This window comes from Puntigrus tetrazona, unplaced genomic scaffold (genome assembly GCF_018831695.1).
Source record: "Puntigrus tetrazona isolate hp1 unplaced genomic scaffold, ASM1883169v1 S000000001, whole genome shotgun sequence".
NCBI classification, from domain to species: domain Eukaryota; kingdom Metazoa; phylum Chordata; class Actinopteri; order Cypriniformes; family Cyprinidae; genus Puntigrus; species Puntigrus tetrazona.
The window spans coordinates 2,050,500-2,105,198 of record NW_025047681.1 but is presented as its reverse complement, the minus strand read 5'-3'; the positions used below and the strand labels follow the sequence as shown (position 1 = coordinate 2,105,198).

General features: G+C 38.3%; 3 protein-coding genes and 1 pseudogene across 3 annotated transcripts; 1 reads left to right on the top strand and 3 right to left on the bottom strand.

Annotated features, from left to right (window-relative positions):
• Window positions 1-899: 899 nt before the first annotated feature.
• On the bottom strand, window positions 900-10,104 carry LOC122331711 (NLR family CARD domain-containing protein 3-like). Its single transcript, XM_043229212.1, has 8 exons — window positions 8,507-10,104; window positions 6,879-7,056; window positions 4,767-6,641; window positions 4,253-4,426; window positions 3,483-3,656; window positions 3,184-3,357; window positions 2,704-2,750; window positions 900-2,617 (listed from the first exon to the last, which is right to left on the bottom strand). The coding sequence occupies exons 2-8, from the start codon at window positions 7,031-7,033 to the stop codon at window positions 2,031-2,033; spliced, it is 3,186 nt and encodes a 1,061-aa protein (XP_043085147.1). The 5' UTR covers window positions 7,034-7,056; window positions 8,507-10,104; the 3' UTR covers window positions 900-2,030.
• Window positions 10,105-23,836: 13,732 nt separating this feature from the next.
• On the bottom strand, window positions 23,837-27,368 carry LOC122331715 (protein translocase subunit SecA-like). The gene is made up of 2 exons (XM_043229219.1): window positions 27,365-27,368; window positions 23,837-27,293 (listed from the first exon to the last, which is right to left on the bottom strand). Exon 2 carries the CDS (start codon window positions 27,252-27,254, stop codon window positions 23,883-23,885), a length of 3,372 nt encoding a protein of 1,123 aa, XP_043085154.1. The 5' UTR covers window positions 27,255-27,293; window positions 27,365-27,368; the 3' UTR covers window positions 23,837-23,882.
• Window positions 27,369-33,089: 5,721 nt separating this feature from the next.
• On the top strand, window positions 33,090-35,959 carry LOC122331472. The gene is made up of 3 exons (XM_043228919.1): window positions 33,090-33,131; window positions 33,666-33,810; window positions 35,289-35,959. The coding sequence occupies exons 2-3, from the start codon at window positions 33,726-33,728 to the stop codon at window positions 35,957-35,959; spliced, it is 756 nt and encodes a 251-aa protein (XP_043084854.1). The 5' UTR covers window positions 33,090-33,131; window positions 33,666-33,725.
• A 4,893-nt stretch (window positions 35,960-40,852) lies between these two features.
• On the bottom strand, window positions 40,853-42,316 carry LOC122331471 (annotated as a pseudogene).
• Between the last annotated feature and the right edge of the window lie 12,383 nt (window positions 42,317-54,699).

The window sequence follows — 54,699 nt, the reverse complement described above, 5'->3', positions numbered from 1 at the left end:
TTTATTGTGCCATATCGGTCAGAACGAATGATGTTTTTGAACACTCCAGGTAAAAGAAGCTCAAAAAAAGTTCACCCAAAAATGAAAATTCTGTCATCAACTACTCACCCTCATGTCGTTCAGAACCTGCAAGTCTTGCATTCATCTTCAGAATACAAAAGAAGACCTTTATAATGAACTCTCGGAGCTACCTGTCCCCTGCAAGTACCCTTTGTGCAATATCACGCATCTCTGGAAAAAAGCACAGAAACAATTGTGTTTAAATACTTTACAAAGCCCTTCACAATTATTTGGCTCTTTAAACTGTACTAACCCTAAAATATTTGAAATATTCTCTACTCACGACCATTTATCAATCATTTATCACCCACTTTAGTGTTTTGTATAAAATAATTTATTAACAAAAAAACATTTTTTTCAGCTTTGCATGTAGTAAATTTTAAAATAGAAACAGGAAAAAACAGAATGGGTAGCAATGAAGGCACCCTTCCTTAATATTTGGTTGTACATCCTTTTGCAGCATCCAAACATTTATTGTAGCCATCTATAAGCTTCTTGCATTTATCTGCTGTTATTTTCTCTCACTCTTCCTTCGCAATTTGTTCAAGCTCTTGAATGTTTGCAGGGTTCTTTTTTCCAGATTTAAGCTCACCCCAAAATTTTAAATAGGATTGAGATCAGTAGTCATTGCTGGCCAATTTTGTGTGCTTTGGGTCTTTGTCTTGCTGGAGGACCCATGATCTTCAACTCAAACCAAGGTTCCTTAAGCTAGGTAGGGCATTTCAAATCTCTTAAATTTCATAATTAAACAAAAAAAAACAGGTAATTCTCTGATTTCATGATTCCTGTGATATGGTCAATGCCTCCAGTATCAGACGTAGCAAAGCAGCCCCACAGAATTATGGATCCTCCACCACGCTTAACGGTTGGTAGGGTTTGCTTTATCTTATAAGCTTCATTGCGTCATCTGTAAACAAACAGTTGGTGAGCATTGCAAACAAAAATATTTTTTTTTTTGTATCATCACAGAACATTTTCCCAGAAGGATTGTGCTTTATCCAGGTCCTCTTTGGCCAAAGACCAGTCGTTCCTTTTTGTCTTTTCTTCAGCAATAGTGTTTTCCTTGGCCTTCGTCCATGAAACCCTACTTGGTTTAGTGTAGTTCCAGTCTGTTTTGATAACCCAATGTCAGATCAGTAATAAATTCCGTTTTCCTTTTGATATCGTGGTAACAGAGTTGAAATTCTACAAAATCTCTCAGTCTAAGAAATTTGTCAGTGCTTCACGTGTTATCAGTGAGTGAAAGAGACAACATATCCTGTGAGATAATTCCACCAGTTTAAAACCAAAATATGGTAAGATAACAGAGTTGACGCAAGAAAATGTTTTATAAGGGTTTTCATAAATAATATGAATAAAATGTCAGCAAAAAAAGTACTAATCAAATATTTGATTGCACATTGATGCATGATGATAAAATACACACCAAACATACCCACAATTATAGAATCACCCACCGATGTACGGTGGCTGCTAATCGCCATTAAAATCTAAGTCGTCGTCTTTCCTGTTCTGCTCGCGCTGCTTCCTCACACGTCATTGAGCACGCTGAGGACAGGTAAGCAGTTTTCGGTGCTCCTTCGATTTAAGGTTGTAAAATTTAAGTTAAATTAAGTGTTCTTAAGTACCTAATATGCAAAAATGTACGTTTTGCGTACATTGACGAATGACTACGCCATGTGACCTGTACATGTTGGACTATCGTGAAGCTCTCTTGGCAGGTCTTCCAACGAGTTTTATCAAATCTTTACACTTCACCCAAAATACAGCATTAAGATTAAGATTAAATAGTTTTAATGCAAAAATAACCATCTTTATGCATCTCTGCCTTCCTTTCACTTTAGCGCTACCAGGATGTGAAGAGACACCTGATCAACCAATAAGACAAAAATGTTCCTAGAAAAATAAAGCCCAACTTTATTTAAATAATAAAAATATTTAGTTACAGTTATTACAGATACCACTTTTTTCTACTCGGGTGTACAAGTGACATCTCTGTTGTGGCTCGCAGGCTTAATCTGACACAGAGACACCGAGGAGTTATGATCGTGAATCATAAACCCAAAAGCGGCATAAAGAGGCTCAGTGAATGTGGAGGTGAATGTATGTAAGTGTGTGAGTGTGTGTGTTTCAGAGACGCAGTAGAAGGACACGGTGCCGGCTTCCCAGTCTAGATACACTCCTATTCTCTTAGAAAAATGTGAAGAGACGCGTATGAAACTTAGCTTATCGTTGTCACAGACAGTGATTCTGTTATCAGTGAAAATCAGACACCAGGAGTATTTATTGCGTCCGAACCAACAGTCAGGACTATGTCCTTTCCTGCGAATCCCCTTATATGTGACTGATATAACAGCTCCGTGTCCACTCCAGTCAGTCTCCCAGTAACAGCGTCCAGACAGACTCTCTCGACACAGAACCTGAGGATCTAACTCAAACCTCTCCGGATCATCAGGATATGACTGATCTTCTTCAACATGCGTCACCTTTCTGTTCTCCTCAGACAGAAGGAGAAGCCTGTGAGCCGTGTTTAGATCAAGTGTGAGATCGCAGGCATCTGGACATGAGAAGAGAGACATTCACAACTCAATAACAGTCACTAAAGGTGTGTGTGTGTGTGTGTGTGTGTGTGATCAGACATACATTTTTGTAGTCCTGCTGTAATCCTGAGCTCTCCTCCATGTTCCACGCTATAAAACACACACAATGTCACATTCTGCACATCTAATACATTCAGAAAACACATTTTTTTTCTGGGGACATTTTATCCCAAGTGGCTGGGGGTGTCTTACCCCATAGGCAAGGTTTAAAAAAAAAATTGCAAAAATGTAATTATATTTTCCTTAAAAGAATAGTAATGCCTAACAGGCCTTATTGTCATATAATACATATGAAAACTGTAAAGCACTTTGTATCTTATTGCTGAAATAAAGTTCACTAACAGTGCAAGATTAGTGTAAGAATACTTCTACGTCACTCTTCAACAGCACCAGCAAAATATATCTTGACTCTATATTGTGGTTATTTTGAGAAAAACCCATGTGTTTTTCATGAATTATATGGTTAAAATATGGTTAAATAGACACATAAACATAGCCGTGTGACTCTTCTTTCTCGACATACTTGAGTTTATCCAGTGCACAGTTTGGATTCTCCAGTTTTTCGGAAAGCAACTTGACTCCTGAATCTCCTGGGTGATTGTAGCTCAGGTCCAGCTCTCTCAGGTGTGAGGGGTTTGAACTCAGAGCTGAAGACAGATAACCACAGCCTTCCTCTGTAACCATACAGCCTGACATCCTACAGACACACGGCAACAGTTCACATGACTTTGGTTTGTCACTTAGGCATTATTGGAGGAAAAGTATAAATTTTCTCAGTTACAATGTTTAATTGGATCAGACAAAAAGTTTGTTCTTGAATACCTCAGTATCTTCAGCTGACAGTGTGAACTCTTCAGTCCAGAAGAAAGCAGCTTCACTCCTAAGTCTTGAATATCATTGTTACTCAGGTCCAGCTCTTTTAAACAAGAGTTTGATGATTGTAGGGCTGACGACAGGCTTTCACAGGAATGACCAGAGAGGTTACAGAGGACCAATCTAAACAGAACAGTCACACAGGAAGTAATTAACCATCCTAGGCTGCTCAAAAATGGTCACACCATTGCAGTTTATTGTCATTTTTGACGGAGGATGGTAATACAATGTTTAATACAACGTTATAACACTAACATGTCTGAAAAATACAATTCTCAGATCACGGCAAATTATACCCGTATAATATATTTTCTCCACTGTACGTTCGTGTAAGCAGCCTTCTCTATTACCATTTCCTATTTGAGGGCTTTATAACCAGATGCCCTCCATGTGCTCGATGCAAATTATTGCCAGTTCTACTGCCTTATCAAGCTTTCTTTCTCATTGATCCATTTACCTGCCACATGTATGATCTCTGCCTGTTTTACGCATTACAGATTCCAAGACCTGCCCTTCTGGCATAGACCCATTGCCTGTTTCTTGACCACTATCTTTGGATTCCCTTAAAATTGTTGATATCTCTGGCTGCCTTATTGTTACACTCTATGCCTGTCCTTACTGTTGTAAACATTACATTGCTGAAGCAGCAGCAATGCTCAGAAATGCATATAGGTGACTTGACCTTGCATCACAATTGTGTGAATGTGAAAAACACAAACCTCAGTTTTTTCATTTGACAGTGTGAACTCTTCAATCCACTAGAAAGCAGCTTCACACCTGAATCCTGCAGGTTATTGTTACTTAGGTCAATCTCTTCCAGACAGGAGTTTAATGATTGTAGACATGAAGACAAGCTTTCACATAAGCAATCAGAAATGCCACATCCAGCAAGTCTGAAACAGAGAATTATATCGTGCAATGAGGAGGAAGTCTGTTTTTTGTGTTTATTGATCTCATAGCTATATTGTGTGTGATTTAAAAGTTGTCTGAATACCACAACTTTAGCATGAGAAAGAGTCTGATAGGTGAGCCGATAATGTATGACACTTTCCCCACACAGCTGTGCTTACACTGTCTACTGTTCAGTGAGCTTTCAGTTAATTTTGCTTTCTGATGCTCATTCAACAAATAAGGTCCAGTTTTATAGAACGCATATTGAAAGCACACTGAACAGTTGACAGTGTAAGCAAAGCTCACAACATCTGTTTCTTTTGAGATGACATGAATACTCACAGAGCTTTTCTGCAGTTGATCACAGCTGGTATCAGCCTCGATCTACCCTCATCTGATGTTTTGTATTTCATGAGATTGAATTCATCCAACACCTCCTCGGACATCTGAAGCATGTAGGCAATTGCAGAGCAATGAGCAGGAGTAAGTTCATTACCAGAGTGTTTGTCTGATTTCACAAACTCTGGGATCTCCCTGAATAGACTCTGATCATTCACTTCAAGCAGGCAGAGGAACAGATTAATGGATCTGTCCGCCGAGACATCATCATCATACTTGATTCTATTTTTAATGTACTGTGTGATTCCTCTAATGACCTCCGAGCTGTTCTCTGTTTGTGTCAGTAGACTCTGTAAGAGTCTCTGATTGGTTTTCAGTGAGATGCCCAGCAGAAACCGCAGAAAAAGGTCCAGGTTTCCATTTTTACTCTGAAGAGTTTTATCAACTGCAGATGTTAGTATTTCATACAAAGATTTTTCAGACATGTCTGATAAACATTCATAATCTTCACAATCTTTATAGTCTCTATCCACAAACAACTGCAATGGCTCCATGTTCTTTATGATATAAGAGTAAAACATATAGTAGGCAGCGAGAAACTCCTGAAAGCTAAGATGTATAAAACAGTAGACCTTCCTCTGATGAATTACAGATTCCTCTTTAAAGATCTCAGTGCAAATCCCAGAATACACTGAGGCATCAGTGACATCTAGGCCACTCTCAATCAAGTCCTCCTCATAAAACATCACATTGCCCTTCATCAGCTGTTTGAAAGCCAGTTGAGCAAGTTTAACAATGACTTCTCTGTTGGACTGCAGGAGTTTCTCTGGATCTGTCTCTGTATATTTCAGATTTTTCATGTTAATCTGAGTCAGCAGGAAGTGGATGTACATTTCAGTCAGAGTTTGAGGGATCTCTGCACTCAGATCTTCTTCCAGGAGCTTCTGAAGCACAGTGGATGAGATCCAGCAGAAGACAGGGATGTGACACATGATCTGGAGGCTTTTTGCTCTTTTAATATGTGAGATGATTCTGCTGGCCTGATGTTTGTCATCAGTCCTCTTTCTGAAATATTCCTCCTTCTGAGGATCATTGAATCCCTGAATTTCTGTCAGACGACTGAGGTATTTGGAGGGGATCTGATTGGCTGCTGCTGGTCTGGAGGTGATCCAGATTAGAGCAGAGGGAAGCAGATCTCCTTTAATGAGATTTGACATCAAAACACCCACTGATGAAGTGTCATTCACATCAGAAACTTTCTGATCATCTGAAAATATCAGTGTAATTCTGCTTTCATCCAGACCATCAAAGATGAACACAACTTTACACTCCTCATAAATCTTCGAGTCCAGATTTTGAAGTTTAGGATGAAAGTCCTGAAGAAGTCTAAGTAAACTGTACTGGTGATCTTTAATCAAGTTCAACTCTCGAAATGGAAGCACAAACATGAAATCTACATCCTGATTGGCTTTTCCCTCGGCCCAGTCCAAAATGAACTTCTGCACAGAGACAGTTTTTCCAATTCCAGCGATGCCTTTAGTAAGAACAGTCTTTATTTTGCATTGCTCCTGACAACCTGGTTCAGGTAAGGCTTTAAAGATGTCATTGCAGTTGATTGTAGTGTCTTTTGAGTGTTGCGTTCTGGCTGTTTTCTCCATCTGTAAAACCTCATGTTCTTCATTCACTCCTTCACTCTCTCCCTCCATGATATAAAGCTGTGTGTAGACCTTGTTCAGAAGGCTTTCATTCTTCTGTAGGTTGATTCCCTCAAATAAATTCTGATACTTATTTTTCATTCTGGTTTTGTGTTTGTCTTTTACTTTCTGTAGTTCTACTGGTTGGTGAAAATCCTGCTGCAAGATTGCAGTCTGATTATCTCTATCCACACAGCAGAAACAAGAACAACACAAAGACTAAGTGAGAGCATAAACAGAAAGATTATATAGTAAAGTAAATTGTATCATTCTCAAAACCAGATGAGACACAATACACATCTCAACATAGGCACAGGCTAACTTTTAAATCGAGCAACTTAAACAGGTAAGAATTTATTCTTAGCAACTTTATTAAATTCTTTCATTTCGGTTTTGTTTCAAGTACTGGTTTTTGCCTCACCTGGGATCAAAGGTGATTGTTCCATCACTGAAATGAATGGGCTGTGTCATGGATGTGTCACTTTTCATAGACACACAGCTGGGTTCTGGAGATGCTGCTCTCTGGTTCTCATAGTGAATATCATCATGCTCTTCTTTCTTCCAACAGAGGCTCATTTTAGAGGGAGTTTTCTTTAAACCTATAAAAACAAAAAAAGTGTACTCATGTGTAGTGAATGAGACCCAGTCTTATTAAGTTTCTAGTTTTATGTAGCCTGCACACTTCGAAGCGCATTTAAAATCATATTGGAAGGAATTGGCATGGAAAGGTTCTCACTGTTGTAATTACACAAATAACTTTTCCTGACAAAGGTGATCTGAGAATCTGAGCATTCTCCACAATTTATTTCACCTATATCATGCTTTTTTTCCCCCCATGTTCTGTACATTCATTTGTTTCCTGAATTTCATATCTGCTGTAGTTTACTTCTAACCTGACATGTATAAATAAAATAATCGCTGGACAAATTGTTCATGTTCCCAACTTTATATATATTTTCCATGCTGATGCAGCTTGTCGAAGAACAACTCCAAAGCAATACCAACCATGTGACTAGTAAGTAAAACGTCAACATTTCATACATTTATCAGATATAAAAATCAGTAGATGACATTTAGAAGAAGTTACATTTTATATTTTATAAGAAAAATACATACTTCGGTAATAAATGAACGTCAAGAAGGTGGAAGGGGAAAAGAACCTCTCTTCTCTGCCGACTTCAGAGGCAGAAAAACACATTCATAAAGTTTTATGACACCTGATACTGTGCTCTCATTGGCTGTTTCTGATATCTGGGAAAAGTATGTTGGTCAAGGTCCAATGTTTCCAGGATCAGCAATCGCAAAAAATGTACCAAAAACAATTGCTGTACTTTGGATCGAATAAATGCCTGGCGGGCAGAGCCTTTAAAAAGTTTGAATCTTACGGTTCACAAACTTTTGCCTAATAAATGTATACTCTGATGTAGAGTACTTTGTTACACCAGTGGAAAAACCCAGTGACAGTCACCCACCGAAGCTGGTAGGTATCATCCCTGATATGTTTTACTACATTAAACGACCAACTTTTTGTTTTTGAATTTGCAATAAAGTACAACTTCAAATGAATTCTGGAAATAAAAATGACAGGAGTGAGAGGAAATGAAACCAACTCGGTGACACTTTACAAGGTTAAATTAGTTAACATTATCAGTAACATGAACTACGAACAACACTATTAATCTTAGTTTATGCTAATTACAGCATTTGCTAATGCATTACTAAACTCACAAGCTGCGTTTGTTAATATTAGTTAATGCACTGTGAGCTAACATGACTGTATTTTTTAATCAACTGATGAAAAGAATTATTGTAAGTTACTGTAATAAACGTATTTTGTATTGTTTGTTCGTGGTAATGTTAGCAAACGACACCTTGCAAAGCGTGACCTCTTATACTCAAGTGTTAAACGCCGTTAAAGTGAAACCCAGCGAATTACCAAAGGTTAAATGTACGTTTCCAATCGAATACAAGATCACAACTGTAACCAAAACCAATTAAAGTAATATGAAATACGTTTAGTAACACGCTTTTCCTCGCTCTCCTGCCCACCGTGTTTTGATACGGCTCCCGCTGGACGGTTCACTTTTCCCCGCAGCAGCAGCGAGGATCTCCAGGCTTTTCCTGAGCGCCCCTCGCGCGAATGGGACGACGAACTCGACGTGGAAACCCCCTAAACTCGCTAAATTAAAGTTATTAGTAGCACTATGGTGGCTGTCTGTACATAATCCAAACAGAATATCCTGTTTTTGGCGAACTACGCTCTGCTCCTCATCTTCTTCTCCTGAAAAGCTACACCCCTTTAATCCCGGATTCTGTAAAACACATTCACCAGGTTTTTAAGTATAGCTTCTCTTATTCTTTATTTATGTCTTATTAGGAATTGTGTTTGTATGGAGCGATTACTTTATTAAACTATTTGTACAAAAACTAAATAAAAACGTACCTTGCATGAAGAAATCCATGAGCGAGTAGAAAAAAATGGGTGAATAAAATTTATGAAATATTGATGCGTGCATGCGCTGTAAGCCTTTATAGGACAATCTGATGGCTAGGATAAAAATGTCAGGACCAACGGCATTTGAATGGAAACCACAAAAAGGTGTACATGTACATAGTTTGTGTTGAATAACACACAATCATTTGTATTCTATAATACTTTTCCTTATCTATTATACAAACACATGGAAAATATATTTCTATGCTGTAATAAATGTTGTCAATTAGCACTGCATTATTCATATACTAATGTATATTACATGGAAATTGCCTGAATTTTTTTTTTAGCTATGGCTATTTCTTTATCCATATCAGGGATTTTCTGCACATCTGCCTCAGAAGGTTGGTGAGCATGGTGTGCCCTTTTGAGGAAGATCCTGTGGACGTAGAAGCACAACTTATACAAGGTTTTTTTCGTCTGGAGAGGGTTATAAGACCACATATTGACGTGTTTGCATACCCCAATGAATATTTGAAAGAGCGTTATCGTTTTTCAAAAGATTCCTTAGTTTATTTAACACATCTTTTAAAACCTCATATCACAAATGTGACAAACCGCGGTTCTGTGCTTAGCACAGAAAACATTCTGTGCATAGCACTTAGGTTTTTTGCGTCTGGCCATTTTTTGTACAGTGTGGGCGATTCGGAGCATGTGGGAAAGGCAACTGTGTGTCGAGCCGTTCGTTCAGTATGTTCTTACCCACGTTTGTACAGTTCCCTGGCCATAAACCTCTGCTTGTTATTAAAGACGAAGTCCACAGAGTGGCAGGTTTGTCCTTTGTAGTAAAATCTATGACGCATATTTAATCATATTATTGATATCTATACATGTATTCATTATGCGCACACACTTCATACTTCCATAACTTTCTGTTTCAGGGTTTCCAAATGTAATTGGGTGCATTGATGGCTATGTTAATAGGAAATTTTTTCCCTTCTTAAAATCATTACTTCCACTAACTAGGTAATATGTGAGGCAACCCAAATAATTACCAATGTCGAGGCAAAATGGTCAGGATCTGTGCATGATGCCAGAATTTTCCGCGAGTCATCATTAAGCCAGACATTTCAGCAGGGTATGTTTTACTTTATACAATTTCTTTTTCCTTTTTACTATATTTGTGTTGTACACTTCAATCGTTACAGGACAGTACACTGGTTACTTGCTGGGGGACAGAGGATACCCTTGTCTGCCCTGTTTAATGACACCCTGAACCTGAACCTGAGCCTGGACCACAGACACGCTTTAACCTGGCTCACAGCCGAACACGGGCCAAGGTGGAGATGACTATAGGGATCCTCAAATCTCGGTTTCAGTGTCTGCGTGGGCTTCCTGATTCTGCCTTGTCTCTGATATACCTGTTCACCGTGACTGAAACCTGCCTGTACGACCTCGATTTGCTTAATAAACTGCTGCAAATGGATCTGCACGGCTCAGACCCCTCATTACATTGCTCAGTTTAAGGGAAGAAAAAAGTTTTACACCGTACAATACTAATTATATTCACTGTTTAAAAACAAAGTGCTTTAAAACAATACTTGAATATTCACAGAATATACACAAACTGTAAAAATGGTAGTCCCCTAAGAACAATATTAGTGAAAATTTGATATGAAATTTTAAAATGCCAACGAGAAAAAAATCTTTTTTTAGATTTGAAAACAGACTAGGTCTGATCTGAGAAAGGAGACCATCCCAAAGTTCTGGGCTAACAACAGAAAAGGCACGCGCTCCTCTCATTTTTAGCCTTGTTCTACGAACATGCAGCATGTCTGAGTTCATAGATCTGAGTGATCTGGACAAGGTATGAGGTTTTAACTACTTAAGACATTTAAAAACAAACAGTAGAATTTTTAAATTCAGTGCTTTACATACAGGAAGCCAGTGAAGTGAGATGAATCCACTTGATGATCTGTATGACTCTCTCTCGTCTCCACCTGTAGTTGGTGTGTGGTGCCGTTGTCCTGTGGCTGCCGTCGCGTCATCCAATTGGTTGAGAGACAACCCCACATGACTGTAAAGTGCTTTGGGTGTACGGCGATACACAATAAAGCGCTATATGAATGACTCAATTATTCAATACAACGTGTGCCATTTCCTTACATTTGTAAGGTAAATCATTTACATGAACTGTTCATTGAGATTTAAAAATAAAAGCTCAAACCATCACGTGATGTCCACATATTCATTAAATTACAGTGACAATAGCATCCGCGTCATATAGAAATGGCCAAATGTTAACAATATTTTGGTAGGATTGTACAACAGTAGGCCGTTAGTAACATTCTTATGATGGAAACACATTGAGCTGCAGCCATGTTCATTTGAACCTAAACATTCTATTACTAGTATGATGCGTTGGAATGCACACTGCATATGATTACGATGAGCAGTCTTCCCATGAAGGTAATCTTTACAGAAATGCAAGAAATAATCATTAACTTATCTATAAATTCAACAAAATTTTGAAAATGTTCCTTAATAAAATCTGAATGCTTCTTCAGTGTTACTTCTGATACTGGTCTTGTGTTTCTTTCTATGCTTGACTCTCTTCATAACACTGTTTGAGTCTTTAAATGTGGGTCATGTGACAACATGAAATTAGCAAGGTATTATGAATAGCACAATTGTGCATTACGATATAAAATTACATGGTTTTTATTTGAGTACACCATAAAATCAATGTACTTCTGACACTGGTCTTCTGTTTCTTCATATAACTGGCTCCCTTCATCTACATAATGCTGTACGAGTCTTCACCAAGGTAAACGTGGGTTATCTGACAACATGAAATAAACAAGGTATGTTTAATAATTCACATACTTATTATAAAATGAAACTAGAATGTGTTTTAATGGAATACACTATAAAATCAATGTAGTTCTGATACTGGTCTTCTGTGTTCGTTCCTATACTTGACTCATCTACATGACGCCGTTTGAGTCTAAATGTGGGTCACGAGACAACACAAAATGAACAAGGTAGGATGAATAACCCAAATGTGCGTAATATAAAATCAGAGCATGTTTTTATTTGAGTACACCATAAAATCAATGCACTTCTGATACTGGTCTTCTGTGTTTCTTCCTATTCTTGACTCTCTTCATCTACATGAGCTGAGTCTTTACCACGGTAAGCATAGGTCATGTGACATTTATAAATTAACAAGGTACGTGTATAATAACCCAATAATGTTTATTAGAATATAAAATCAGAGTGCATTTCATTTGAATACAATATAAAATCAATGCACTTTTGATACTGGTCTTCTGTGTTTCTTCCTATTCTTGACTCTCTTCATCTACATAATGCTGTATGAGTCTTCACCACGGTAAACGTAAGTCATCTGACAACATGAAATGAACAAGGTATGTTCAGTAATTCACATATTTATTTCAATGTAAAATCAGAACGTGTTTCTTACTTGAATACACCATCTATGTACTTCTGATACTGGTCTTCTGTGTTTCTTCCTATTCTTGACTCTCTTCATCTTCATAACGCCGCTTTTGATTCTTGAACATGAACCTGGATCATGAGACAACATGAAATGAACAACATATGATGAATAACCTAAATGTTAGTTATAATGTAAATTCAGAATGTTTTTTATTGAAATATAACACAAAAACAATGTACTTCTGATAACTCTGAGTTTGAGTGTTTACCATGGTAAATGCAGGTCATGTGACAACATGAAACAAAGTATAATGAACAACTCCAATGTGTTTTACAGATAAAATCCGAATGTGTTTCATTTTCGTGTGTAGTTAATTTAGTCATTTACCTGGTGTATTTAAGTCCTGTGATTTCAGTTCTGTTTGTCCGATCTCGTCTTTATTTGCGTGTGGTTTTGTTCTGCCTGCCTGTATTTGTATTGTTTATTTCATCTCTAAGTGGATTAAAGCCTTTTAGTTACCCTTACACTCGTTGTGTGCTCTCCTGCTTACCACACGCGTGACAATTTTATTTACCACACAAAAAAAGTTTAAATTACATTTTTCTGTACTTTGTTTTAATTGGTTAAATTAAATTAATTGTATTAATAAAAAAGTATTTTTAATTATTTGTATTAATTATGTCTATTACTTTTGTAGATTCTATTTTAATGGTTTCAATTTTAATAATCAAAAGCATCTCTAATTAATAGAGACCATCTTTCATTTATTTTCCAGAAATAGAAACAGGCTACTGCATATTTCTCTAAAATAAATTCAGGTAGATACTCCTTAAACTTTTATTTTATTTTATTATTAGCAGACCAGTCCAGAGCATTTATATATGTTGTCATTATTACAGTACATCTTACAGTCAGTGCTTTGGACTATGAGATGGACATGTGCTTCTCTCACTCCATGTTGTTTGTGTACTTTTGCTTTAAAAAAAGGTTATTAATACATTTTTTTTAATCATGCTGAGGTCTGTTTGAATACATTTTGTTTACATTTTTACTCCTGTAGTTTTATGTTTAATAAGAGGCTTGTTTATAATTACACTTTTTATGGTACACTACTGAATGGCAAAGATGTAAGATTAATAAAAATGTTCTCAATTGGGGAAAATGAATTGTTTAGATTAATCGATAAATTAGACGATAGACTAATCTAAATAAAAATAGTCACTAGTGGCAGCCCCTAAATACAATACTACAATATTGAAGGTTAATATTATGGTACACAATCACTTAAATTATACTCAATGAAGTTTTTGTACAATTATAAAGTTACATAATGGGTCCAGGAAGGGCGCGTGAAGGGACTCGCCACGCCGCCAGAGAAGCACGCTGTTGGACTCCGTAGTCCAGGCGATGACTGCATCTGTGTATCGCTGACAGGCCAGGATGCCGGGCTGTTTATCCCTTCAAAATTGCCGACCGGGAAGAAGGAGGAGAAGCTGTGGGAAGAAGCCGCCGCCCCTCACGCCCCGGATCAGAGAGGGGAGCGTGTGCAGCCGCCGACTCCGCCCCTTCCCCCTGGAGCACTACCTGACCTGCACTTCCCCTGGCAGGTTTTCCTTTTAACAAAGACATTAGGGGTGATACAATCAGACTAAAGTTTCTAATGAAGCATCTAGAAATGAGCGAAGCCCAAGAATTGCTGTAATTCTTTTACCGTGGAGGGTTGAGGCCATTCGGTTTCAGCTTTTACCTTGATTTCATCCATTTTGACATCCATCCTGCTCACGTGGAATTCCCACTTCTCTGCCTTGACGTACAACTGGTTTTCCAGGAGATGTGATAGGATTGTCCTGACATGGGTTATGTGTTTGATCTCTTTTTTTGTATAGATCAGGATATCGTCGATGTAAGCAATGACAAATTTGTTTGTGATGTCTCTGAAGATATCGTTAATAAAGGATTAGAAGACTCCTGGTGAGTTGGTGAGCCCATACGGCATGACCTGATACTCATATTGCCCCATGGTGGTTAGGAAGTCCAGTCCAGTCTCAAGTCCAGTTTAGTATATATTGTAGCTTCCCTCAATTGTTCTAATGCAGAGGGGACCAGTGGAAGAGGGTAGCGAAATTTGACTGTGACATTGTTGAGTCCCCGGTAATCAATGCAGGGTCGAAGACCTCCGTCTTTCTTCTACGTCTACGAAGAAGAAAAACCAAAGTGGCAGGTGATGTAGACAGGCGGATAAAACCGGACTTGAGCGCCTCTGAAATATACTCATCCATTGCCTGACTTTCCATTCAGGATAGCGGGTATGGTGAATGTTTGAGGTATCTGTCCAAGAGTTATTAAATGATTACACAAATACTTTGTCTACTAATTTTTAATTTTGCCAATAACAATCACATAAGTGGTCCCACTCTTACATCGAAAAGTAAGTACAATGCACTGTTCGCTTTGCATAGCAAAACACTTTTGCTGCTGTTGAGGTTGGATAGAGGGAAGGTTAAAGACAGGTTTGGTGGTATGGCTAGGTTTTAGGGTGGGTTAAGGTGTAAGGGATGGGTCAGCAGTTTAATTATGAATGTAATTACAGAAATTAGAGATGTAATTAAATGTAGGCATTTTTGATGAATAAATAAATCAGATTTTCCAGTAAATTTATTCCTGTCAAAAAAGAAAAAAAATCAGATGGTCATGGTATTAAATACATTAATCAATTACCTACAACCAGAAGAGAACTGGCCCCCAACTAAGCCTGGTTTCTCCTAAGGTTTTATTTCTCCATTCTGTGATGGATGGGGTTTTGGTTCCTTGCTGCTGGCTTCTGGCTTGTTTAGTTGGGGACACTTAATTTCTAGCGATTATCATCGATTTGATTACAGAGACCATCTCAGTACACAAAGTTTTAGGCAGGTTTGAAAAAATGCTGTAAACAAAGAATGCTTTCAGAAATATAAATAATGATTATTATGATTAGTTTGTCAATTTACAAAATGCAAAGTTGCTTAACAAAAGAAAAATCTAAATCAAATCAACATTTGGTGTTACTACCAAACCAGCATCAATTCTTATAGGTACACTTGCACAAAGTCAGGGATTTTGTAGGATTATAGTCAGGTGTATGATCAACCAATTATACCAAACAGGTGCTAATGATCATCAATATCACACATAGGATGAAACCCAGTTATGAGCTGTGTAGGAGGCTTAAAACTGGGTGAGGAACAGGCAAACTCTGCTACCAAGGTGAGGTTGTGAAAGACAGTTCAGATAGAAGATACAAGGAAGTTATACTGCATCAACAAGGACTCTCCCAGACAAAGATTTCTAAGCAGACTGGGGTTTCAAGAAGTGCTGTTCAAACTCTTTTGAAGAAGCACAAAAAAGGTAACATTAAGGTTCAAAAACGCATTGGTCAGCCAAGGAAATGCAGCAGATAAAAGACACAGTTTGCTCGTCAAAGGGCTGGAGAGTGGTACAATAATGAGTGTCTGCAGGCAACAGTGCAGCATGGTGGAGGTTCCTTTAACTTTTGGGGCTGCATTTCTGCAAATAGAGTTGGAGATTTGGTCAGGATTAATGGTGTTCTCAATGCTGAGAAATACGTATGAGGCATTAGATTGGCCCCAAATTTATTCTGCAGCAGGACAACGACCCTAAACATACAGATAAAGTCATTAAAAACTATCTTCAGCGTAAAGAAGAACAAGAAATACTGGAAGTGATGGCATGGCCCCCACAGAGCCTTGATCTCAATATCGAGTGTGTCTGGGACTACATGAAGAGACAGAAGGATGTGAGAAAGCCAACATCCACAGAAGATCTGTGGTTAGTTCTCCAAGATGTTTGGAACAACCTACCAGCCGAGTTCCTTCAAAAACTGTGTGCAAATGTACCTAGAAGAATTGATGCTGTTTTGAAGGCAAAGGGTGGTCACACCAAATATTGATTTGATCTTTTGTTCTTTCACTGCAAAAACACTTCCATTCTTTGTTTAAAGCATTTTTTCACGCAAACTTTTGTATAGTACTGTATATATAAGAAGAGCCATCTGCTAATTCACAATCACACATCCGTCCATCCTTCTTTTCATTCATTTCTTCTCTGAACAATTTTGTTTGGAATGGTGATGCTGGAGCCTATCACCCACAATCACAGTCATCAGATTTGTTCTTTAAATTAATATTAATAAATGAATAGCCTGTTGTCAGTACTGGTCATTTACAGGTAATTTTATTTGTGCTTTGTTCACATTCAGTAACATTTGGCCATGTTCAGGCAAAAAACGTTCATTCTATATACTGTAGCAGATTCTATGTGTTCCCAGGTCAACATTCTTGTTGACCCCTGAACAACACTGTGATTAGCCAATCAGATTTAAAGAATCATTTTATAGTTTTTGTGAATTTTAGGCTTACAATCAGCGTTTTGTGCTTTTACATTAATGTCATTCATCTATGATTTCCCCTGAATTTAGAGATTATTAATGGGTAAGGTTAGGTTTAGGAGTAGCGATATGGTGTGGTGCACGATATGTCCTGTGGCATGCCGAACTCATCAAAATCATCATGCAATACTGGTTGAGAGATAACCCCAACATGACTGTATCACCAAAAGCGCTTTAAATTGAATAGTGCTACTGTACTTTCTGTACATAGATACACATCCCATCTAAAGCGCTATATGAAAATACTCAATTATTCAATGCAACGACTTTCTTCATTGTCATTTTCCATTACATTTGTAAGGTAAATCATTTATTATGAACTGTTCATTGTGATTTAAAAAAAAAGCTCAAACCATCACTCTGAGTTTTCTAAAACAATGTCCACATATTCATTAAATTACAGTGGCAATAGCATCCTAAAAATATTGTGTAGGCATATAGAATTGGCCAAATATTAATGTAATATTTTGGTAGGATTGGTTTGCATTTTCAGGCCTTTTTTAATTGTTTCATTAGACACCATTAATCTGTTGTTTTTTTATTTTTGTGGAACATACATTGAGCTGCATGCTATGTTCATTTGAACCTTGAACATTCTATTACTAGTAATGATAAATGCAAGCTTAGAATGCACACTGCATATGATTACGATGAGCAGTCTTCTCATGAAGGTAATCTTTACAGAAATGCAAGAAATAATCATTAACTTATCTATAAATTCAACAAAATTTTGAAAATGTTCCTTAATAAAATCTGAATGCTTCTTCAGTGTTACTTCTGATACTGGTCTTGTGTTTCTTCCTATGCTTGACTCTCTTCATAACACTGTTTGAGTCTTTAAATGTGGGTCATGTGACAACATGAAATTAGCAAGGTATGATGAATAACCCAATTGTGCATTACGATATAAAATTACATGGTTTTTATTTGAGTACACCATAAAATCAATGTCCTTCTGATACTGGTCTTCTGTTTCTTCATATAATTGGCTCCCTTCATCTACATAATGCTGTACGAGTCTTCACCAAGGTAAACGTGGGTTATCTGACAACATGAAATAAACAAGGTATGTTTAATAATTCACATATTTATTATAAAATGAAACTAGAATGTGTTTTAATGGAATACACTATAAAATCAATGTAGTTCTGATACTGGTCTTCTATGTTCGTCTCATCTACATGAGCTGAGTTTGAGTCTAAATGTAGGTCACGAGACAACTATAAATGAACAAGGTAGGATGAATAACCCAAATGTACGTAATATAAAATCAGAGCATGTTTTTTATTTGAAAACACCATAAAGCACTTTTGATACTGGTCTTCTGTGTTTCTTCCTATTCTTGACTCCCTTCATCTACATAATGCTGTATGAGTCTTCACCACGGTAAACGTAGGTCATCTGACAACATGAAATGAACAAGGTATGTTCAGTAATTCACATATTTATTTCAATGTAAAATCAGAACGTGTTTCTTACTTGAATACACCATCTATGTACTTCTGATACTGGTCTTCTGTGTTTCTTCCTATTCTTGACTCTCTTCATCTTCATAACGCCGTTTGATTCTTGAACATGAACCTGGATCATGAGACGACATGAAATGAACAACATATGATGAATAACCTAAATGTTAGTTATAATGTAAATTCAGAATGTTTTTTATTGAAATATAACACAAAAACAATGTACTTCTGATAACTCTGAGTTTGAGTGTTTACCATGGTAAATGCAGGTCATGTGACAACATGAAACAAAGTATAATGAACAACTCAAATGTGTTTTACAGATAAAATCCGAATGTGTTTCATTTGAATACATCATAAAATCAATGTACTGATACTGGTCTTCTGTGTTTCTTCCTATGCTTGACTCTCTTCATCTACATTACAGATTGAGGAGACATTTGAATTAAATGATGCTTGTATAATATTAAATAAAGCATTATTAATATTAGAAGTATTAGATCAAGCAGTAAAGCTGCTGGCTCCTCCTGTAGGCCTTTGTTGTAATGTGTGATGTACATTAGGCAAAGTCTTTAACACATTATGTATTTTTAGAGTTTTGTTCAATAAAACCATATGATTTCTTGCTTTTGTTTTATTAATTATTGTTGTGTCAATGCTATTTGTGCATTTTATGTCATTTTAAAGACTATAGTTTACTTACATCTATTTTATTTACCACAAAAAAAAGTTTAAATTACATTTTTCTGTACTTTGTTTTAATTGGTTAAATTAAATTAATTGTATTAATAAAAAAGTCTGTTTAATTATTTGTATTAATTATGTCTATTACTTTTGTAGATTCTATTTTAATGGTTCCAATTTTAATAATCAAAAGCATCTCTAATTAATAGATACAATTTTTCATTTATTTTCCAGAAATAGAAACAGGCTACTGCATATTTACATTTTTCTCTAAAATAAATTCAGGTAGATACTCCTTAAACTTTTTTTTAAATTTTACTTTGTAAGGAGGTGAATCAAAACCTGTATATGCATTAAGACTGATCTGAGAAGGGATATCCAAAGGAACAAAAGGACTTCAAAAAGAGAGTAAACACCCCACCTCCCCCTGTTGTGTTTATGACACCCTCTTCACCTCTGCTCTTCCTGCTTCCCCTCCTTCTGCCCAAAAGAGTTAGTTTAAAGTTCATTAAGAATAAGGCATTATATGTCATGTGTCTTATGAACCTATTGTTCTTCACTCTCATGTTTGGTCTCATTTGAAAGGTCTCAGTGTGATTGGTAAATTGGTCTCAATTTCACAGTAATCACTTATATTATGCAAAAGATTAAAAACTTGGTAGAACTGTGTTCTGTTGAGGAGGAGGTGTGTCCTCCTTTTGGGTCTCTGAATGTGTTCCAGCCAGGTGTGACACTGGAGCAGGTGAACCTAAACACCAAAAGGTTTATACAACTACATTTGGGATCTCTTTGTCTGGTCTGAGTATATAAGGAAAGTGACAAAACACAACAAGGAGTGATTCTGTAGCCAGATCGGCCCGTAGTGTGGTGTGTGTCCTCATACACTACACTATGTACTTTTTAAAGACCAGGTATACTGACCTTTTAAGTTGGTTTTATTTTGTTTTGTGTTATTTTTGTACTGCTGATCAGTTGTGCAAATGTTTATCAATTATACCAATTTGGAAACTGTTCTTGCCTGGCAAAATAAATGTTCATCTTGGTTAACTTATAATATTGTCTGAAATAACTTTTCTAGTAGGTTAGTGACTTCTGATGTTTTCCGCATTGTTGGCAGATCAATTGTGAGTCAGATCAACGATCGATGGATGGAGCTGTCTGGAGATCTTGACTTCTGTCCACCAAACTGGCTTAGCATGCTATTACTTAGGGAACGCATGAAAAATTTGTCTTTTTGAGTCTATCGAGGAGATGGCTGCATTAAGGTAAGCGATCTACGGGGTAGCCTCTAACTAAGACCTGGACTAGCCCAGATGTGTCGTGAGTCTGTTCTGACCAAACAAGGTCTCTAAGCGACCCAGACTCCTAACGAACGATAAGTCGAAACAAAATTTGGATCATTAATTAACTATAATATTTCCTAATCACAACTAGAGGGATCAGCAATTACATTTTAATAAATAGAAGTAAAATCACGAAGGATTGGAGTCAGATAAATGTATGTGTAAGGCCAGTACTATAATTGGAAATACAAAAGATTAATAAATATTAGTGATTTTTAATGAGACGCAAAGAAAAGATCGAACACGCATTGACCTTCGACCCGGGCCTCTGGATTCCGTTCTGCAGGAAAAGGGGGACCCTTACATTTTATTATTAGCAGACCAGTCCAGAGCATTTATATATGTTGTCATTATTACAGTACATCTTACAGTCAGTGCTTTGGACTATGAGATGGACATATGCTCTGGAACAATCTCCCTAACTCTGTTCGGGAAGCAGACACACTCTGCCAGTTTAAATCTAGATTAAAGACACATCTTTTTAATTTAGCCTACACATAACACACCAACACACTTTTTATTATTCAAATCCGTTAAAGGATTTTTAGGCTGCATTACTTAGATTTGCTGGAACCGGGAACACTACTCCTACAATATGATGTACTTGTGACATCGTAAAAAGAATGGCATCTACGCTAATATTAGTCCTGTTTCTTTCTCAATCTGTTTTCACAGTTTGTATCCAGACTAGATGGTGGATCAGCACACAGAGATTATGTTCATCAGAGACCAGAACAACTAGATGCGCCCCGTGGACCAATCACCAGATCCTGATGAACACACACACACACACACACACACACACACACTAAGTCATTTACACTATCTGACACAGCTGTGTTTAAAATTGAACTGGAAGTTAAGTGCTGGGCGTCCGGTCAGAGGAGAACTGACCCCAACTGAGTCTGGTTTCTCCCAAGGTTTTTTTTTCTCCATTCTGTATGGATGGGGTTTTGTTTCCTTGCCGCTGTCGCCTCTGGCTTGCTTGGTTGGGGACACTTAACTTCTAGTGACCATCGTTAAATTGACTACAGAGACCGTCTCTGCATTTAATAAGAAATTGGTCACTCTCGTCATTATACATCCCTGTTATTGTACTCTTCTACATTATACTGTACAGTGCTTTGATGCAACCTGTGTTGTTAAAAGCGCTATATAAATAAAAATGCTTGATTGATTGATTGATATAAACTCACTTTTGAGCTGGTTTTAAATTCTGAATTTTTGGATTTAGATTTTGCTCCAACAAGTATAAATTAATATGTAAATATTAAAGCTTGTGATTGCACATTTTCACAAAACGGAAGCTTTTTGACATCATTTGGAAATTGCTGTGGCATTGTTACAGTTCATGGTTGCAGTGAAACAAATTAAAATGATAGTTTTTAATCAAACTTCAAATCTCTAATGCCAAAACATCAATGCAAAACAAAAAGAAACCGATGTAAAACACAGGGCTTATAAACACATGACACAATCAGGGAGAACAAAAACAGGTGAGGAGTAATCGAGGATAATTAATGGAACACAGCTGAGACAAATGGAACCTACTAAAACAGGAACTACCAAATATGGGCGTTAAGAAACAGGATGCAGGAACACGGGGAAAATAAAACCGATACAGACCACAAATATAACGCCTGTCATGAATATTGGCGTGTACAAATAGAACTACAAGAATACAACGGTGAATTAAGCTATAGCATGAAATAGCACTGCTTAAAAAAAAACATGTTTTAATGTAAATTCTTCCAAAGAATCTGGAAGCAGGTGTATGTACTGTTAGTTACTACCCTCCAGATCAACAGCGACAATGCTAGTTTCACAGAATCGTGACTTGCTGTTAGCTGCGTATCTCCACAATCAGAAACCAGGAACTCCACTCCGGTAGGCTTAGCAATTTCGTCGCTAAAATCGGAAACTTTTCAAACTACACTTTTTCCTCCAAAAGCACCTAGCAACATATTTAGTGATGTTAAAAACTATTATTTGGCAACTTTTGACTCAAATGATTAAAAAAAAGCCACACATTTAACATTTAAATTACACGAAAAGAGAAAACCCAAAGCGTTGCGTCAGTTAAGTTAGCTGCTATTTGCTAACTGTTCAATAATAATAAAATAGTTTACTGATTTAAAAATTGTTCATTTATATTATACTTTTTTTTTTATTAGCGTATACTGGTGACTTTTGACATTTGGGTACCTAATATAGAAATATCTAGAAAAATTGGGAAGGTACTAGCTGGCGACACTGGATAGGCATCGGTTTCAACACAACATTGATTAAGAAGCTAAATGATAAATAATAAGCTGACAAAATGATTGTTCTCTATTTGTTTTTCTTCTTTAGTCACGTTTGATCTCGTTTCACTGTGAAATCATTTCTACACTGATCAAGTGTGAGGTCTCGCGTGTGCATTCAGAGGTTTATAAAATCAAAAATGCACTTATTTTTTCAGGACAATGCTGCATAAAATTATTAAATTAACATTGGGCACATTTCGTTATAACAATGACATTTAAATTTTAATTAATAAGTATCAAATTAACCATACAGTCTTAGGGCTATTTTACGACAATCCTGCAAAAAAATCAAATCAAATCAAAGTAATAACCATAAGGTGGCGCTACTCTGCTAAGAATATAAGCTCTGCAGCTTATACACAAAGAAACCTGTGGGCACAAGTACAATAAACAATTGGTCACACCATTAGATATTTTCAGTACTTACCAATACTAATCTGAAAGTAAAAGACTATGCTGATTATAATCAGGAAATGAAATGCATGTGAACACAGTTTGCTGTTGGTTGGTACAATGAAAGTTGTATACAATTCAATATTTTTTTAAAATCGCGTGACTGTTAATGTTAATGGAAATTCCAAAGAATGAGAGACTACGTGTTCTTATCAAGATTTAAGAGACTTGAGATAAATCAAAAAGAGCTTTGCTGTGACAACTCCACAAAAATATAGTCACACATGGTGTATTGTAAATAAAATGTTCTTTTAGAGAAATAGAACCATGGAAATGGAAACACTAGAACAAATGAAGAACAAGTTATATTCAATTCAGATTCAAGTTTATTGTTTGTGGTCATGTCTTCATCATGAGTATAAATGTGGTGTATCAACCAAAACAAATCTGATTGATTGTTTGATTGTTTTAAAGGGATATAGCTCTGAAATAAAAGTATTTTTTCTATACATGTATATAATTAATTTATTCATTTTTTTTTTCTTTTTTAATAGAACGAAAAACAAAAATACAGGTTTTGATTTCCTTAATTTCCACAAAATTAATTACACTTACATTTTAAGTATGTTCACTTAAAATGTGCATTTATTTGCCATAAATGTTATATACATAAAAAGCTTAGTTTTTAATGGAATGAAAAAAAACTTAATTTTAACCCTAAACCAAGTACAAGATGTTATTTAAGGGGATTCTTCATAGTAAGCTCCTCCGTTTTCTCCATAAAAACTGTTTTTCTAACCCCCTACAGCTAAACCTTCTCCATAGATAGATACAAATTTTCTGTACGTTGGATTTTTAAAATACAGTTTCATGATTTTTGCGCGTACAAAACCTATTTTAAGATCTTTGACAAAAAGCCGCTTAAAGAAAATAGGGTGTCCAAAGTAAAAATGGTGTCAAGACCCAATGACTTAATATGCATTAATTCCATTGGCAGCTCTTTCATAAGTCTCAGCGGAAAGACAATAAAGTCTACTGCAAGAAAAATTGTGTGTTTTTCAGTCAGGCTTACATTTCTTCCTCTGCTTTCGGCTGTCATTAACTTCTTCACAGCGTCTTGGATGTTTATCTTCAGTAGGTCTACGATCACACACTTTGCTTGGAACTGAGTGGTGAGTAAATCGCTACCTTTTTCTGTTGGATCCTGACTCGATAATTTAATAAAAGTCAGGATCTGCTGCAGATGTGACGTGTACAAATCTATTTTCTTTTCAGCCTTCTCCAGATCAGCCAGTGCTTGAGTGATATAACCAGTGTCTTTTCTTTTGATAGTGGCCAGTGCACGGTTATAGAGAGGAATAACCTCTCCAGATGTACCATCCTCCAAAGCTTTGGTGTACATCTCAATGCTTTCGGTAAGGCGTCCCTTCTCACGGAGATTGTTTCCAGATCTAATGTAATAGTAGACCATGGAGGATGGAGACTGTTTAGTCAAAAATGTCTGCTTTGCTCTCAACAAGTCCCTCATCAGCTGTTCCTTCTTCATCTCAATGGGCTTTTCCTCACTGGAGTGCATCAGGAGCCACAAACCCCAGCACTCATGAAGAGACGGCACTATTACATCACGCTGATCTGAGAAAACGTCGTCTTCGTAAATTCCATCCAAAACATCAAGGTAGACAGAAAAAAGCTCTTCCTCATTTGTGATTTTCGGAATGTCTTTTTCAAGAAACCTTGAGAGTCTGATGTTCACCAGAATATTTCTGGCTGCTTTTGCCTTCTCAAGATGGCTTTCCATACTTGGAAATGATTTCATTAATAGACATGTGAGAGCGGAGATCATTGCATCGTGAGTTTGAGAGTTGATATTTTTCAGGTAGCGATTAACTGCATCCTCAAATAAAACCTCTGTGCATTCACTCGGCATCAATATACTCGCAAGACGTGACATCAGCATAGTTGCAATACGGTTTAGATCGATGTGCAAACTATAAAGAGATGTGTTGAGGCTCATCACTAGTTTGACTACGTCAGAGAAATGACTGGTGCACATGATGAGCTGAGCAGATCCTGGACTTCCTTGACGAGCCGTTCGTCCAAATGCTTGCTGTTCAACACGGACGTTCAGAGGTAAGAAGGTTTGCACCACAAATAGTCCTCCAGCTTCATTTACACGTTCACAAACCTTCAGGTCTGTACCTCGACCTGCTAGATTAGTTGCAATGATGACGTCCCCCATTTGGATGGTTTTATTTATTATTGTAGAGTTATTCATGTTGTTATTTACATATAGTTTTAGGTTATCTTTTGAAATGGTGCCAGCAAGAGTCTTGTAAAATGTTTTTGCACGATTGATCGTTTCGCAAATTATAAGAGCTGCTCGTGGACCTCGATAAACTGTGGAGGTCACTTGATGTTTAACAACATTACAGACGGTACTGACCCACTCTTTTTCTTCAGCTATCACCAAGCCCTCCAACTCATAAAGTTTCCTTCGTCTAAAGGAGGGAATCTTACAGGTTTCAATGCCATCGTAGAGTTTCTTCAGCATGTCAAGCTCTGTTTGTTCACCCAAAGTTCCCGTGATCCCATAGATCTTGTTTGGGTATTTCTTAAATAAACCCACATTAGACATGAAGTTTGTGATTAGACTCATGTTGGACAGTTTAGTTTGGTGTTTCATCTCCAGGAACTGCTGAAGTCCTTCCCCCCATTTCATGTTGTTTTGTACAACACCAGTGCATTGATAATCAACAGGAGAGACTCCATCTCCATGAAGGACGTATTCATGCCCCAGAGTCATTTTGGTGGCTTGCAGAGCATTTTCAATCCAAGTTTGTAATTTGCCATTAATGAGATCTTGAAGGCCTGGGATATGAGAATCAGTCTGTTCCCCCATTGATTCAAACTGAAAACACCTTTTAATTAATTTTTCCAGTGAATTAACGAGAGTGTCCTCCTCAGAGTACACTAAACGACATTTTCCATCACCAAGGAGAAAAACTGATATTTCTTGTTTCTTACTTGTGCCTTTGTGACTGATCTCCTTTAGTTTCTCCAAATTCCCATCAGGCCCTTCCTGGTAAAGTTGAAAGAAATACTCAGGACATTTCCCCACAAACATGGTGAGGAATGCCTGAGTTTGGGCGACACTTGCATTATCTAGTTCTTTTGCTGCATCTGTAGAATTCTGCTCAATACGGAGTTGATCAATATTTTCATTTTCACAAATGATTTCAGACAGCACCTGAGAGAAGAGCCGAGTGGGTCCTAAAATCTCTCCATTGTCAAAACGCTTCAGCTGATGTACAATTAACCAAATTTCAGCCAGTAATCCATTGAGAGATTCCATGATTGGCATATTACTATTCAAGTAAACCACTTCAAGACCTTTGTCCAGCATTAGCGAGTCCACCTCATCCACTATAACGCACTGAAACTTTCTGTTAGGTCTCACATCTCTTCTGTGGAAGCGCTGTCTCAGAAAATCACCCTCAAAACTTTCAGTGGTACCATAAACAACTTGAGATTCATAGCACTTCTTCAGCTCTTTATCTTCTGATTTATTAGTGTTGACGCCAACAGAGATTCCAAGTCTCTTATAAAATGCAAACCATTCTTCAGCATCTCTCTCAGCAAGTACAGGAGAACTGGAGATGATATCCGGGGTGTTTTTTATCAATGCCTGATATGCTGCAAACATTGCAACGATACACGACTTTCCTTCTCCTGTTCCGACCTGAACCAGTCGACTCGATTTAGAAAGAACTAGAATGCACCAGCTCACCATCTGAGTCAGGCGAGGTTTCTTTCCGATTGTCTTTTCTGCAGATTTGCAGAGCTTAAACAGAATCTCCTTTATTCCTCCTAGATGCGGTGCTGAAGAAGCTGAAAGACAATCAGAGACAGAAGACACTATATCCTTCACCTCTGCCATAGTTTGTTCATCAATAACTGCTTGTTCTTCAATTTCCTCTATGATCTCGTCCAGCGTTTTGTCTTTAGTGTTGACCGTTTCGTTAATTTTGTCCTCAACACGATCCACAATCTTTTCATCGTTTTGTAAAGTCAAATCTGACACTTTTATTTTGTGAATCTCCATTCGATAAAGCATTCTCATCATCCATGTGTGAAAATCGTCTTTTTTTCCATTAAATTCCTTGACAAGGGCTTTAAACAACTTTATAACGTCGTCTTTCCCCCATTTCCCGTTCTTATGCAGAGAAAGCAGTCGTGATATCAGCAGTTTCCCTGATACTTCCATTTTCAGAACTTTAGCCTTGATATTGTTTAGCAAGTCTGTCTGTGGTTTAAAAAGAAAATGAATCCTCTGCTAAACTTACAAACATAAGCAGACTTATTTATAATACTTACACCATTTGACTTTACTTCTTATTGTTTGAGTTGTTACAGCGAAGCTCTTCTCGAGTCATCTGTGAAGAGTCTCAAGGTAGTTACGTTATATCGGTATGAGAAGATGACGTTTTATGCTTTGGAATTTCCCCTTAGCCACGATATCAGTTTGGTTTGTCATGTGATTTAAAAGATTGGGAAGTGCGTGCGGTATTTACATATTTGCATTGCCAAAATGGCGTGATTACAGTTGAATAGTTGTGTATACAGGTATCTTTGCATTTCAGGCGTGGTGTGATGGTGCTTTATTCACCCACAGGTTATTTATGGAAAGCATTCACGAGTCTGGCGTGACTGCTACGCTGGTTTCTTTTCTTTCTGTTTTGCTTTGCAGACATTCTTCACTTATCATTATGCATGTTTTTTTTTATTTTGTATAAAACATACTGTTAACCTTTTGTTAATATACAAGATGACTAGTAGTGTGCACTTGCTGTGTGGTTAAAGGTTGTTTCAGTGTCGGTTTCGAAAGGGGTAGAATGAAGCTTTCTGTAAGCCAAACTAAATTGTGCCGTGTAAACACGTTAAACTCGGGTCGTCGGCGCATCCTGTGATTTAGGGACACAGACGCTGAACGATGATAGTGAAAGCATAGCTCAACGAAAATAATGAAATTTGACAATTTGCCTTTGTTTGGGTGTATCGCCACCTTGTGATCAAGAACAAAAAAAACCCACTATGCAACCAGCTCCTGCTCAGGGCAACATAAGCCTCCTGAGAGCAAAAACAAAAATAATTTGGAGAAAATATTAATAAATGCTTTAATTACACGCAGGTATTAAATATTTTATGAAGTTAACAAAAACAATGTCATCTTATTAAATAATGCAATACCTGATAAAAGAAACACTATGTCTGTAATATTGGAACTGTATCAGAATTTAATGCTGTGCGCTTTAACAGAAAAAACACATTATCAGCCCAAAAACAAACAAATGCAAAAATACATAATTACCTATTTATTTTTGCATTTGTTTGAGTTTTTTAAAATCTGTGGCCTTGTTTATTTTTATTGCTATTTTAGTGTTTCTGGATTTGATTACAGATGTTTACGGCCATTACAACGAATTTTTAATGCTAAATCTTTTGACATGTTAGCGTTTGGGCCGGACTTTTATTTTGGTGCGGTGGCGTCATACGGACGCGCCGCGCATCGGCTGAATAAAGGTCTGTGTTTTTTTTACTTTTCAGGTTTTAAAACCAACGCCAGCAGCACGGGCTGTTTTTCAGCGACATCTGGTTTAATGTTGATCTAATGTAAGACTGTAGCATTTTATCTGACGTTAATGTGCGTTGTTTATTAGAGAAAGTCTTCTGATGAATCATATTATAATAAACTGTCAAAGTGAGTCCCGTGAATGAGAGAGTTTTCACTACCGTCACTCTTTCTCTGAAAATAGGTTTATTCGTTGTTTTTTCCTACCCTGGTCACAGCCAACTTGACCTATTTATTGTAATGGAATAAAACCATTCATTAAAAAAAAAAACAACCCTGTAATAAAAATGGATTAAATTGTTAATTTAGTATACATGTGGTTCGATGCTCTGTTTTGTAAAATGCATTTTTCACAATTTCTCACTGGTGTTATCTTCCAATATTATGTTAATATTTAAAAAAAACAACTTTAAATTTGTCTTAAAAACGATATGTTTCCCTTTAATGAATCCACACTAAAATCATTAAGATGTCATTTGCGTATTCAGTTTTAAATTCAAAAAAAGGAATCCATCTTGTCACGAGTACTGACGTCTGAACTAAGGAGGTGACTGAGATGAGATGAAGTTGGTTTATACGTTTTGTCCCGTTTTAATCGTGACAGGTTGAACAAATTCCTGGTGAAGCAGCTGAGATCCATGTGACTTTTTAAAGATGGCATTTATTAAAGAGGAGAGCGAAGACTTCAGGATTGAAGAAGTGTTCAGTCTCAAACGGGAACGTACCGAGACACAAATAGGTTGGTTTTCGTTCTTCAAGCCGAAGTCACTCATTTGACTTGATTACAGTGCCAACTGTTTTTTGAAAAGCCACAATTTAAGTGGTTTTATTTGATTATTGAGATGTAGAGGTCGCGTAACCATAAAAATACTTAATAATAATACAACCAAGGCAGAATACAGTACAACATCAGAGCAGTAATATTAACTAAAAGAGCAGTAACTTGAGTTATACATTATTCTGCCTTTGTTTTACTATCTAATAAAGTTTGCTATGTTTAAAATTTAAATGAAATCAGATTGATCAGTTGCATTGAGGATGTGAAAAATAGGCAACATTTAATAACACGTTTCTACTTCTCATCTCAAACACTCGACTGACGTTATGAAGTGAGTTTAGATTCATGCAACATATTTCATAATATTTCAAGCAGTGATAAAGGCTACGTTCGACTAGCATTTCATTATAGATGCTACTTTATTCTGGCAGAAACTCGGATATCCGATAAATTTTTGTAGTCATGTTGAATCAGTGGCCATTGTCATGTTTATTTCTGCACGGGTTTGATGCTTTAAAAGTGTTGTATCTTCCTTTGTTTGCCTTAGACTTGTTGGCGCTTTAAGAGCAGAATGAAGATGTGAATGAAATAGATTTCTGTACATGTAAATCTTTTAGTTCGCAGCCGAGGAGGCTTCTCCTGCAACAAGCGATCTTCAGAAACGCGCAGACTTAATTTGCCAGCAGTGTGGAAAGAGCTTTGCACGGAAGAGCAGTGCTCAAGATCCACTAAAGAATTCACACCGAGAGAATCAAGCGTTGGCGAAACATGTCGGTGTTTAAACCACTTTGCACACGAAGAAACCTTTTACTTCACATGAGTCTCACGCCGAGGAAGCCCTCATTTTTGCACTTAACTCTAAATAACCTTGAAACGAAAAGAAAGGATTAAGAGTCACATGAGAAGTCACACTGGTCAGAAACCGTTAGCGTGATGTCAGTGTAAAAATAGATTCATTTATTCGTAATTGCCCTATCTAGTAAGCACGCCAGATTCATTTAAGAGAGAGCCGTTTATCGGTGTCATCTGTGTGCAGTGGGTTTGAAGACATGAAAGAACTTAAAACGGCACCTGGTAACTCACATCGGACGGAAAGCCTTTTCTGTGAACCGGTGCGGAAAGAAAAATCACGCATCAAGAAAACCTTAAAGTCACGTAAATTCAGCACCGAGAGAAGCCTTTCAGCTGCCCACAGTGCGAGTCGGTTTCACTGAAAAAAGAAGTCTCACGGACAACGTGAGAATCCACACCGAGAGAAACCTTTCACCTGCCAAGAGTGCGGAAAGAGTTTCACTCAGTGCTTTTTTGAAAGGAAGCCTCAAGGTCCACATGAGAATCCACAACAGCGAGAAACCTTTCTCCTGCGCTCTGTGCGAGAAGAGGTTCAGACATAAAAGAATACTCTTAACATCCATGCCAGAGTCCACACTCGGAGAAAGACCTTTCACGATCTCAGTACGAAAAGAGTTTAACTACAACGCTGATCTGAAACACCTTGCTGGAGGTCTCATTCTGACAAGAAGCTGGCGGATGGCTTAAGTGGGGTTAAAGCTAAGGCGTTTAAAAAAGAGGCAGCCTAAGAGCAGCACGTGGGCCTTCACTCTGGAGAGTGTTAGGGTACCTTTGGGTCCAATTAACCACGTAAACAGCGGAGTCTGAACCCGTGAAGTGTTTTGCTTCGTTCAAATTTTTGATGAAAATTAGCCTGCTTTACTTGGCTCTAAAGCAGATTCCGTTATTCCAGTATCCTAAAACTGTGGTTTGTATAGTCTCTAAATTCACTGAAATATAATGTCCTCCTATGAGGACACGGGGTCTAATGAGGTTAAGAGCAAGTCAGTTCGGATGTCATATTCAAGAACGTTTATTTGTTGGATGTTTATGACGTGATATAGATTTCTGTACATGTAATCAGTTACTAGCCAGCGCTGCTCATAGTCTTCTCCTGAAACAAGGTTCTTCAGAAACGCATGAAGACTTTCTGCACAATGTGAAGTTTGAGGACAGAGAGAAAACACCTGAACAAGAAGCTGCTCCTAAGGTGACTAAAGGAAGAGGAACAATCAAGGTGTCATGAAACATGAAAAAGTGTGACCACTGACAAAAGCACACTTGTTTAATTGAAAAAAAACATAATGCTGTTATTTTCAGCCATTATTTTTGCACTTAGTGTAAATAGCATGTAATTAGAAAAGAAAGGATTAGCAGACTTAAAAGGACAGATTGCTGGACATTCAGTCAGTAACCTTGCAGGTTGATGTCCATTCTTAAATATAGATCATTTATTCTATCGCAAGTATCTAATGGCCACTTGTATAGACTTATTCACACAATATAGCCAATTATCGGATATTTTCACTGCAGGAACAAGTGTACATGAAGAATTTGCAATGGTTCTTGAAAACTGCTCAGAAACATTTGACATGAAAATGCTGTTTGATACTTATGTAGAAGCTAATACAATTAAACCCATATTGTAAACGAACACGTAAATGTCTGTTTTCAGCATATAATCTTATTGATTCAGAGGTCTTTAAAAAGTAACATGTAGATTTTGTCTGTCATATTCAGACACTTACTCTGAAGTCATTGTCTGAAAATGTATGTTACTACTGACTAGTTTTACAAACTATTGAAGAAAACAGGTTTGTGCAGAGGTTTGGACGAACATTAAGTGGATAACTGATCAAAGAATTGTCCTTTTGGGGAGAGAAAGACTGCTTGAAAATAAACGGACTGGCATCCTTATCCAGGCGCTCTTGCATTGTCATTTCTGGAACTGGATCAGCTTTGAGAGATGACCATCTAGGCCTTCTGAAACAACTTGCTCGGGTGCTTTGAACAAGCCTGGTGAACTCTTTGCTGATTTGCTAATTTAACAAATATGGCAGGGTCTCTTAAAGCTTAAAACATCATTCAGGATGTTGAAACATTTTCTTTTCACACAAAATGACAAACTGGTCATATGCTGAGTTTGCTCATATCTTTGAATAGAACTGCACAATAACTCAACTCAACACAATTCACCTGTCTCTCTGTGAAAAGTGGCGGCCATCAGACGTTCAGGATGTTCATCAACGATATCCTGTCTTATGACTTTCTGGGTCATTGCCCTGAGGTAAATCTTGAAGAAAATTGGTTTCACACCACCTAGGTGTTATCTACAATATTCCTGGTTGTAAATATTACTTGAGCTGCCATTCATGTAATATTTATGCTAATTCTAATATCACGTGAAGGCAGAATAACTACAAACTTTCCAAAACATTCATTCCATAATTTTACACAACCCGACATTACATTTGTGTTCTTTCAGTTTAAAGATCTAAGATGTTTTTTGAATAAGCATTGATTGTGCTACACGTTATATTCAGTAATTTATTAAACAACGTTAATTCAATGCAAAATTATTCATATTTAGTTTTTAGCCACAGAGAAAAACTTCTTATTTAACAGGATCACGAAATATGTAATATATAATGTTATTATTTAACACACAATGTATACTACATATATTATTTTTTGCAAAGGATAATCAAGTTGATTTAATATAATTAATTCAATGCAATTGATTTCTGTTTTTTTATGTATTTATTTTGCACTGGTTTAACAGACTGTTCGTTTTTCTGTATATGAATTTCTTCAGCGAGCACAAGACTTTTATTTTGACGTGGCGATCTGACGTCATAGAAGGCCGCGCCGCGCTCCTGCGCCTGTGATTCGTCTGAAGAGAGGTTGGTGATTTTAAAGTGTTTAAATATTATAGTTTTTTTTTTTTTTACAAATCGTTCGTTTGTAACGTTGCAGTGTTTCGCCCAGCATTTCTTATTCTTTCTGAGTAAAGCGTGTCCTCACGTGATTATAACAAACACGGTGCGTTCACTAAACCCTAAACTAGTTTGTAGCAAACACGGGTTCAGTCGTGATAAAACAAGCATTTTAAAACCGCAAAGCATTTGATTCAATTGACGCGTGAAGTGATTCAGTGATTCGAATCGCGTGAACGAAACAAACACGCGCCTATTAACAGCTTTTACTAACGAACTTAAGTTTCGTGAAAGTACAAACTATTAAATATAACCTATAAACCATTAAATACCAAATATGTAACACAAACACTTAGTTACCCTTTTGTGTGGTTAGTTTTGTTTGTTAAAGACCATTAACTATTACCTTGACTCTACAGAGGTAAAAATCTGGCCGAGACTCACACAGAGATTTACGTTGGAATTATTTTCCTTTCTATCAATTATTCTTACCTTAAACAGATCTAGCAGACACAGAAAACCTGGCTGAAGCAGCCGAGATCCACGGGGCGCTTTATAAAGATGGCATTTATTAAAGAGGAGAGTGAAGATATAAAGATCCAAGAGGTGTTCAGCCTGAAGCGAGAAGATCCTGAGGAACAAACAGGTTGGTTTTCATCCTGAAAGCTGAACTCAATCGTTTGAGCTTCATTAAAATCTCTAAACCTCTATGGAAACCAATCATATTTTTCACAATTGAATGTTATTGATATTGTCTAGCATTAAACAATATTTTCACTTGGAATTTAAAAAAACAACAACAACATGACCATTAATTTATAGCACAACAGTGTGAGTTGGCGACGTTAAACGCCTTACAATATTGAAAAGACAGTAAAAATACAGATACTCACGCTTAATCATATGGACACATTACAAAACATTGTGTTCATTAGCAAAAACTAAAGAAAGGTATCGAACTGCGCCTTCATCTCCATTTTCAGTCTCTTCACGTTCCATTATATTTCACTTTCCACTAGTTTTCTTGTTCATTGTCCCTCAATCTGTTATGAACAGAACTTTCTCCACCATCTCTTATTCTGTTTTGCAGTAGCATGATATTTAATGTGGTGGTGTTCTATCCTATGACTTAAAAAAACTATAGATTTAACAAAACTACTCGTTAAAACGACTTAAATTGCCTATATTTCAAGGCAAAATACACGCATTTCATGGTTAAACTATAGCAAAACCATGGTTAATTTGTGGTTATGCTAGAATTTTTGCGATTTTGTGGTTATTTGCCCCAAAATACTGATGATAATTTAGTTTCGAGTAAGCTATTGTTAATCGTCTGTCTGCTATTGCTAACAGTGTAATTCTTAACCCGAGTAAACAAACTCACAAAACTGCAATAGAAACGTCTTTTACAGGTCACGTGGCTTATGTAAAAGTCACATGGTCGTTCTTCAATTTATGATAACCTCCAAGAAACGCCTAATTCTAAAACGTTCTCAAGTATAAGGGGCTTTCCTGTCGTTAATGCTTAAACGGTTTAAACTGCACGAAAATGTTGCAATGTGGCTTTAATCATCTAAATTTAAACAAAAGGTGTTTGGACAACATTTACAATGTCCCTTTATTTTCCCCTACAACCTAAAAAGCTCTCTATTATCCCCACCTTATCTCCATATTTTGTCAATTTAGGCTAGGGCTGGTCGATGATTCGATAACGATAATTATCGCGATTTAATTTTCCTCGATAGAACAATATGAAGAGTTCAGTAAATGATCAATATAAAGTTTGAGGCAAAATCGGAAAGAAATGGACCGTTTAATCTGCTCGAATCAAAGTATCACCTTGCCTTAATTTAGGCTATTGTTTCATTAATCATTTCTATTACCTTTTATCTACCTATGTGGGTATTGTGAATATTTAACCATAATAAAAATGAATCGTAATCTTGAAGCTAGAGGTAAGCAGCGATCTCTAGATGGTTGCCAACTCTGTGTTAAACGGTTAGACTGTGTGATTTTACCAATGTTGGTTAACTGGTGACGAATAGATAAATGGACACATTTTACAGCAGTAGCACGCCATTTACAAATATGCTGTTTTTATTTGTCGTATTTTTTTTTGTTGAGATTCCTGTGATGACTCTGAGGATTATACAGTTGGAGGAAGGAAAAGAAAAAATGGACGCAGTTGGCAGAAGTGTGTTAATAAAAGGAGAAGAATGATGGGACAAACGTATGTTGGGATGAGAGGGAACGAAGAAGTGAACATGGAGCCCCGGGTGATGGGACCAAGATGTCAGTCCGCTGGATGCGTAAAGTCCTCCAAGCATCAGTGCAGCGCAATTGGAGAAGCAGACAGGGAGAACATTTTTAAATGTTTTTGGGAGAACATGAACTGGGAGGAGAAAAAAATGTATGTTCGTGGTTTGGTGGATGTGGTCCCAGTGCAGAGGAAAAGAGGGCGTGACAATTCCAGGAGGTTATCTACTCTTGTTTACTTTTTAAAAGTTGATGGACAGAGAAGAAGGGTGTGTAAAAGTTTCTTTTTGTCAACGCTTGGATTAGGGGAATGGTCTGCGCTTAGCTGGGTCCAAGACACAGGGAATACACAGCAGAACGCAGCATCGCGCATCAGATGTGAGGATCGTGAGTTCATGAGGAGTTTTCTGCAGGAACTCCCTAAGGTGACTTCCTGCAACTGCAGGTCATCGGAACCAAACAGTACCTGGAGCCAGGATTTCAGTCCATGTCTGGACTGTATAAAGTGTACCTTAGTGCTGCTGAGGAAAAGATGCTGAGACCCTTCTCAAGACAGGTGTTCACAGAAGAATTTAAGCAGCAGAACCTGGGTCTTTGCCGTCCAAAGAAGGGCCAGTGTAACCGATGCTGTTCCTTAAAGACTGGTAACTTGCCAGATAATAAGCTGCAGGTCCAACTTCTTAAAGAGGAGGAGCCCTGTGTGGTAAACATGCAGGACAAAGGTGACACAGCGGTCAAGACCGAAATTAAAAGTGAATGGTGAAAATGCATTCTGCATGGTCTTAAAGACCACATCCTCAAATCAAAAATTAATGATTAATTTTTCAATATTTTGCTATCTATATGGTCTAGGTGGTCATACAGCATATGCCCGTGTATATGAGACAGATTGTTTGGCTTTCATATGAATTTTTTTTTTATGATTTGGTATTGGTTGGCAATCCTACTAGATTCTAACATTTTGTAATAAGTATGTTTGGCAACTTAATAGGTTGCCAGTCTAAAGATGTAAAATTGTTAGACTAACTGAGGTGTTGAGTAAAATCAAGTCACACAGGCTGTAATTATATAAATAAAAGCTTTATGCACTTGTTTCAAGTGAAGTGTGTTACTGTTCCTTTAAACAGTTGTAACAGTTGCTGTTAGTTTGAGATGTTTACAACATGCATTTGAAAACGCTTTTTTTTTTTATACCCCAGAGCTCTAAAACTCTCTGTACATTTACACAATAACAGTATACTATGCATGTGAAACCTTTCAAAGATGCAAAGGAAAAACACGGTCAAAATGGGTTAGACAATGCCAGTATCATTGTTTTAGAGAAATGCTATGTGACGTAAGCATTTCCACATCTGTAGTTTACATTTGTTCAAATTCCATTTTCAAAGGTTTGCTGCTTCAGGCCTCCAAAATGCAGTTGTTTATGCCAGAATATGGCTTATTTATTGACTTGTCAATGTTTTTAAGATCAAGGTTGGAATTTTGATTATCAAAGAATGAACAAAGGACCCACTGTAAATGATCTGTAAAGGTATTTTTGGTTCAATAAACAGTGCTTCCGTTTTATCAGAATTTAACATAAGACAATTACTACTTACCTGTTTATCAGAATCAACTTTATTGCCTGGTGTGTTTACACAGACAAGGAATTTGTTTTAGTGACAGAAGCTCTAAAGTACAACAGGATGACAAGACAACACAGATAATAAAAGGAATAATATACAAATATATAAAATGTACAAAATGGCAAAAATACAAAATTCCTCCTTATACTTGAATGTCTATAGTATATAATGTTTTTGTACAGTGTTATGTGTAAATTTGAAGTGTGAATAAGTCTATATGTTAAATAATGTATAATAGTGTTGTCAAGTGTTCATGACATGGACTGCTTGGGGAAGAAACTCTTCCTGTGTCTGGTTGTCCTGGTACTCCGTCCTCTGTAGCGTCGACCAGATGGCAACAGCTCAAAAATGGAGTGCGCTGGATGTGAGGGATTCAGGTGATTTTCCCTTTTGGTCATTTTGGATAAATACAGTTCCTGGAAAGTGGAGAGGGTATTACCAATGATTCTCTCAGCAGTTTTGACTACCCTCTGTAGTCTTTTGAGGTCAGAATTGGTAGCTGAGCTGAACCAGACAGTTACAGAGATTTGCTGAGAATGGATTCAATGATTACGGAGTAGAACTGTTTTCGCAGTTCCTGTGGCAGGTTGAACTTCCTCAGCTGATGAAGAAAGCACAATCTCTGAGTCAACGTGAGTGTCCCACTTCAGGTCCCGGGAGATGATGGTGCCCAGGAACCTGAATGACTCCACAGTGCTGTCCATGATGGTGAGTGGAGGGAGTGCAGCGTGATTCCTCCTGAAGTCCACTATCATCTCCACTGTTTTGAGTGTGTTGAGTTCTATATTGTTTAAACTGCACCAGTGAGCCAACTCTTTAACTTCCTGTCTGTAAGCAGACTCATCATGGTCCTGTATGAGGCCGAAGACTGTCGTCCCATAAACTTAAGGAGTTTGACAGAGGTGCAGTCATTGGTGTAGAGGAGAAGAGCAGTGGGAGAGGACACAACCCTGAGGGGCTCCAGTGCTGGTTGTGCGGGTGCTGGGTGAAAATTTTCCCAGCCTCACTAACTGCTTTCTGTCTGTCAGGAAGCTGCTGATCCACTAGCAGACAGAGGTGGGCACAGAGAGCTGGGTTAATTTGGCGTGGAGGAGGTTTGGGATAATGGTGTTGAAGGCCAAGCTGAAGTCCACAAACAGGATCCTCACATGAGTCCCTGGTCTGTCTAGTTATTGCAGAACATAATGCAGTCCCATATTGACTGCATCACCCACTGACCTGTTTGCTCTGTAGGCAAACTGCAGGGGGTCCAGTAAAATCCTTCAGATAACCCAAGACCAATTTTTCAAATGATTTTATGACCACAGACGTTAGAGCAATAGGTCTGAAATCATTAAGTCCAGTAATTTTGGGTTTCTTTGGGATGGGGATGATGGTGGAGCGTTTAAAGCATGAAGGCACTACACACAGCTCCAGTGATCTGTGTGAAGATCTGTGTGAAGATGGGGGCCAGTTGGTCAGCATAGGTTTTCAGACGGGCTGGAGTCAAACTGTCTGGCCCTGGTACCTTTCTTCTTTTGTTTTTTCTGAAGACCTGGCACACGTCATTTTCGCTGAGTTGAAGGGAAGGTGTGGGGGAGAAGGGGGATTGCAGGAGGTGAGAATGGTGTCTTTTCAAACCTGCAGTAGAACTTGTTCAAGTCGTCTGCCAGTTATTGATTTGCCAGAGTTCTGGGGATGGTGTCTTGTAATTGGTGATGTCTTTCAGACGTTTCCACACAGAAGCTGTGTCACTAGAGGAGAACTGAGTGCGAAGACTTTTTGAATATTCCTCTTTGCCACTCTGATGTCCTTTTCTAGTGTGTACTTGGCCTGTTACCGTTTCTGTGAGCTCATCCAGATCTGTGACAGCAGCTTTAAAAACAGTACTCTAAAAACATGGACTAACGAAGCAGAGTGGGATTTACAAATTTGCTTCTAACTGATTGGACTAAGTACAGGTTTAGCTGATTTCAGCTTTTGCCTGTAGGTCGGTATGAGATGGACCAAATAGTGATCAGAAAGTCTCAAGGCAGCTCGTTGGACAGAGTTATATGCATTCTTTCATACGGTGTAGCAGTGATCCAGTATATTACTGTCTCTGGTTGGACAAGTAACATGCTGTCTGAATTTTGAGAGATTGGCTTTATTAAAGTCCCCGAGAATGATTTAAAAGGAGTCTGATTACTCTGTAATCAGATCGTGAGTTTTTGTAAAGCCAGGCTCACGTGCACTTGTGGAGAAATGTAAACACACAAACCAGAATAAACTAACAAAACTTCTGTGTGAGTAGAAAGGCTTACAATTAATGAAGAGTGCTTCTACTTTGGCACAACACGCCTTCTTTAACACAGTTACATCGGTATACCAATTTTCATTGATGTAAAGCACATCCCGCCACTGCACTATTTCCTCATTAATTCTGCTCTAAACAGCTGAAAGCCCCACAGACTTAATGCGATGTCTGGAATGGCGTCATTTAGCCAGGTTTCCCTGAAACACAAAGCAGCAAAGAGTTTGAAAAAATCCCTGTTAGTACGGGTGAGCAGAAGTAGTTCATTCATATTATTGGGTAGAGAGCAGAGGCTCGCCAAGTGAATGCTGGGCAATGGCGTTCAGAATCCACGTTGTCTGAGTGCCACAGTGTCTGAGTGCCTTGAACCCAGTGGTACCGGACCACGCCATACAACCGGCGAAGTTTTTTCTCTGTTTATTGCATGGACAAAACAATGGAGTCGGGGAAGACAAGGGAGGTGGAGTGTGTCTGATGGTGAACAACCGCTGGTGCGACAGCGCAAGCGCGTTGTTCCTCTCTCACGCTCCTGCACACCAAACCTGGAACTTCTGACCATCAAATGTCGCCCTTTCTATCTTCCACGGGAATTCAGCTCGGTCATAGTCAGTGCCGTTTATATTCCACCTCAAGCGGACACGGACACTGCAATATGGGACTTACACGGTCACCTCACAACACACCAGACACAGCACCGGGCGCCGCACTCATTGTGCTGGGGATTTTAACAGTGCAAACCTCAAGCGCACTGCCGAACTTCCACCAGCACATCACCTGCCCCACCAGAGGCGAAAGGACACTGGACCACTGCTACACACCTTTCATAGAGAGCTACAAGGCAAAATTATGCCCACCGTTTGTAAATCGGACCATGCCGCCATCTTCCTTGTGCCTGTTTACAAACAGAGGCTGAAACAGGAAGCCCGGTACATAGGCAGGTGTCACGCTGGTCTGACCATTCGGTGGCCGCTCTGCAGGACGCTTTTGATGACGCAGACTGGGCCATGTTCAGGTGTAGCTCCGAGGGCGTCAACGTGTTCACGGAAGCGGTGGTGGGGTTCATCGGAAACTAGCGGGTGACACGGTAGAGAAAACCGTCATCAAGACGTTTCCCAACCAGAAGGAAAAAGAGGGTAGACAAAACAATCCGCAGCCTATAACACAGGGATAGTCACCGGGATATGACCGAATACAAGGCTGCGTGCATACAACGTTATGGGATTTAAACTAGAGTCACAGTTTCAACACTGTGACTCTAGGAGCCTGTGGCAGGACTGAGAAACATCATGGACTATAAAACGCCAACCTCCAGAGTGAGAGTGCGGATGCTTCTCTGGCAGACGAGGCTAAATAACTTTTATGCTCGTTTTGAGGCTGCAGCTAATCACGCTAGCGGTATGATGAACAGCATGGTTACATCTATCAATTAATGGTGCTATGACCAAAATATACATGCATACGAATTATGAATGCGCCCTGATATGCATTGTACCTGCTAGAGCTGTGTTGAGTTATCTTTAGTCAAAAGATGCAAACTACTTGCTCATGAAGTCGAAGTGGGCTGATGTAGTTTCCGCTGATTCCACATCAGTTGCAGTCGCCGTCATTTCAGTAGAACCGAACTGTACTTCTAACCTGACCTCACGACTCATGTCTTTGTTACTATCTGGCAAACCACCCCCACTCATCCATATGCCACGGTCTGTCTTTCGGTACTGTAAAATCCGAACCTCATTGCTGTTTGTTTGGGGATACTGGAACGCCTTGTTGAATACTCTAAGCTCGTTGCAGAGGACCGACTCTCCTTTGCTAACAAGCTTTTCAAAGATAACGTCGCAGTACTCCTGTCCTAGGCTGTTTACATATTTGCTCTTGCCTTTGTGAACGGATTCATTAAAGGGTGAAAATGTGCAAAACCCGTATGTTAGAGTACTGATGCGTGATTTCACCACTGTAGGTTTTGCCGTATCACGATTGCTCCCTTTAATATTGCTACCTGGGGTGCATCCGGCAGAGAATTTTGTATCTCGAGCCAAAGTTCTTCTGCATAAATTGTAGCAGAGTTGGACTTTGAGTACATGCTACTAGTTGGAGGATATTCTCAATGTTCAGCTCCGTGTTTTTAAAATCTCTTTAATTTTGGCTTCAATTGCCCTGAGACTGTTCTCAAAAAACCTTCTCAACTGTTGTTCTTCAATCATGATTAAACCGTCTTCCCATTTTACTCCAGAGACACCTTTAAAATAGCTTTCGATGCTCTGGTGTTTACTAGCAATTTCTTTCAAGTTTAATGGGCACCAGATTGTCACATCTGTGTCAAATGATTTTAAATTAGCAATTTCACACTTCAGTTTGAGTAGTTCGGTGGGGTGTTCTGTCTCAAATTCATTGAATATTTTCTCAGAGAATATATCTTTTAGAAATGAGATGACGTTCCCATCTACTGTCTGTCCGCCCATGTCATTTCCTGATGCAGCATGCAGTTCCTTCAGATGGCCTTCGTCCACCACCTCGTGCACCGTTATATCAATAGTGAAATGTGTGACATGCAGTGAAATGTTCTTTACAACCGTCCAGCATCAAAATATAAAGTATTAAAAAAATATTTAAATTTTGTTTTCTATTTATATATATGTATAAAAAAGAAGTGTGCTAAGTAAAGTGTAGAATATAAAATATAAAGTGTAAAAAGTGTAAAAAGCAAAGTATTTTATTGGTCATGTCAGTGCCAGTGATAAATGCCTACACTGAACAACATTTAACCTCACTTTACTCTAGATCTATTTGCTTTATCTCCTTCAAAAAGTTTCATTTTGTAGGAAGGCAAAGTGTCCTCTAGGGGTCTCTGTTTTTGACAGATCAGGCATACCCGAATTCAAAACATTCCCATACTTATAGTTTGTTTATAATTTGACCCGTGTGTGTTATTTTTTTATAGTAGCCCAAACTATTTTTGTATTTGTTCACAATCCAACATGATGCGACTGGGAAGTGTCCATTTCGTGCTCAGTGAACGCTCCTTCCTCGTGTTTGGAGGGTATAGATAGGGCTAGGATGTCGATCAGTGTCTCTTTTGAGAGCTGTGATTAGGGTTTTTCAGTGATGATGTAATTGTCGGGGACACAAGCATGTTGAGGCAAAACTAGTCGCAAATGCACCATTTAACACGTTGGATCAGAACATTTCTGTGAGATTGCACTGCAAAACTACACACAAAGTAAACGTTGTCTCATTATAAACAAATAGCTGATATAAAGTTTGTGGCAAAAATGTCACTGCATGGAATTCATTACAATTTAAAAGTACTTACAAGTACCTAAAGCTCAAGTAAAGAGTACATTTTACAAATAAGTCAACCTGCCATAAACAAGGCTGGAAATGTGGCAATCTAAAACCAGCCAACCAGCCTAGGCTGGTTTTGGCCGTTTTAGGTTTTTTTTTTCAGAAGGGTATATTACATAATGCGTGACAGTTTAATTTTTTTAGGACTGAAAACTCCGGTTACATGCCTTGTGACAAAGAAGAGTAGGTGTTACCAAAAATACCCAATCTTAACCCACATGCAACCCACTTTTCACAAATGACTTTCCATTATTAATTAAAGTTCTGATGCAATGGAACATGAACCATCCACATCATATCAAGAGGAACATGCAAAAGGTAAGTGTGTGCTTGATGGATTAATGATTTTCTCATCTGTGACTACATTAGATGTGCACAATTAAAAGGAATATTTCACCCAAAAATGAAAACTTTGACATTTACTTGAACTACAGTATTTCCTAATCTATATGAATTTCTTTGTTCTGCTCAACACAAAAAGGAAATAATAGGAAAACAAAAATACTAAATGGAAATCAGTGGTGACCCAAAACAGTCAATGGTAATCCTTGATTAAATTAAGCCTCACAGTCAATCAATCTAAAAACTTTTTGAAAGTTGCAGTCATGCATGTCGCTATAGGCAGGAGTAGTCCAATTCCAGTTAAAGTCACTAAACCTAATGTGACCATACGTGCCATTTTCCTGGACACATCCTAATCAGGATTACTATATTGCCTAAAATATCTAGGTTTTGGCTTTGTGTGTGCAGACCAAAACACTGTATGACATTGGTTCCTTATGTTTTTGAAAAGCTCTTAATGTACTTTGAATTAAAGCAATATAGAAATCCTGTGCTAGAATGTGTCCAGGAAAATGGCAGGTATGTTCACCCTAAATAAACCGTGCTCTCAGAGTTTAGGTACATTTTCAAATAACCTTGGAATTGTTGTGAACTTTTTCCTTCATTGAAGAGACCCCAAGAATCTTTTTAAGCAGAAGTTACACTTTGAGAACTCACTGTGAGTCGCTGCAGTCATCAAGAAGTCTTCAAGAAATCGAATGGTTTGAAAAGAGAATGGAGACACGCCTACAAAATGGAGGGGGTAGGGGAAGGGAAGGGCTAAAGGGTAGAAATGGGATTGGGTCCAAGACTAGTCCTACATTAAAATGGCCATTTAAAACCAGATTAAAAAGAAAAGTGCTTTCTCATGCATGGTTTTAAATAGTCTCAGACTTGTAGTCCAGATTTTAATAGGCTGATTTCCTCAAGGAAAGGACTAAATTTGGGATTAATTTAAATACCAGGAGGCAGGTTTAACTTCAGATTTTTCATTAGGCTTGCTGCAATAGTGCAGTGATACAGGTGTTAAGTCCCAAAAACACAGTGACTGTCACGGTGTGGTTTGTGAGAGGAAGCACTCGATTTAGTAAAATAAACTTAAACAGTTTTAATCTTGTAACTAACAGAAATAACAATATAGTCTCAAACGGGCAGGCAGTGTCACCAAGCCAGCAGAGTGAGCTCTTACCTCTGGGTGATCTGCGATCACTCCCTCTGCTGCTACTTGCTGTCTGAGGACTATAAAGACTGTTGTAGGCCCCTCACCACTGCAGGTTGCATTATTCGCCTGTTTCGTTGTTTCTGAGTTTCCTTGTGTTTTCTGAGTTCTTGTTTCCCTGGTTTTGACCCTGCCTGTCTTTGGATACTGTGATTGTTTGCTGCCTGACCTGACCATCGCCTCTTTCTGGATTTTGTTATTGCCTCGCCTCTTATACATCTGTTTGCCCTGCCGACTGCCTGTTTTGACCATGCCTTCGTTTAATAAAAGCCTCCAGTGCCCGCGCCTCGTGCAAAGCCTCCAGTGCCCGCGCCTCGTGCAAAGCCTTAAGTTATCCCACCCTCCCACCCTTGCTACACGTCATCGATGGATCCCAGCAGCCCCTGCACTCATCCTCTGCCCTCCACCTGGAGCTCGCCACGGGTCTGCCAGTCTCCATCGCCACCGTGGGTGAAGGATCCCTTGCTTCATCGTCCCGCCTCCGAGTCCCAGACTCCACCTCGGCTTGTAGACCCGTCGGCTTCCCTTAGGCTCCTAGCTCCTCCTCTCCACCGTGCTCCGTCAGTCCACCAGCTGCACCAGGCTCCATCGTCTCTCCGGCTTCTCCTTGGTCGGTTGTCAACCATCCGTCGCCTCAGGATTCCACTCCTCCAGCCGCCTCGTCCCTCCATCCTCTGGCTCTGTCAGGCTCCTCCCTCCGGCTCCACCTCAGTCCTCTGTTGCTCTGCCTGCGCCGCGTCCTTCCCGTCCCCGTCTCCGTGTCAGTCGCCGAAGCCTGCGGTGTCGCCTAGGACCTCCAGCGCCTCTGTGTCACCCTGGCTCTTTGGCTCTCCGCCTCAGTCTCCTCGGCCACCTGCTCCGCCGCCATCGGTCGGCCCCATGGGGTTGATGGCCACTACCTCTCCATGGCTCCTCCTCCATCGACTCCACCACTGACCATCATGGCTGGGCTCTGGATCGCCTCCCGCCTCGGACTCCTCCTGTATTCTCCTCCGTCTCTTCCCCTTGGACTTCATTTGCTGACCCCTCCCGGAACCCCTCCCAAGCTCACAGTGTTTTTTGTTTGTTTTATGGAGCGCCAGGAGTCGCTCCTAGGAGGGGGCTATGTCACCAAGCCAGCAGAGGGAGCTCTTACCTCTGGGTGATCTGCGATCACTCCTCTGCTGCTACTTCCTGTCTGAGGACTATAAAGACTGTTGTAGGCCCCTCACCTGCAGGTTGCATTGTTCGCCTGTTTCGTTGTTTCTGAGTTTCCTTGTGTTTTCTGAGTTCTTGTTTCCCTGGTTTTGACCTCCTGCCTGTCTTTGGATACTGTGATTGTTTGCTGCCTGACCTGACCATCGCCTGTTTCTGGATTTTGTTATTGCCTCGCCTCTTATACATCTGTTTGCCCTGTTTGACGCCTGCCTGTTTTGACCATGCCTTTGTTTAATAAAAGCCTGCATATGGATCCGCATGCCTCAGACCGCTCATTCGTGACAGGCAGGCAGGCAGACAAAAAAAAACGACAATGTGGCAGAAAGTCGGACCTTACAACAATACAAAGAGAATGTAGCAGCGTGTTTTCCTTTTTTTTTTTTGTTTTGTATATGTTTTGCCTGTACGATGACCCTAACTTCCTAATCCTCCTGCTGGAGCAGGAGAATCGCTCTTGAGGGTTACACAAGGACTTCCTCGCCCTCGTGAACGACTCGCGATACCGGGCAGCTTCCTGTGCTCGATTCACTTTCGCAGACTCAACACCTCCACATGAGCGAAGCTGTCTGGGGACAGCCCTTGAGAGAACCTCGCCGCTTATATCGAGTGGGTGTTGGTGTCATGCAATTCACCAATGACCGTTCAGCTCGAGGACAACGACACCAGTCTCACTCCCGATGCAGAGCCCAGCCCATCACTTAGCCGCGTCAAGGAGCCCCAACCTGAGCCCACCAATGATGCAGTTGCAGAGTCTGGCACGACCATGGAGCCTTCGCGAGAGAGAGCGACAGAGCCGTGGAGCACCACTGGACCCCAGTCCACCAGCTCCGCAAGGCTCCATTGTCCCTCAGGCTCCACCTTGGTCTGTTGTCGACCATCCGTCACCTCGGATTTCTCTCTCTCTGTCTTTGCCTCGTCCCTCCATCCCTCCGGCTCCACCTCTGTCCTCTGTCGCTCTAGTTCCGCAAGGCGTCCTTCATCAACCGATGCAAAGACAGGGGACAAGAAGCCTGCAATGTTGCCTAGGTCCTCCAGCGCTCGGTGTCACCCTGGCTCTTCAGCTCTCCGCCTCCTGCTCAGTCTCCTCCACCACCTGCTCTGTTGCCGCGGTCAGTCCCATGAAGTCAACGGCCATTTCTCCTCCATGGACCATCATGGCTGGGTTCTGGGTCCTCTGGATCTCCTCCTGCTCCAGACTCCTCCTCCATCTGCACCTCCCTGGACTGTCTACCTACTCCCTCCTGGGGCCCGTCCTCCTCAGAACCTCCTCCCAAGCCCCCATTTTTGTTTTGTTCAGTGTGACCCACTTTAAGTTAATTGTCTTATCGTCTCCAGCTGTGTCTCGTTTAAATATTTACGCTGTGTATTTAAGACTTCGTCTTTGGTGCGTGGTTTTTGATCCGTCTGCCCGCCCGCTTGAAACTATTGTTATTTCTGTTAATTTGTAGAAGATTAAAACTAAGTTTTTATTCGTCGAGTGCTTTCTCTATAAACCACACCTGTGACAGTAATAAAAACATTTAGTTCAGTGTAGCAGGTGTCACTAACAACAGTCGTACAGATTTATCACGTGAGTGAGTCAAGATTATGGGAGGGTTTTCTAGACTTTTCAAATGCAATTGCAAATCTTTGCTTTTAATTTTAAATGTGGCAAATCAAAAGTGAAGTGCATTTGCAACTGTCTTACGAGCTATGAGCCTGAGATATGTAAATAGCTTGATAAAGTTTGATATTTATAGATTTTATTTAAATTGTCCACATCAACACGTGCTCTTTAAACAAACTGAATGTATTGTGCTAAGGAGGTCTGTTAGTTCACATGGGCATGAACTGATCAGCAGCAGTATTTAGCGGAATCTTTATCTAATACCTCCATTGATTTAAGCATTCAGCACAGCCGTATGTGAGTGACCTCACCTCCCATAGAAACACAAACCCTAGTATCCCGCCCCTCACTTTGACAGTGTTGACGAGTGATAATGGAAATTAAAAAACCTAAAACATGTTTTTAATTTCTTTGGTTCCACTGTTTTAGCTGATTTTGTTTTATTTAAACCAGTTTTTTTTTTTTTTTTTTTATTAATTTTACATCAAGGTGTATGTCGTCCGTGAACTTGTTACAAATGCAACCTGAAGACATTTCTCGTAATAACGATAAACTTACATTATTACTTACAAAATTTGAAACCTAAATAATGAATTACTCCACGCAAATTGCAATTAGCACCATCTGCTTGTCAAAGCCATACAGGAACACCACAAAAATTACTTATTATATACTTTAAATTACAGAACATGTAATTAAATAATGATTTCAAATAATTTATCTGCATGTACTCTTGTTAAATTGTGGCATTTACCTACCAGATTTCTAACATGCATCACATAGCCATTTTCAAATGAAATGGCTTAGGTGTATGAAAATTGTTGGTTACAAGGTTATTACAAGAACGTTTCCCATTTCAACAATCTTATGAGAAAATATGGCATATTATTTTGAGATGTTAAGTCATTGAGAAAGTTTCTGATTATTACAATAGAAAAAGCCATTTTTTTCTAGAAAGTATCTAATAATAAGAAACTCTCATAGTAATGTCTTAAACTATTAACTTAACGCTAAGTTCTTCATTACTGTCACAAACAGTATTGTACTTACTGCTCCTGTTTGACCCTGCCTGCCTGACCACGATTAAAGTCTTGTCGCACATGGATCCGAATGTCTTTGATCCATCCTTACAATTACTATGAGAAGGTTGTGACTTACAATAGAACAGACAAAAGCGGCTTCCGCCACTTGAGGAAAAAAACATTGTTTATTTTCTGCTATTGCTTATAATTTGGTTGTCTGTAGAATAGAGCCCATAGTAGCATCCAGAATTGTTTTTGCATTTAAAAAAAAAAAAAAAAAAAAAAAGTGTAGGACTTTTTGTTGTGAATGTCTCAATTGAAGTACAGGATGTGAAAATTCCATATGTTCATGTTATACATTTTAATCAAATGCAACCAAAATATATATTGTTTTTTTCTCATTTTTGTAAGTATATAATATAATCAATATACTGCTGTATGGAATCGAATCGTATACATTTTTTTAAGGTATTGACAAATATTGTATCGCTGGGTATGAGAATCAATATCGTATTGTAGTTAAGGACTCCATAGTTCAGGGGTTAGTAATCCTTACTTAGTCCGTGTTTCAGAAAGCCATTAATATAAACAAAAGATCACCGCTTCTAGAATAGGCCTACTCCCATCTTAATTTAAACTAACTGGGTTTGTCCAATTGCCTTACATTATAGAAAGTCCACCTAACTGCATGTATGGAATTACAACTTTACCTCTTGACATTCAATCTTTTTCCTTTCCAATCTTATCCCGCTTTTCACAAATGACTGTCTATTGTCATTGAAGGCATGATGAAACGGAGGAGGAGCTTACAAAAAGTAAGTGAATGCTTAATGGATTAATGATTGTCATTCATGACTACATTAGATGTGCAGAATCAAGTTAGATCAAGACTATTGTAAAAGGTTTAAGGCAAGGTGTGAAAACAAGGTGAATTGAGAAAAATATTTCTTGTTTCTAATCCTAACCCTCAATCTACAGCAGTGTTTCTCAACCCTGTGTCCTGGCCCAGATAGGTCCATGTACGTCTGCAAGATGTCGGTTAAAGATCTCGTAATCTGGAAAGCATCTGCTGTCAGTTTTACATACAGTCTAAATCATAAACATCTTAAAAGACATTTTTAGATGTAAAATAGATGTCTAATAGGAGACGTCCAATAGACGTATTGCAGATAAGCAGACAACCTAAAAATGCATCTTGCAGACGTCAAATAAATATCTCCTAGATGTACGTGTGCTATCAGGACGGCGCGACCCCAACACTGCACTTTTTGTGTGTCTCACTAATCAAACACACCTGATTTAACTCATTAGACGAAACTCCAGGACCTGAAATGGGTGCATCAGATACGAGAGACGTACAAAATGTGCAGCGTTGAGGCGCCCAGGACCAAGATTGAGAAACACCCGTCTACAGTATATGAAGTTTTCCTATGAAAAATAAATACTGAGCGTATCAAAACCAACAGCCATTGGTCTTCAGACAAAATAAGTAAAAAAAAAAAAAAAGACAAAATGCTGATTAAAAGAGAGACTGAATGTCATTACCTGGAATATAGTTTAAACGTAATTGATCGCAAGCAGTAGTTCTGGCAGGAGAACTTGAATTTTCATTTGTTTATTCATTGTAAAAACGATATCCTGTGAATAAATTAAATTCAAAGATGTAATTTTAATTAATCTGCTGTATATTTTAGAGATCAATGCATTAAATACCTGGAAGATGAAATCAGCAAAACAAGGTATTTATTTGTCATGTTTTATTACCCTTGTTATACAGATAAAGGCTTTGTCCTAGTAGCAGATTATTATTGATGAAAAAACATTTGGAATGATGTTGATATGGTTGCCTTTTAAGTCAATTAAACTCCAGTCACGTATTATTGGAGGTCAGTTCATCCAAGTATCGGGGCATGTCATTCCCAAATGCATATTACCATCCATGAATACTACCCCATTAAATATAAACTAGGAACCAAGAGGCATCTGTACATGAGATGTCAAGAGATGTTTTTTAACTGACAATAAAACTTAAAGTCAGGAGTTCAAGATGCAGATGGATTATTATAGCAATAAAACTGCTCCTAGGATTATGATGTTGTATTCATTGCATGTATTTTATGCAGCGTTTCCCAATCCCAGTCCTCACGCCATGCATTTTTGATTTCCAAAAGATTGATTTCAAACTTTTCAAACTAATTTATGAAACCCCGTTTGCACACCCCTAGGTCTGAACTTGACCGTCTGAAAAAGGAGCATCAGGTCTTCAGAGAGGTACGGTGTTCAAGTGCTGATTGTTGATGCTGTTATTTATGCATAACTTTAAACTCCTTTGCCGTTACCATTTTCATGACTGCATTAAATTCTGGATACTAAATTAAATCAAGACTCCGTGCCACCACTAACATAGTACCAAATGCCATTAAAAGACAGTATGATTTATTGATGCTACTAAAGTAATAGGTGTTGTGTGTTCAAACTGGTTGTACCTGGAAGTGGTAAAACCATACACCTGAAACCTTTACAGCATATTCAGCAACCTTTGGCCTACTGAACTTTGATATAAATGTTGCGATTACGCAGTGTGGACATGATCATAGCTATTTAGTAAGACATTGACTTGTTAAATGATAAAAAGTCTTATAGGTTTCATAATGTAAGGTAATATCAATACAAGTCCAAGTAACTGCCTGTATGGAAGTAGAACATGATTTACCTCAATCTTACTCCTTTTCCCAAGGATGTCAATTGAGGCATCAGTTGAAATCGGAACCTGTGGTGAAATATTTGAAGACATCAGCAATCCCTGCAGAGAGTCCGAACTAAGATCGCGCTACAACAAAATGAGAGCAACTATGTGGCCAAAATGCCTAAAAGATATTGAAAAGAAAATGGAGGAAAGTAAAGAAGAAACAGTTGATAAAAGCGAAAGAAAAGGAAAAATAAAAAGAATGATCAAGGTCCTTGTCGTTTTAGAATATCTCATTTTAGAGGACCATCTGAAATAGATGTTTTAACACTTGGAAATGCCTTTTTACAGGAAGTATTTACCAAAGCAGCTACTGACATGATGAAAAAGAAAACGGCCCTTGAATCGTTTTGAAATAAATGATAAAACAGCTGATGACAGAAAGGTAAAGAATTACTGTATACTGTACTTCACTGTAGGCTAATAACAGAGATCGTAACATTTTCTGCTCTTTTTCTCTTCTGCTATTTAGCAAAAACACTGCTTTGAAATGGCTGTTCAAAGTCTGCAGTTGATGATATTTTGGAAAGAATGTACACTTTATCAAGATACGCACAAGGTATGTTCATACATATGGATCAAATATACCAAATTGAAATGCAGTTTTTATGTTTTATGTCATTAGCAATCGCTGTAAAAACTAACTATATTTTCATATTTCAATTGTTTATTGAATTTGTGAATTTGGGTTTTAAAGAATCAAGTAATACATGTATGACAGTTTACACTCAGGATATTATTTAATAGTTGCTTTTTGCTGAGAATTTCATTTTTTTTTCTGACCTAGGGTTGCCGTCTATAAGACCGGTTTCATAGATGGTGTTTAGCCTAAACCAGGATTGTTCCATAGTTTAGTTAGGACATTTAAAGGAATAGTTCTCAATTTCAGCATATTTTATCCAAAATATTTACAAATTTTCAGCATAAATTTTAATTTATCCTGGTTTCAAGCTTGGAAATGCTCTTGGATAGTGCCCATTATTTTGAAGCGCCGTAAAAGTACTGCGTCGTAAAATGAACCTATAAGCCTTTGGCAGATTATCGCATGCAGATCGAGGGGTTAAAAAATATTCATAGTTTTCAATTATAACCTAAATACCTGACTTCCTGTAATCAGCTGTGTGCTCGTACTTCTAGGGAGGTGCGTAAGAGCGTGTCTTATTGGCCGACGTCTGGCTTGATGACATAAACGATGTCATTTGTCGAGTAAGAGGTCAGCCAAGACGTGCTCTTAGTTTTACGACTATATAACTGATTAAAAGGAGCTTAAAAATAATGGTCACTATCCAGGAGCATTACCAAGCTTTGAAGAGCCAGGATAATTGTTTAAACTCCAACTGTGTTCGACTGAAAGAAGAAAGTCATATCCCGCGCCATCCTACATGTATGATTTTCATTTTTGGATTAACTATTCCTTTAAATAATTTTTACAAACGTGCCTTGGAGAAGGCTGATTAAATTGCTATTTTTTTCTCCACAGTTTATAACTAATTCAGGTTTAGCTATAGTCACACTCTCAACATTGGTATTTTGACATGAATATATATCTATTTCAGCAACTTGGACACAGCTCTCCAGACTATGTATGTAAATTTGCAGATGAGTGCTACAAGCAGGGCTGTCTGATGGCATTAAACAATCCACCTCTGACTCTTGACTGGAACAACAACAGCGACAATCCATGTCCTTTCCCACCTATTACCAAAGAATCAATGCATGAAAACGATCAGACGGAAATCTTATAAAATCTAAATGGAATTAAGGAAAAAATGTAAATATTCAAAAGAATAATTACTAATAACTCCTGAGAGAAATGATGATGCTGCTTGAAATAGTTTTTTGTGAAATCATTGTACACCATCTTCCCTAATCATGTAGTTAGTTACATTGTTTTTTGGGGTTGTCGACATTTATAAATAATAAATGGAAAAAATCCTAGAAGCATTTTATAATTTACTGCAAAGCTACATGTTTTATCTCACTCTACCTTCAAAATATCGGTTATTTTTTCCAATGTTAAAACAGTTTTGTCTATCCTAGTTTAATAAGCAGCTAGATGTGTTTTAGTGTGAATATACTGTTTTTGTGATGGTGTTTTATGTTGTGATGTTAAATCATTAAAATCCATTAAAAGGATTATGCTGCATTAATTATATCAGCCGAGCACTCCCCATAACACACAATGTACTTGTTACATCGTAAAAGAATAGGATCTACTCTAAACGCAATAATAAATGAACCTGACTAATATTAAAGGATGGCGTGGTGGCGGTGCAGAGAGGCACCTTCAGTGGCACCACCGATAGCAAATAGTCCCTCTAGAGCAGCATCGAATAGGCAGGTCTTTGACGATCCCAGCCTCCATGGGCCAGATTCCAGCCATGGCATAATCCTTGATTATAACGAGAATATATGAGAGCATTTCAATTTCATTTTCGGGCTTAGTACATGTAACTACAGAAGTTGAAATATTCAAAATATTGAAATCTTTGAAAGCATTTTTAAACAATATGCTTCTGGTCTAATTAGATTCAATGATCTATGCTGAATGATTCCAAAACAATAAAAAAACTCAACATTTTAACTAGTTGGAGTTGAGCCAATTTTCAAAAAAGTATTTCTCATAAGATAAAAAAAATTATATATTTTCTAACAAGCATACACTAACAAAGCACTCACAAATCAGTATTAACTGCATGGCTCACTGGAATACTTGTTTTTGATCATAAATGTAAACTGCTCACCTGACCTGGATGTGACAGTACATAATGCAATCTAGAATTGTAGACACTAAAAGTTCAGCTGTTCAGGTAAAAGGATGAAAGTGCAAGTGGGCGTCCACAGATTTTAGTGCCTACAGATAACACGGATTTGGAAAGCGGGAGTCCAATCTCCAGGCAAAGAATGAATGGCACATGCAGGCTACAGATTGGTAAAAGGAACACTGGAAGCACAGGGTCATCGACTAAGAGTAAAAGCAGCAGTGCACCAAGTGGATAGTCTTGTTGTTTGGGATGCATCATCAGACGAACATACTCGATGCCGTGCCCAAAGTACATTTTAGACAAATCATAAAATTATCAGGTTACCTAAGTATTCTCGTAACAATACAATACAATACAATACAATACAATACAATACAATACGCTCAATAGACTAAATTGTCTGTTTCAAAAGTAATCTGCACATGCATTTATTGATTTGTTTGGTTTTTAACATTGATGATCTACATGCAACTTACTTTCACTTTAAGGCAAGGCAGACAGCTACCACTAGGTCAAGGCAAGGCAAGTTTATTTATATAGCACATTTCATACACAATGGTAATTCAAAGTGCTTTACAAAAGAGGAAATAAAATAATTACAAGATTTAAATAACAATAAAAGAAATTAAAATAAAATAAAAACACTGATTTAAGATAAATTGAATTTAAAGCAAAGGAGATTGATTTAAAACAGTTTAAAATAAAAGAAGCAAAGTAGCACAGTTCGACGCAGCACAGTGCTCATTCTGTAAATGCACAACTAAACAAATGAGTTTTGAGTCTGGATTTAAAAGTGACTAATGTTTCAGCACATCTGATCTCTTCAGGAAGCTGGTTCCAGATGCGAGCAGCATAATAACTAAAAGCAGATTCTCCTTGTTTGGTGTGAACCTTTGGTATTTCTAACTGACTTGATCCTAGTGATCTGAGTGGTCTGTTAGGTGTATAAATAGTGATCATATCTGCAATGTATTTAGGTCCTAGTCCATTGAGTGATTTATAAACGAGTAAAAGTGCTTTAAAATCAATTCTAAATGTCACTGGAAGCCAGTGTAAGGACCTGAGGACTGGTGTGATGTGCTCTGATTTTCTGGTTCGAGTCGGCATCCTGGCAGCAGCGTTCTGGATGAGCTGCAGCTGTCTGATGGTCTTTTGGGAAGGCCA

Bases quoted from the DNA above. Each gene is read 5' to 3' on its own strand.
- LOC122331715 (XM_043229219.1), bottom strand. From the start codon at position 27,254: ATGGAAGTATCAGGGAAACTGCTGATATCACGACTGCTTTCTCTGCAT.
- LOC122331711 (XM_043229212.1), bottom strand. From the start codon at position 7,033: ATGAGCCTCTGTTGGAAGAAAGAAGAGCATGATGATATTCACTATGAG. The intron at 3,657-4,252 runs GTTTGTGTTTTT...TGTTCTGTTTAG, and splicing joins TGTCAAATGAAAAAACTGAG to ATTGGTCCTCTGTAACCTCT. The intron at 2,618-2,703 runs GTATGTCTGATC...TCTCATGTCCAG, and splicing joins TACAGCAGGACTACAAAAAT to ATGCCTGCGATCTCACACTT.
- LOC122331472 (XM_043228919.1), top strand. From the start codon at position 33,726: ATGGCATTTATTAAAGAGGAGAGTGAAGATATAAAGATCCAAGAGGTG. The intron at 33,811-35,288 runs GTTGGTTTTCAT...TTTTTTGTTGAG, and splicing joins AGATCCTGAGGAACAAACAG to ATTCCTGTGATGACTCTGAG.